The sequence below is a fragment of the Abramis brama genome (assembly GCF_963993115.1).
Source record: "Abramis brama genome assembly, chromosome: 13".
NCBI classification, from domain to species: domain Eukaryota; kingdom Metazoa; phylum Chordata; class Actinopteri; order Cypriniformes; family Leuciscidae; genus Abramis; species Abramis brama.
Genome location: NC_139975.1, coordinates 40,327,105 through 40,396,611, shown reverse-complemented (window position 1 = coordinate 40,396,611; position 69,507 = coordinate 40,327,105). Strand labels below are relative to the sequence as shown.

Genomic DNA, 69,507 nt, shown 5'->3' with positions numbered 1-69,507 from the left:
CTCTGGTTTCCGCTCGTGCTGCTGTAAGACTGAAAATACTGGTTGGGGCCTGGTCTAATGAGACAAAGAGCCCTGCTGGCTAATTAATATTTAACCTCCCCCATACAGCCTGACTTCCTTTCAGAAACAACTAAGAACTCACACAAGAACATGTGAATGTTTATCATTGACTGTTATGTTTTTGGTGTCATTTGAAATGTCTCAAAGTGAGTGGTACAGATATCTCATATCCAGATAGATAAAATAAAAGGAAATAAGGTTTATAAAAGTTTAGAGAAAACTGGTCCAGATAATGCCACCCCCCTTTTGTTGAATAAGAAGCCATTTTGAGGGTGGTCTCCCCCATCCCCCATGTATGAAACACTTATATCGTGATACAGTTTTCAGTCATATCGCCCATCCCTATTACAGTGTAATGTTAGACCAAGTGAAACAGCGCTGCGTTACCTCACAAGTTTAATTTGTCTAATAAACTGACCTGTGAGTTGTAATTCTGCACTTGCGTGCAGTTCGGTAGAATGAAATGTCCATATTCCTTTATATCCGCGGGACTCGCATCGCGAATTGTATTTGTAACAATGATTCATGATGAATGATTTTAACATATCTTCTGCTTGTTTCTGCAGTTCGTGTAGGCCGCTAAGACTATGAATAACTAAAAATGATTATTGATGAACTTGAATAACTTGAATTTTGTTGGCAAAATAAAAAAATTTCTTCCCATACCTGGAGTCTAACCCGGGCAGCCTGGATGAAAATCAGGAATCCTAACCGCTAGACCATATGGCAAGGCAAGGCAAGTTTATTTATATAGCACATTTCATACACAGTGGCAATTCAAAGTGCTTTACATAGAAGAAATTAAAATAAAAAGAAATAAGAATAATTAAAACAGTTTAGAAAAAAATAAAAAATAAAATACAGTACAGTACAAACAGTCGGACGAACATTGGCACAGTGCTCATTCATTAAATGCATAGTTAAACAGATGTGTTTTTAGTCTGGATTTGAATGTGACTACTGTAGGAGCACGTCTGATCTCCTCTGGAAGCTGGTTCCAGCTGCGGCTGGCATAATAGCTAAAAGCAGACTCGCCATGCTTAGAGTGAACCCTTGGTATTTCTAGCTGATATGATCCTAATGATCTGAGTGATCTGTTGGGTTTATATTCTGTGAGCATATCTGCAATGTATTGAGGTCCTAGGCCATTAAATGATTTATATACCAGTAATAATACTTTAAAATCAATCCTAAATTTAACTGGGAGCCAGTGTAAAGACCTGAGGACTGGTGTGATATGTTCATATTTTCTGGTTCTGCTCAGAATCCTGGCGGCAGCGTTCTGTATGAGCTGCAACTGTCTTATGTTTTTTTTGGGAAGGCCAGTGAGGAGTCCATTACAATAATCCACCCTGCTGGTGATGAAAGCATGAACAAGTTTCTCTAAGTCTTGTCTGGAAACAAAGCATCTAATTCTTGCAATATTTTTTAGATGATAGTATGCTGATTTAGTTATTGCTTTGACATGACTACTGAAACTAAGGTCTTGATACTGGCCCCGGCACATTTGATAGGCCTCACTGCAGGGTACAATATAATGCAGGATCATACCCAGCCAGCAATGACACGTGGGGCCCAGATGGGTTAACTACGGGTTCCATGGGTACTGTGTGGGCATGGGCTTTGGCTGGGTGAAATCAGCGGGTCCCATGTAGGTTTTGTAGTACGAGTCCCACATAGGAAGCCCATATGAGCTGATTACATGGGCCCCATAAGGGACAGGCATGGGCCAAGTGGGCATGGGTTTGATCTGGGAACACATATATGGGTCTTGCATGACATATTTATGGGCCAAGTGGGCATGGGTTTGAACTGGGAATGCACATATGGGTCCTGCATAGAATTTTTATGGGCCAAGAGGGCATGGGTTTGATCTGGGAACACATATATGGGTCTTGAATGGCATATTTATGGGCCAAGTGGGCATGGGTTTGAACTGGGAATGCACATATGGGTCCTGCATAGAATTTTTATGGGCCAATTGGGCATGGGTTTGAACTGGGAACACATATATGGGTCTTGCATGACATATTTATGGGCCAAGTGGGCATGGGTTTGATCTGGGAACACATATATGGGTCTTGAATGGCATATTTATGGGCCAAGTGGGCATGGGTTTGAACTGGGAATGCACATATGGGTCCTGCATAGAATTTTTATGGGCCAAGTGGGCATGGGTTTGAACTGGGAACACATACAGTATATGGGTCTTGCATGACATATTTATGGGCCAAGTGGGCATGGGTTTGATCTGGGAACACATATATGGGTCTTGAATGGCATATTTATGGGCCAAGTGGGCATGGGTTTGAACTGGGAATGCACATATGGGTCCTGCATAGAATTTTTATGGGCCAAGTGGGCATGGGTTTGAACTGGGAACACATATATGGGTCTTGCATGACATATTTATGGGCCAAGTGGGCATGGGTTTGATCTGGGAACACATATATGGGTCTTGAATGGCATATTTATGGGCCAAGTGGGCATGGGTTTGAACTGGGAATGCACATATGGGTCCTGCATAGAATTTTTATGGGCCAAGTGGGCATGGGTTTGATCTGGGAACACATATATGGGTTTTGAATGTCATATTTATGGGCCAAGTAGACATGGGTTTGAACTGGGAATGCACATATGGGTCCTGCATAGAATTTTTATGGGCCAAGTGGGCATGGGTTTGAACTGGGAACACATATATGGGTCTTGCATGACATATTTATGGGCCAAGTGGGCATGGGTTTGATCTGGGAACACATATATGGGTCTTGAATGGCATATTTATGGGCCAAGTGGGCATGGGTTTGAACTGGGAATGCACATATGGGTCCTGCATAGAATTTTTATGGGCCAAGTGGGCATGGGTTTGATCTGGGAACACATATATGGGTTTTGAATGGCATATTTATGGGCCAAGTAGACATGGGTTTGAACTGGGAATGCACATATGGGTCCTGCATAGAATTTTTATGGGCCAAGTGGGCATGGGTTTGATCTGGGAACACATATATGGGTTTTGAATGGCATATTTATGGGCCAAGTGGGCATGAGTTTGAACTGGGAATGCACATATGGGTCCTGCATAGAATTTTTATGGGCCAAGTGGGCATGGGTTTGAACTGGGAACACATATATGGGTCTTGAATGGCATATTTATGGGCCAAGTGGGCATGGGTTTGATCTGGGAACACATATATGGGTCTTGAATGGCATATTTATGGGCCAAGTGGACATGGGTTTGAACTGGGAATGCACATATGGGTCCTGCATAGAATTTTTATGGGCCAAGTGGGCATGGGTTTGAACTGGGAACACATATATGGGTCTTGAATGGCATATTTATGGGCCAAGTGGGCATGGGTTTGAACTGGGAATGCACATATGGGTCCTGCATAGAATTTTTATGGGTCAAGTGGGCATGGGTTTGAACTGGGAAAACATATATGGGTCTTGCATGATATATTTATGGGCCAAGTTGGCATGGGTTTGAACTGGGAACACATATATGGGTCTTGAATGGCATATTTATGGGCCAAGTGGCCATGGGTTTGAACTGTGTACATATAAACCGGTCCTGCATGGCATATTTATGGGCCGAATGGGCATGGCTTTGATCTGGGAACACATATATGGGTCCTGCATGGCATATTTATTGGCCAAGTGGCCATGGGTTTGGGTGATTGGTTCAGGTCCAGCAATATTATGTAAAGCTCATCTACAAACAAGCATCAAAAATAAAATAAAATAAAATAAAATAAGCTTAACTTAGGATATCAAGGGGAGCCTTATCATTCAAGCTCCTCTTGGCAAAGCAAAATCTGCTCGTCACAACATGGCAGACAGAGCATCATTCTGCTTGCTTCGATGCTGGACAGGACAAGAGGAAAAAAGAAAAAAAGAAAAAAAAGGACTTGCAGGAGGCCTCATCATCAATCTGTCTGCCACTTCTGTGTTGTTAGATGTCCTTGGACCAAGGAGTAGCATGTGTTTCTATCAAGGTGTAGCTCATACACCAACAATGACTGATGTGTTGGCTGTAAAAGGTACAGTAGATCTGTTTGGTTAGGCTATCTGAAGATCTTCAGGATGCATTGACATATACATGGTTTATGGTTTAAGACGGTAAAGGGAGGGGCTGAGGTAGTTAAAGAAGTAGGCCTGTAAGGACAGAGGCCCTTTCAATTTAAGTAAAAGAATAAAGCTGCAGAAAGCCTTCCGACAGTGCATGGAGCATTCACATAAACACTTTCATTGGTGCAGTGACCCAGATTGGGACAGATTTATGGGGATAAGTGTAAAGGAGACAGCATTGCTACTGCTGGCATTTGAATATTTACAATATTTATATTGTATGAATATTTTGCTAACTTAACATAAGTTGCTTATAACATATAGTTGCCTGTAGAATGTTGGGTAAATCCCTCCCTGATGCCTCATAGGACCCATTTTGCTACCCGATTGGCTTTTGGTCAGTTTGCACATCCATCTACCACACCGGATACCCAGATTCAAGACCCGCTTGGGGAGTGGTTTCTGGTATCAGAGGTGGAAGTCATTAATTACAAATACTCAGATTACTGTAATTAAGTAGTTTTTTGGGGTACTTGTACTTTTATTAGTAGATTTTCAAGCCTGTACTTTTACTTGTAATTAAGTATTCATTAATCCATGTAATCTACTAAGTTACTTTTAAAATCATAGTTGAGTACTGAGTATAATTTTAATTCATATCCAAACCTTTTATCTGCATTTTTGTAGCCAGTAAGGTGATTTGATAGCAAACAAGCCGATGAAAACCGGGTCATGAGGACGGAAAACAAAACAAAACAAAAAAAGGACGTTAATGATTGATCTTTCATTGATTCTGAATGAAGAATTTAACCAGTTAAAAATGTATTCATGGATATTTAATCAATAGTCGTGGCTCCTCATGTAATTTAGTTTTTTGTCTGCCGGAGACATTTGCTTAATAAGGAAATAAAAACTTAATTGAGAAATAAATGAGGGAAAAACACTTGTTTTGCATCTTATCAATTATTAATGATTAATAGATTGTTGGCATGTTAACTTCTGGTAAAGGAAAACACACAATTTCCAGCCCTAGTCTGGAGAAGTGATGGTGACATCAGTGGTTAAAAGTAACTAATACTCTGAATATTTTATTTTTAATTTTTTTTTTAGTTTTTTAAAAAATTTTTTTTTTTTTTTTTACAAACTGTACTTTTACTTGAGTATTTCTCTAACACCGGTACTTTTACTCGTAATTGAGTAATATTTTAGCAGTGCACTTAATTGTACTTGACTACAGATTTTCAGTACTCTCCACCACTGCCTGTTATGCACAACAACACCTAATTAGGCTCATTCATAATGAAGCCAGCGAAGCAGTTAAGTCGTTTGTTAATTCTCTCACATATCCTTTAATTTACGAATTTTACTGTATTAAATTGTTATTTGGTCAGGCAGTTCAGACATCTCTGGGGCCTGTATGCAAAGGCCGTTTGTTTCGCGCTCAAAACGTTAACAGTCCATTCGGAAAGCAAGCTGGCTGTGACTTGGAGGTGAAGTGCATATTTCTTCCGACCAACGCCGAATTTCCATAAAATTAAGGTAAGTCTGTATTTTTGGTTTGTGCTGTTTAATCTGATGTAGAATCTAACCAAAAGGAAAAACAGCGGGTTTGGTTTAGCTATAGGGCTGGACAATAATTCAGTATCAATATCACAATATACTTTTATTCAATATATGATATAAAATATATTCATCATTATTTCACTTCAAATTCATCTGAGTCAATATCAGATTCAGAGTTTGGTTCCCTCCCGAACCCTTCCTCATGCTTTAAACATAAAAACATATTTCACATATTGCATAACACATACTTCAACATATTGCACTGTCCCCACCTTTTGCTCTAAGAATAAATTGGAACAAATCAAAATCAAACTAAATGTGTAAGCAAACAGTCTCAAATGTTTTGGGCTTGTAAACATCATACTCCTCATTAACAGTGTCCCTTTCTGCATTTTCTGGAGGCAAAATCATCAATAATGTCGTCATGATATTTGCTTCCCAACATCACGGTTGATGCTCATGATGCCAAACCACTCAGATGTTCCTGGGAGTCATAAGGCTGATATTAATTCAGCTCCATCAAATTGGCTGTGCTTGTTTTACTTTCATATACTTAAAATGTAGGTAATTATATTATTATTATACAATTATCATTTATTTAGCTCCTTTGGCAGAATATTTTACGAGTTTTAATAATTCTTATATTTTTATAATAAGATATCTGCAGCTATATTTGCTCTTTGGGTTATGCAAGCAAACAAAATTCAACCTTAGTCAATATTTATCCTTCATTTTGTATTAGTGCAGTTGTAACTGCAACACTACAACTAACGATAGAAGCCAGCAAGATGCACAGGGAGACCGGGGCTCATCCCCCTTTTTATGTAGGTAAAACATGGCCGAGAGGGGAGAGGAGGGAGAGATAGGCCGATTCATACAAAAAGTAAATAAAAATGTAAATCTAAAACCAATTAGGCACAGTGTTCGGTCAGTATCAAGGTTATAATCGTTAACGAAAACGAACGAAAAAACGAAAACTAGGTGCGAAAAAACATTGTCGTTAACTGAAATAAAAATAAAAACGAGGCATTACAAAAAAAACGATAACTAACTAAAACTGTAATGTGTGTTTGGCAAAACTAACTAAAATAAAATAAAATTATAGAGTAAATGTCCTTAGTTTTCGTCTTTGTCAAGGTCTTTAATTTTTTAACGCTATTTAAAACACGCAGCGTATTCCCTGCTCTCCCTCAGTCTCTCTGTCACTCATGCGTCTCTCACATGCGCGCGCACACACACAGACACACACACACAGCCCCTCCCCTCCGTGCACACCGCGTCTCCATGAGAACGAGTGTTCGTTCGACGTTGAAAGCAAGTTCGCGAAAGGTTGGTATCTCTATCTCGTGAACACCTTTACACAATCACACATTAAAAAGTGGTATAAAAATATTTTAAATTCTGAATATAATTTTGTCAGTGTGTTAATGTCGACCCGAGAAGCGATTGCGCCTTCTTTAGAAAGTTAACTAGTCGCAAGTTTGAGGTAAAATGCACTTTTTGGTTGTGGTTGTCGATGTCAAAACACTATAAGCTGTGATTCAAATATTAAATAATGTTATGTCATTTTTTTACTTTTACACTGAATGTTTGCTGCTTCAATCCAGATGAGTAGGCTATTGACTGTATAGGGTAAATTTAGTATAGGGTGTTAAAATTGTACAGCTGTGGTATTTGTATAGGGTGTGAATTCTGTATAGAAGATGTGTAGATTTCTGGTACGGCGTGTGGATTTGGTAAGAGGTAAAGGAATTTCAATGGGGTGTGAATTTTTTCCTAAAATTGTATGACATTTTTGTTGAGTTATTATTACACAATACTTTTTCTGACCTTTTTGAATCTTGCCCCTGACAAATAACCCAAATTACAAAAAAAGACTAAAACTAACACTAAAACTAATAAAAACTAAACTAAAACTAAGCATTTTCAAAAAATAAAAACTAAACTAAACTAGCAAACCCACTTTAAAAACGAATTAAAACTAAACTAAATTTGAAAACAAAAAGTCAAAACGAAATAAAAATAAAAACTAATGAAAAATGCAAAACTATAATAACCCTGGTCAGTATAGACATAAATCCATAAACAAATAAACATATCCATTTTTTAAGGACAGGCTAATGTGTTTTATAAAAAAATAAATAATAAATTAAAATCAAGTGAACATGTTTTCCTGTAAACCAAGGGCAGGCACATAGCAGCAGTTAAACAGTGAACACAACAAATATTAAGTGAATTTTGTGAAGTACATTCAGTGGACAACTGCACAGTCTGTTGCAAAAGAACTTTACAATTCTCACCAGTCTGAAATTATTCGCTGTATCCAGGCTAAAAAGCTCCCAAACTTTAGCTGCTGTATAGGACACCGCCATTACTGTACGCTACCGCTCGGCAGAGATGCTATTGTGCATGTGCAACTCACGGCAGAGATTGTAGTGAGATGCCTCACTCCGTTGGAAAAACATGTCTGGCGACAATTGTCCACAATGGAATTCATTGTCGACTATTTCTATTATCGATTTTTGTCAAAAACATTGACGAATCGTTGCAGCCCTAAACTACGCATATTGCTGAGTGACACGAATGTCCCTGTGTGCTCTGCACGCATACACATGCACACAGACACACGCACACACACACACTTAGTGTCATGTAAGCTGGTTATTTGATGTTAAATGGATACTTATCTTTTTATTGAACGCTCCTGTTGAACACTGATTTGCTCAATTTTTGTCTAATTTCATTAAGGTCTTGCCAGCCAGGAGACAGGAGCCAACCAGACAGGAGCCAACCAGACAGGAGCCAGCCAGACAGGAGGAGGTGTACCCTGTTGTTCATAAATATGGCGTAAGTTTCCATACATCGACCTTAAAGTTTCCTTTAAATGCTCCTGATATGTTACAAGATGTTGACAAATTATGTTAATTTCAAATGCTTATGACTTATATCACAGTAGTTTAACCAGGATATTCTCATTTCAAAAGCAGAGGTGCAGCCCACAACTGATATTGTTTACATTTGATATTTGATGAAAGTTCCCAATCAGGGAGAGGAGGGGCTCTGAAGTATTCAGAATTTGGGTGGATATTTTATTTAACCCATTTTGCCCATTTTTATCAATTTCTTACATGAAGGGTTTTTCCTCCATAGAGATTTCGGTGGCGGTCACGTTATTATACTTATAACAGTCACGTTATTTCTTGCCACCACCGCCTAACGATGAGGAAATCCAAAAATAAATACTTCAAGCACTGTCTGTCAGGTGCGCTGGTTTTTCTTATTCTGCGCGACCCATGCTATTTCTGGATCTTACAGTTACGCTAGTACCCCCCCACCGTCGTAGCTATGATCGCACCATGTCGCGTGCTCCGCGAGGGGTTACCGCCACTCTCCTTTTTTGGCCAAGGAAAAACCCTGATATTGCTCAATTAAACATGATTGTAGTATCAGTTCTGGCCACAATCTTACATATGACTCCTTTAAACAGACCATCACAGATTAGGGATGTGTCACGATCTTTGGATATTGGAATATATTATCTCTGAGCCACAATTAATTTCACACACATACAGTACCAGTCAAAAGTTTGGAAACACTACTATTTTTAATGTTTTTGAAAGAAGTCTCTTATGCTCATCAAGCCTGCAGTTAAAAAAAACAAAAACAAAAAAAACAGTAATATTATGAAATATTATTACAATTTAAAATAATGGTTCTCTTTTTTAATATACTTTAAAATGTAATTTATTTTTGTGATGCAAAGCTGAATTTTCATCAGCAAGTACTCCAGTCTTTGGTGTCTTATGATCCTTCAGAAATCATTCTAATATGCTGATTTGATACTCAGTTATTATCAATGATGGAAACAGTTGTGCTGTTTAATATATTTTTTTGGAATACTTTTTTCAGGATTCATTGATGAGTAAAACGTTAACAGCATTTATTCATAAAAACAGCATTTATTCAAAATAAAAACATTTCTAACAATATAAATCGTTACCATCACCTTTTATCAATTTAACGCATCCTTGTTGAATTAAAGTACTAATTTCTTTTAAAAAAAAATAGTTATTGTTCCCAAACTTTTGAACGGTAGTGTATATTGTTACAAAAGATTTCTATTCTAAATAAATACAGTTCTTTTTAACTTTTTATTCATCAAATAATCCTGAAAAAAGTATCTCAGGTTATAAAAAAAATATTAAGCAGCACAACTGTTTCCAACATTGATCATAAATCAGCATATTAGAATGATTTCTGAAGGATCATAAGACACCAAAGACTGGAGTACTTGCTGATGAAAATTCAGCTTTGCATCACAAAAATAAATTACATTTTAAAATATATTAAAAAAGAGAACCATTATTTTAAATTGTAATAATATTTCATAATATTGCTGGTTTTTTTTTTTTTTTTTTTTTTAACTGCAGGCTTGATGAGCGTAAGAGACTTCTTTCAAAAACATTAAAAATAGTAGTGTTTCCAAACTTTTGACTGGTACTGTATGTGTGTGACAGTCAGCAAGTCTTTAACTTAAACACCTCAATATGTCTGTCGGTTTAATATAGTACAAAAGCTTTGTCTGTTACAGATCAAAAAGAAAAATGGATTATGATGACAGTCGTTGGACTAAACGAAGACGTGTTAAAATGAAAGTACAGGAGCACTTGAAGTTTTTGGAAGACTGCCATAATGACGAGGACATTGTGACAACAAATATGGATTTCATTGCATCAGAGGAAGAGTTGGAGTCTCATGGAAGTAACAATTCAAATGACAGACAGATCTGTGGACATCATAGTGAAGAGTTGGGGTCTCAAAGTGATGAATCACATTCTGAAGTTGTTTCCAAACACAGTTTTGAAGCCACAAATGATCAGACTGATTCGGAAAGCACAGGTGACAAATCAGACCCTTGTAGGAAATTGGGAGACTGGGCAGTAAATCACAATATTTCACATAGTGCCCTGTCAGAGTTGTTGCACTTATTAGTGCAGTGTGGCTTAGAGTTACCAAAAGATCCAAGAACTCTTTTGTCAACCTCAACAACCTACGAAATCAAAGACATCGGAACTGGATGCTACTGCCATATTGGAGTGTCTAACTTAATCATTTCAGCGCTGTCACAGGAAGCACATTCCTCAGTAGACACTATAACACTGCGCATTAGCATTGATGGTATACCCCTCTCAGGCAGCTCTAAACAGGAGTTATGGCCTATTCTGGCTAAGATCAAGGAACTTCCCAGAGCTAATGTTGGTGTCATTGGTCTGTTTGCAGGCCCAACAAAGCCTCAATCGGTTCATGAATACCTGAAGGATTTCATTGAGGAGTTGAAGCTATTAATGCGTGATGGTCTAGAATACAATGAAAGACATTACAATGTTGCTCTTCCAGATGCATTTATTTGTGATGCACCTGCTCGTGCCTACTTGAAATGCATCAAAGGTCACACTGGCTACAGCTCCTGTGAGCGATGTACTGAGTATGGGGTTCATTTAGGTACAGTTGTGTTTCCAGAATTGACTGCACCGCTTCGGACAGACTTGACCTTTGATCAGCAGCTTGATAGTGAACATCACCATAATGATATAGTCTCACCGCTACAAGAGCTTGGCATTACAATGGTCTCAAGCTTTGTCCTTGACTATATGCATTTGGTATGCTTAGGACATGTTAGAAGAATTGTACATCTTTGGACCAAGGGACCTTTAAGTAGTCGTCTTTCTGCTTCCACAATCAACATGATTTCTGATCACTTGGAATCAATCAGAGCAAATCTCCCGCAGAATTTTTCACGTAAGCCAAGGTCACTTCTAGAATACAGAAATTGGAAGGCCACTGAATATCGTCAGTTTCTGTTGTACACAGGTCCTGTGGTACTGAAAGGACGCCTACCAACAAGGCTGTACAAAAACTTTATGCTACTCTCAGTTGCAATGAGGATACTTCTCAGTCCAGCCTTGTGCTCTAAGCACTGTGAATATGCAGACAAGCTACTGAAATGTTATGTGACAAATTTTGGACAGATATATGGATCAGAGCAGCTAGTCTATAACACTCACTCACTCATCCATCTTGCTGATGATGCCAGAAACTTTGGTGCCCTAGACAACGTGTCATGTTTCCCTTTCGAAAACCATCTGGGGACTATGAAGCGGATAGTGAGACGGCCCCAAGGCGCAGTTCAACAACTCGTAAGATGTCTCAGTGAAAAGCAGCGTTCACTCTCCCTTAAAAGTGGAAAAGAGAGGGCAAATAAGCCTCTACGACCACATTTCTCAGGTCCGACTCTCCCTGATGTTCCTGTCCGCATTCAGTACATGAAGTACAGACATGAGGGCAATATCATTTCTCGTCGTGAAGGCAGCAATTGTTTTAATGTTAAGGGCAAAGTTGCTGTGGTGCGGAACATTGTTGAGTTGGTATCAGGGGGTATGTACGCAGTCTGTCAGTTTTATGAAAAAGAAGGCAGCTTTTACAACTACCCTATTGAGTCAACGTGTGTGGGGATTAGAACAGTGACACGGCTGTCTCACCAGCTGCACGTTGTGTCAGTCACAGATTTAACTGAGACTAATACTTCTGCCCTTGCAGGATGGAGCTGTTGCATTTGTCCAATTACACAATCAGTAACCATTATGAACTTTGCAGCATGCCCCTGTTCTGTGTTGTCGAGTTTATTGACGAGACCTACGATGGCCAATCTGTGGTGAATATAATTCCAACATGTTGGATGACCGAAGAACAAAATGAGTGTTTCTGGCCATCAGGCCGTAATGTAACCAAGGCTGTGAAGGACCGACAGAAGCCAGAGGAATCGTGGCCGAAATACTCCATCAGGGTACTTGGATGGGCAGGTAAGAGGTTCTTTTCTGAATTTGACAAATACTCTGTCTGTCATCTATCTAGCTCAATGTCAATAAGGCATCAATTTCTATAAGTGCCAATAATGTACTTTTCAAATTTAGGCTGTAAAATTGTGATTTCTATATTCAATTGTCTTTTTCTGAACCAACATCAGTCATCATAAATGGTAAACAATATTTTTTCATGTTTACTCAACTCCAGGCATTTGAGATTATTTATAGGTGCAAATACCAAAATGATTTTTTTATCACGGTCAGTATAGATTGCATACTAATACCCTTTTTCCTTTTGTTATTAAGACACTTTCGAGGCTGCTCGCAAAAAATGTAAAAAAGCGGAGGCAACGTCTGACTTACAGACAGATGGTGATGATTTGCCTGCAAGGCGAAAAAGGAGGTAATGTAATACACAGAATATATAATGTTATATAATGTTATATAATTAACGTTGCAGAATTTCTGGCATTAAAGGAAAAGTACTGTTTTTTAACCTGTACTGTTTTTTTAAACCTTGTTTCTAGCATTTTTCTTTCATAAACTTACCCGGGGAAGTTTGGAGTGACTTTTTGTCCTTCTGGAGATATTTAGATCCATGTCATTCCAGCAAAATGGTAGAGGTTGGGGCCAGTAACATTTCAGCCTAAATAAAACATTATCAGTGACAAAACATCTTCTTTTCACCAGTATGTAGTTATGCATTGCTAGTGCTATCCCTCGATGACTTAAGAACAGCTTGTTTGTCATCCAGGCATTTTAAAAAAGATTTGTCAATACGAGCCGATGACGTCATTGCCGTTTGCCAACACATGATTATTTTATTTCCTTGTACACTACATCCAATGGCCTGCTAACTTGCTACTGCTAGTACAATATAGCAGAATATCCGATTTTGAGGATATGTTGGACATCTTCATTGTGCACAATTTTGTGGAAGTGACGTCATCGACGTCTTCTGTCAACCCAAAGCTATCTAGAACTAACCTTAGGCTTGTTTGCTGAATTTTTTAAAAAGCCCTGGAAGACAACCAAGCTGCTCCAAAGTCAACGAGGGATAGCACTAGCAATGTATAACTACATATTGGTGAAAAGAAGACGTGTTGTTACTGATAATGTTTTATTTAGGCTGTAATGTTACTGGCCCTGACCTCTACCGTTTTGCTGGAATAGCACTCACTGAGATGGATGTAAATTTCTCGCGAACAACATCAGGTTACTCCAAACTTCTTCAGCTGAGTTTATGAACTTATTTCGTGCTAGAAATAAGGTCCAGGTTCAAAAAAACTTTTCCTTTCCCTTTAATTTCCATTTTTCATTTACGTCAAATATGGCAGTTGTTAGAAAAATTCCTTGAGCCACATACAGTATAAAAAACTCCTTTCGGTGGGAATAAATCATAAAAAGCTATATTGATGCCAATATTTTAGAGTCCAAAACTAGATCAGTATGCCTCTAATGCCGCTTTTCCACTGCAACACGGTACGGCACGGTATGGCACGGTACAGCACCACACGCTTTGGACAACCAGGACGGTTTTTGTTTCCATACAGAAGGTAGTGTCGTTACGACCTGGAAGTGGGTGTAGTTGGCGTGGCGACACTGCTGTGACGTCGTTTTTATTAGATGGCATATGTACTGTCACGCCGTGGTCAGTAAAGTAAACACAACAATGGAGGCATTAGAGGCGTTACTGCTGCTGTTGTTTGCTCTGTGCCTTGTAGTCAGCGAAAACGCCAAAAGACAGAGCCAGGAACATTTAGAAGAGGCGAGGCTGTTGTGTTGTGTGTTCTGTTGTGTTTTACACACATGGTGCGCTCGCTAAAATCACGCTCGATCTGCTGCCCCCCACGTATTTCTCCGCGACGGTCGGCAAGCGCTTCTGATCAGCTGTTGTCCTTGTAGAACATGTGCTGGGGATCATACAACTCCCTGTACTTCTCCACTTCTAAGATTAATTTTACACCGCTCATCTGGACTTGTCATCAACTCCTCTGCCTCTCTCTCACTTCCTTGTTTGTGTGTTTCGTCGCGCTTATTTTCTCTAACCAATCAGTGGACAGCAGCCTGTTACGTCACGTTTTGTGTTGGTTCAGCACGGTTAGAGCCACCACTGAAACGGGTGCGAAAAATCGTAACGGGTCCCGGGTCTCCCCCCAGTGAAAACACAAATAAAGCGTGCCGTGCGGAGCCGTTACGAAAATGTGCAGGGGAAAAGGGGCATAACAAACACCTCTAACTGCTTTTTTCAGTGTATTCTATTGTAAAAGTTTAAATGTATGCTTTTAACTGAATATAGAGCACCAAAACCCCTGCTGGCTTCCAGTGAGGAGGAAACGGACATTGAGGGAGATGTCTTGCCACCTACTCCTCCCGAGGCGTTTGTGTCTAAGAAAATGTGGGGTGCAGGTGAAGCCCGGACAAAAAACAGGGTTAGTGATTAAGTGTGTGAAGTGATTAAGTGAAACAAGACCTACAATAGGTATATTGGCCTACAAAAGGAGAAGTGAAAATGTCCCTCCTTCAATGAGAAATGTAGATATACTAGGCTATATGGTCAGGATTTCATTTATTTTTAATTTAATTGATGCACTGACCCATCCATTGACTTTCGAGTGATTGCCCGCATATCGCCTAGCCAGTGGTTCTTAAAACTTTTTTGTCAGAGAATAGCTTATCCATTCACAAATTAAGGTGAATCTGCAGCATTCTGTCACAGAGGGGAAATATCACATGCTGAAAACGTCGCCTACGATAAGATAAATTGTCTCTTTGCATTCGATTGTTTATAGTGTCAGATAGAAAATTCTGAAATGCTGTTTCGTTCATTCAGTAGGCTATATTGTAAGACATTAATATTTTAAGACACCTTATTCAAATCTTCATTTTCTCTTGCTCTTTTCTCAACAATATACATGGAGAGCATCTCGTGACCCATCGGAAACGTCTTGCAACCCCCTTGGGGGTCGCAATCCCTAGGATAAGAACCATTGGCCTAGGCTACGTTTTGTCGCCCAATGATAAAGATCCTTAGCTCTGGTAAAAGGCAAACTCGATTTCAGTAGCCTAATCTTCCAATGAAAGCCGATAGTTATTGAAATGTGAATCTGCAGACTTGTATGATTTAATTACAAGCAACCTACACGATGGCTAAATTGCTGCAATTTGTATTTTGACAATGTAGCCTATATTTCTGCAGAATCATAAAGCTCCTTAACTTCTAAAGCGCTGCAACAGCCTTTGGTGACATGTAAAAAAGTAGGCTAGTCTAAGTATCCTAAGCTGAGATGGAACAATGTTCCCTGCAGCACAGAAGTCAGCATCAATCCGATTAAGCCAATCTAGCCGCAAACCCTGCAAATCACCATTAACCACTGACATTGTGCTACAAGACCCCGGTCTTTGACCTATGATGTGTTGGTCTAGTTATTTAATGGTAGTGTTGTGTTTTTAATTTGCTGCAGTGTTACCGGTATTTCTTCCTCTTAGGATATTGAAATGGTGTTAATGCTGTACTTCTGCTTTCATATTGTGCAGAGGAGAAGCCGCAGCCCTTATGTGTCCCAGAGGGGACTCAGCAGCCCTCATGTGTCTCATAGGGGAAGCCGCAGCCCTTGTGTGTCCCAGAGGGGACTCAGCAGCCCTCATGTGTCTCATAGGGGACTCAGCAGCCCTCATGTGTCCCAGAGGGGAAGCCGCAGCCCTCGTGTGTCCCAGAGGGGAAGCCGCAGCCCTCATGTGTCCCAGAGGGGACTCAGCAGGCCTCATGTGTCCCAGAGGGGAAGCTGCAGCCCTCGTGTGTCCCAGAGGGGAAGCCGCAGCCCTCATGTGTCCCAGAGGGGACTCAGCAGGCCTCATGTGTCCCAGAGGGGAAGCCGCAGCCCTCGTGTGTCCCAGAGGGGAAGCCGCAGCCCTCATGTGTCTCATAGGGGACTCAGCAGCCCTCGTGTGTCTCATAGGGGAAGCCGCAGCCCTTGTGTGTCCCAGAGGGGAAGCCGCAGCCCTCATGTGTCTCATAGGGGACTCAGCAGCCCTCATGTGTCCCAGAGGGGACTCAGCAGCCCTCATGTGTCTCATAGGGGACTCAGCAGCCCTCATGTGTCCCAGAGGGGACTCAGCAGCCCTCATGTGTCTCATAGGGGAAGCCGCAGCCCTTGTGTGTCCCAGAGGGGAAGCCGCAGCCCTCGTGTGTCCCAGAGGGGAAGCCGCAGCCCTCATGTGTCTCATAGGGGACTCAGCAGCCCTCATGTGTCTCATAGGGGACTCAGCAGCCCTCATGTGTCCCAGAGGGGACTCAGCAGCCCTCATGTGTCTCATAGGGGACTCAGCAGCCCTCATGTGTCTCATAGGGGACTCAGCAGCCCTTGTGTGTCCCAGAGGGGAAGCCGCAGCCCTCGTGTGTCCCAGAGGGGAAGCCGCAGCCCTCGTGTTTCCCAGAGGGGAATCCGCAGCCCTCGTGTGTCCCAGAGGGGACTCAGCAGCCCTCGTGTGTCCCAGAGGGGACTCAGCAGCCCTTGTGTGTCCCAGAGGGGAAGCCGCAGCCCTCGTGTGTCCCAGAGGGGACTCAGCAGCCCTCGTGTGTCCCAGAGGGGACTCAGCAGCCCTCATGTGTCTCATAGGGGACTCAGCAGCCCTCATGTGTCCCAGAGGGGAAGCCGCAGCCCTCGTGTGTCCCAGAGGGGACTCAGCAGCCCTCGTGTGTCCCAGAGGGGACTCAGCAGCCCTCATGTGTCTCATAGGGGACTCAGCAGCCCTCATGTGTCTCATAGGGGACTCAGCAGCCCTCATGTGTCCCAGAGGGGACTCAGCAGCCCTCATGTGTCTCATAGGGGACTCAGCAGCCCTCGTGTGTCTCATAGGGGACTCAGCAGCCCTCGTGTGTCCCAGAGGGGAATCCGCAGCCCTCGTGTGTCCCAGAGGGGACTCAGCAGCCCTCGTGTGTCCCAGAGGGGACTCAGCAGCCCTCATGTGTCTCATAGGGGACTCAGCAGCCCTCATGTGTCTCATAGGGGACTCAGCAGCCCTCATGTGTCCCAGAGGGGACTCAGCAGCCCTCATGTGTCCCAGAGGGGACTCAGCAGCCCTCATGTGTCTCATAGGGGACTCAGCAGCCCTCATGTGTCTCATAGGGGACTCAGCAGCCCTCATGTGTCCCAGAGGGGACTCAGCAGCCCTCATGTGTCTCATAGGGGAAGCCACAGCCCTTGTGTGTCCCAGAGAAGAAGTCGCAGCCCTCGTGTGTCCCAGAGGGGACTAAGCAGCCCTCACGTTTCCGGGTGGCGGAGCAGGTCCCAGGGATCCCGCAGCCCCAACGTTTCTGGGAGGGTGAGCGAGTTCACAACGCCTTATGTTACAATGCATTATGAGCTTGTAGATCTGCCATTTCAGTATTTGTATTAGTTTTTTTGTTTTCGTTTAGAGGTATTGAAATGTTCCTTAAAGTCAAAGTTTCTGCTTCTAAATTGTATAGGTAACCAGGGTCAGCCCAGCAAGACAGAGTCTGACCCCGAGAAACCCCTGTGGGTCCCCCACAAGTGGCCTCAGCATGAGCCTACTTGGCAGCAGCCCCACCCCGTCTCCTGGCCACAGAGCAGCCCAGTTACTGCGTGGCCAAAGTTTAGCCCCCCAAAAAATTGATGGAGCAATGTTCATCACACTAGTGACATTGCTAGAAGAAGTGAAGGACACACTGAAGCTGCATGGGCAGATGCTAAACACACTGCTCAAAAAAGATTCCATGCCAGTCATGGCGATACCGGATGGTGCTGTTTTCCCCCTGGCCAACGTTGAGGACGTTATCGCCATGAATGAGAAGCTCTCAGACCCTGAATTCATGTCTGCAGTGGTAAGTTTTTGGGGGCCAGATCCTATTGTTTTTAGGGATGTCCCGATCAGGTTTTTTTGCCCTCGAGTCCGAGTCCGAGTCATTTGATTTTGAGTATCTGCCGAGACCGAGTCCCGATCCGATACTTCTATAATACATAAAAAAAAAGAATAAAGAAGAGCGAAAAAACAGATCCAGGGTGTTCCTTATTTTTTATTTAATTCACCTTATTTTAACATTCAACAACTCTGTTAACAAACAGAGCACTTCTGTGAGGTAGCTTGAACAATCAAGTAATAAATAACATAAATTCTTCACTTTTGGACTTCCAGTAAATATAACAGTAAATATATAAAAAAGTCTAATATATAAACAAATAGCACCTCAACTTAAAATACCCGGCAGGCATGTAAACAAATAAAAAATAAAAGTACCACAGTGTTTGCAAAGCCAGTAATGTGCTTTTAGGAACTGCACTCCTAACTCTTACGCCGGTTTCACACTGCACTGTTAGCAGAGCGTGCAGCGCGTATTTTTTTCGCCGCCCATGTTAACAGATTAGAGCATTCACACCGCTCGCAGAGGCGGCGCGACAGCGCGTAGCCGGAGCAGAGCAGAGCAGAAGCAGCAGTGCCGCGATCGTTTCGGCGCCGAGTCTATTTTTGCTGCGTCGCTTTTGCTGAATTAAAGTGACTATACATTGATCATGGCCAAAATAAACCGCAGTTTTATCCAAAAAGTGCATTGATGATATATATTGTGTTTTAAACAGTCAATCAAATGACCAACAACAATTTAAAAAGAAAACAAATGTGAAAGTGTGAAACCGGCGTAACTCTGTGGCGTCTGTGCCACAGCATAACTATAGATGTGTTAAAAAATAATGAGAATATATATACATATATATCCGAGTCCTGATCGGGAGGTAACGTCCGATTCCGATCGAGTCTGAAAACACGTGATCGGGCCCGATTTCCGATCACGTGATCGGATCGGGACATCCCTAATTGTTTTCCTGTGTTTTCTTTTTCTTTCTTCTGACAAAATCCTTCCCATGCATAATGAATCACTAAACTTTGCAGAGTTCAAGTCCCATGCCAGGTTGCTTCAAATCCACCATGTCTGCTACAACTTAACATTTTTCACCTACATGTAGTCCCAATACGGAAGAGACTTAAGTATACTTGAACATCAGTTCACTGCTGCATTGACTAATCTTAATTTCAAATCTGATGGTAATTGTCTTCAGAAAAACAGTCCTTAGCTAAATAGACAAGTTATTAAGACCATTATACTTGTATAGCTACAGTCGGCAAAATTGGATACGCCCCAACAGCCTTGCTCCCGCCCCCGCCACGTGCACCATATTGGGGAAAACAATGCTGATTTGCCCACTGACTCCCGTGTTATAATAGGCATTTTTCCGAACGCAGGATTGAGGACCCACGGTGATATTTTCACTCAGCAACCCACCCCCTCAATAACCGGATAACCCCAACAACAATATTGTCGTCGCTGACTGGTAATCCTCCGATTTCCACCAATTTGACTGGTGTAAAAGAAGTGTGGTAGGCACTAGGTAGGGATCACAAACAATATAGTCATACAAGACTTCAACATTACATGACTACTGATTGAAATCGCCATAGCGTTTGGCGGGGTGCACAATTTTGACCTAATTGCAGTTTTTCTGACAAATATTGCGATGCGATTTTCGATTTTTATATTCAATACTTTTAAGTGCATAAAACTAAAATATGAATGAAATATTATATCATTACTTACAAAACACAGTCTTGTACAACTTGACACACATGAGAACAATATACAATAACCTAAAAAATATTTATGTGGCCAGCAGGCTTTTGTCTGCTGTTGAACCTGAAAAATCTCTAATATAAACTACGTAGTGATTGAGGTAATGAGATTGTTGGTTCCACCTGTTATTTTTGCTCCGTGTGTTTGTCATATAGGCTATTCATGGTCGATTATCCAGAGTTTAAGAATCTTAATCGAATCGTCACGTGTTGTATCAAGATCTTTATCGACTTTTTGGCACACCCCTACTGGAAAGTGCCAAAATAACTTCCAGTCAAAAATATTGAGGGTGGACTTCTACACAAAATTATGCTTGATGGAAAATGTCTTCATTTCCCCATGGACATAATCATGGTCATTCTGTAGTAGATCACCCCCTTGAGGCAGTTTGGCTGTGAAGCTCTATGCTGAAAAGGGAAGACTGGCATTGTGAATATGGCCTATAGACTTAAGGTTGCCATGGTTGCAGACATAGGGGGTTCCTCACTTGAAGATGCCACCAGGAGGATGATGAAGTTCCTGATGGTGCCAGAACTGCAACGGCAGTACAACGTGACCGGACGGATGGGCAAGCTGTGCTTCAAAGATCTGCGTCTTTTTGAAGTTTTCTATGGTAAATTCAGTTTTTTAATTGCTCAATGAAACTTGTCTTTGACCATTCTTTTATTTATCCAAAGTTAAATGATACAGTAGTTTGTCAAAACACAATTTAGGTGGAGATTATCAACATTTTAACATAACATTTAGGACAATTTCAGCCTTATAACCACTGGTCTGTTCCACATGCAACTCTCTAACCAATCGCCCAATCGATCTCAAATTTGGTAGGTTTCGTTCTACTGGCATGAGTGTAGTGCCCATTTTCGTGTCTTGTCAAAATATGCCAAATTTAGGACTTGAATTATTACATTAATTTGCCTTAATGGCCGAAAAATCAACTTCAATAATTGTTCTCCGCAGAATCAGGATTCTTCTCTGCAAAATCCACACTTTAACAGTTAGTCTTATCTTTGAAGTATACTACAACTTTTCACCAATACACTCTGTGTAAAAAAATTCAAAAATGTGTAAGTGAACTGAACTAGTCCAGTGATACTTTAATTGTTTCTAAGGGGGGCCCGTCAACACTTTAGCAACATTGTGTAGGCCTATACTGTGTGCAGGTCTCCTACCTAAATCACTGGCGAATAAAATGTAGGCCTATAGACCCATTTTGGACCTACGTCATTGTGACGTTCCGATGGCATTTAGTAACGGAAGTAAGTGGCCCTCCATAGACTCTCGATAAGATTAGTTTAAGACTAAGGCAGTCAAAATCAAAAATGTTAACTTTTTAAAACAACATTCAGGGTCTTGAAGAGATAAGATAAGAAAAACTTTATTGTCTGTCACAAGTGACAGAAATTTGTCTTCGACAGGCTCAACAATATATAGATTTGAAAAAAAGAGAAAACAAATACACTCACTACAATAGCCACACAGTGGTACACAGTAACAAACAACAATAACCAGACAACAATGAACACAGGTCGGAGTTAAGGTGCTGGTTTCAGAATATTCAACTTAGTGATGGCCGTGGGAATGAAGGACTTCTTATAAACATTTTTACGGGCTAGTGGGACCTTGTAACGGCGACCTGATGGCAGTAACTGAAAGGATTGGTGAAGAGGGTGGGTGGGGTCTTGTGTGATGGTGGTGGCTTTCCTAAGTACTGAGTGAGTGTAAATATCTGATAGGGGGGTTTAGGGGGAGCCAATTATTTTGCCAGCCTGTGTTATTATTCGTGTGAGGTTTGTTTTGTATTTAGCGGTGAGTGCATTGTACCAAGAAGAGATGTTAAATGTGAGAGTGGATTCTATCAGTGATGTGTAGACTGTGGTTAAAATGTCCTTGCTGACATTAAAAGTCCTGAGCTTTCTCGGGTGGAGGCGCTGCTGGGCCTTCTTGTACACATATTCTGTGTGTTCGGAGAAAGAGAGGGATCCGTCTATTTCTGTTCTGAGGTATCTAAAAGATTTGACCTGTTCTACAGGTTGGATAAATGCATAAATGCTGATCGGCTGGAAAAGCTGTGTTTGTGTCGTGGTAAGTGTTCCTCTGCTACCACAACACAGTTCCTTGGTCTTTCCAATGTTGAGCTCGAGGAAACTTGCCTTAAAAGTCCTGGCCAGATTGCTAACTGCCTGATGGTAGTCAGACAGCGCATTGGCACCTGTCAGATGGGCTACTAAGGCCATGGCATCTGCATATTTAAAGAGTCATTCCTTCACTGCTGCAAGAGATGGACAGAGAAGAGAATGGGAGATAAAACACAACCTTGTGGGAGTCCTGAGTTTAAAAACAGCTTACTGGATTTAAAACCATTTACTAAAACCTGCTATTCTGTAAAAAACCCTTAATCCATAAAATCAGTGCTGGATGGACCTGAAGCTCCACCAGACGGTGCAATAGTGTGTCTGTGTGTACAGTATTAAAAGCAGAGGTAAAGTCCATAAATAAAATCCTGGTGTGAGGGTGCACTGAATCCAGCTGCCTGGTCACCCTGTCCAAAAGAGTACTGAAGGGTGAGAGTGCTCACAATCACAGGTCTACTAAAATCTGCGTTCTTGTGAAGTTTCACAAACCTGAAGTTGTCACCAAATATGAATGTCAAGCAGAATATTTTAAAATATTTCATTTTCAACTGCTACCTATTATGCCTGAACACAGTGGGATTGCATTTAGCCTACACAACAGTGGAATTCTCACATTTGAAACAGTTTCCCTGTATTTGAGTTTTACTCGCACACAGACATCAAGAATCAGCATATGAATCTCAACAATGGTGACATGCTTCAATGGTGCAATGCATTCTGGGAGCCATGGATAAGTTTCGTATGATGCACTCAGAATGCATTGCACCATTGAAGCATGTCACCATTGTTGAGATTCATATGCTGATTCTTGATGTCTGTGTGCGAGTAAAACTCACAGGAGCCCAAAATATGTAAATGGTGTGTTATAAATCGTTTGATGTTCTGATTAAATTCTATTATTCTCTTGCTGTAGAATCACAACAATAAAACAGAATTAATAGCATACTACCCATATAAACCTCCCACATAATATCATTGAGTTAAGTCAATATATGATGATTATATTCTTATCATCAATCAGCATCTGATTATATTTTCTCTTGCTGTTCTCACCATAACAAACAGACACAGCTGCCTGAGAAAAACAAATGTTAAAAAGTCAAGAGCCTGACTAAAGCACACACTGAAATCAAATCAAACTATTACTTTCAAATAAGTAATCAACATCTAAGCCTCTTCTTAATTCTTAATACGAACTTCTGTAGATGTCTGACAGAAATAAAGTCAGTCTGGTTAGTAATAAGTGAAGCTGGTAATGTTGTTTGTGGAGTTGTTTAATCAGATCTTGAGAGGTGTAATGTATTTTATCTTCAGTTGATTTCATCCAAGGCTGTGGCTGGAAGTAGTTCTTGTGTTTCTCTTTCCTTCAGTGATTATGCTTGTTAACAGCAGGTGTTCTTCACTAATACAAAATCATTATTCAATCACTTAATTATCTCATTACCTCCAACACTGATTAAGTGTTACATTAAACAGCCTGTAGTGTGCACACTAAGCAGTGTTCATTTCATCTGGGCAAATCCATGTGGGGCCTACATGGAAATCACATCCGCAATCACATCCAAAGGTATTGAAGTTAGCTGTTAGACAGAAACATTGAATAAAATAATCAAACTTGCAATATAAACTGTTCAAAATATCACCCCACGGAGGCTTCAATGTAGTAATTTGGAATGAGCAGCATACGGAGTCATCTCACCTAAAAAGCACCGCATGCATGCGCACATCCTTATCAATTTGTTCTGAGTCTCCAGATGTATATGATCTCCGCTGGTGTTGAACATCTGACAGCGCTTCGCATTTCACTGGCAGCTGTCGTGTCTGTGATTCGACTGGAAGTTATGTGATATGACATGATATATTCATGGAAAACTGTTTCTAATGTCGCTCAAATCTGGTGTGCATTTGAGGCTAAATTTCAACATGTAATGGAAAAAGGGTTATAGGTTGGCATAAAACTCCATGGTAAATGTCACCCTAGGGGTAACATTTTAGCTTACCACATGTGGAAATGTGTTACTTGAATGAATGATTTGAAGAGTTGCAAGTTGGAGCAAAAAAGAACCTTGCTAAATTGACTTATGCTCCCTTGTTTCTAGGTGCACTGAAGAGTAACGCTATAACTCAGAATGTGAACCGAAAGGATGTGGAAATGGCACTGGGGAAATGGTTCACAGGCGCACGTGACCGTGGCGGGGAGAGGGCTGCAAGAGCCCTAAGAGAAAAAAGAACATCGACAACACAAACGTCATGACTGTTTTGGATGTATTTTTTGGAGAGATGTTTTGTTTTCTTTTTTTCAGACATTTAAAAAAATAAATATTTTTTTATTTATTTACCGGTACGTTGTAAAATTTAAATTGTTAAAGATTATGTTTGTTGCTCAATGTATTATATAATGAGTGTATTTTGTATTGTATTTTTGGAGGTTTTTTTTCAGAGATTTTTTCAAATATATTTTTTAGTTTACCGTATGTTGTGATATTGTTTTTTAAAGATAATTTTTGTTGTTCAATTTAATATATTTCTTGCAGTTCAAAACATCAAGTGTCTTGTATTTATTTTGTACTTACATTCATTCTTCGTTTTTAATTTTTCTTAGATTGTTTCCTTAAATGAATGGTTGGGCTTACCTTGCATGAATTGCCCAGTTAGGACCAACATAAGATCCTTACAGAGCCCACTTTAAGCCCATATGGGCATTCACAGTTGAATCCTGGTGCAAGCCCACTTTAAACCCCTTTAGGCAGGTGGGGCCCAAATGGGTCTGACACGAATTGCCCGGTTAAGACCCACATAAGACCCTTACAGATCCCACTTAAAACCCACCTGGGCATCCATGGCTGGCCCCCGTGTGGATCCTGGGTGCAAACCCACTTTAAACCCCTTCAGACTGGTGGGCCCCAAATGGGTCTGACATGAATTGCCCAGTTAAGACCCACATAAGACCCTTACAGATCCCACTTAAAACCCACCTGGGCATCCACGGCTGGCCCCCATGTGGATCCTGGGTGCAAGCCCACTTTAAACCCCTTCAGACTGGTGGGCCCCAAATGGGTCTGACATGAATTGCCCAGTTAAGACCCACATAAGACCCTTACAGATCCCACTTAAAACCCATCTGGGCATCCATGGCTGGCCCCCGTGTGGATCCCGGGTGCAAGCCCATTTTAAACCCCTTTAAGCAGGTGGGGCCCAAATGGGTCTGTCATGAATTGTCTGGTTAAGACCCACATAAGACCCTTACAGATCCCACTTAAAACCCATCTGGGCATCCACGGCTGGCCCCCATGTGGATCCCGGTTGCAAACCCACTTTAAACCCCTTTGGGCAGGTGGGGCCCAAATGGGTTTGGCATGAATTGCCCAGTTAGGACCCATATAAGACTCTTACAGATCCCATTTAAAGCCCATCTGTGTAGCCATGTTGCAAAGCCCACTTTGGACCCCTTTGGGCAGGTGGGGCCCAAATGGGTCTGACATGAATTGCCCAATTAAGACCCATGCAGTACCCTTACAGGTCCCACTTTTAGTACGTCTGGGCTTCCACGGCTTGCCCCAATGTGGATCCCGGGTGCAAGCCCATAATGGGGCCCACATTTGCCGCCCATGAAGCCCTCATCTGGGCCCCACATGTCATTGCTGGCTGGGAAAGGATGACAAAAATTAACGAATGCTGCGTTTTGCATTAAATATTTTAACGCGTTAAACTGGACAAAAAATAAGCTCATGCGTTAACGCGTAAAAAAACGCAAAGTGAGCTTCAATAGGATGTCAAGCTGATGAGAGAAAGTTACTACACATAGTTAATTGCTGTCTGCCTTTTGCCGTCGATTTGTGGCTGTCAGACTGCATATGAGATTTTACGGTGTTGATTCCCATTGTAGCTACCCAACTTAAATACCTTTTTACAAATGCTGCAAAATCCTTCTTTATTTTGACCACCAACGGGCTGCAACCATGTTCTAAATTGTTTGTCTTCCTTGCACTTTCCCAGTTTTCTGGTCTGTTGTTCCTGATGTTCAAAATTACTCGCGTCACCTCCGCAACTCTTCGGCCGCAGGCAATCACCAAACTGGTTCTGCGTGTTTATCACACTAATGTACATATTTTGAAATTGCGACAGCAAATAAAAATGATTATGAAGGCTGTATTCAAATAAATTGATAATATAAAATTTCTTAAAAACGAAAAAAAATTGAATGCCTGTAGTATTACAATTTAATTGCTTTTTAATGCCATTTAAGGCCTAAATTATCGCAAAATCCATTTAATGACTTTTAATGCCCCGCGGAAAACCCTGTATCAGTGCTGCGCGAGCTCTCTCACAAACACGTACACAGAGAGAGAAGATCATTGTAAAACGAAAATTGACGGGCTAAGTTTAAATTTTGTTCTTGCTGGATTTTTTTGTCAAAAAGCATTTTGTATTATCCATCCCTGCTTTTAAAATTCATTAAATGACGGACGTTTTACTGTTAACACAGCCCTCATTTTGTCGGATTCGGAACTTATACTTTATATTATTTTTAGAATAAGTGATTCGTTATGCTATTATTGGACTCCTGTCTATTCATTGTCAACTGTTTTATATAAATATGTTTATACTAGCTAACATTTATTCTGCTAATGCGTGTCCTGTTTAAAATGTACAATGTTTAAATGCAAAGACAGCACGTCACAAATAGAAGCCCTTTTCCCTGTGCTATTTAGTATCATATTTGGATATTGGAAAATAAATGAATTAGCCTATCTTAATTGTACACAATGTTCTATGTTTTTATCTTTTCTTATATATATATATTTTATTTTACTGTGTTCTAGGGGTTTCTTAATTTTAGACTAGTTGACCAGCACACATTATATGCAATGCAATTATATAATGCATGTGTGTCGTCGTCCAAACCGCCCATACAATCACCCATCCCCCCACCTTTCGAGAGGTTTGCGGAAAGTGGAACATGAATGAAGGTACAACGAGGGACTGACTTTCTCAACTAGCCTGATCATGTGCTGTGCTCGTGGCTGGTGAGTGTTAACGTTAAGGGGATTGCTAACGATCTCGACGAGTTCGTCGTTGCTGCTGCGCGACTGTTGCAAGTGGAACCTGTAAAAAAAATTGACTATCAAAGCAATCATGACGGAGACAGGAACAGAAGCCACGGTAAGCCTAACTGAGAAAAAACGAGTGGTTAAGCCAACACTTAAAGCATTGGAATATAATCTGCAAACGAAAATAAGCTCCAGAAGAGCCATACTAGGACAACTTACTGAGAAAAAGAACGAATTGCATGCTTTAATGGATGATGATGCAAATGTGGAAATCATAGCAAAGGAATTGTTGGCCAAGTATGAAACACTGATAAAGGAATTCAGTAAAATAAATGCTGACGTTAAAGATATATTCTGCAAGATTGAATGCGTAGAGAATTTGAACACAGATCAAAGGGATTGGTTTGAGCCAAGAAATAACGAGCACAGAGAATTTGTGGAAGAAGTGAACGCATGGATACAGAATGCAATACTACGCAGAGAAGAGGCTAACAAGGTTAGTGAGCAGATACATCCAGAAGATAGTGTGTCAGTCACATCCAGTAAGTCTAGAAAATCTAAGTCTGTTTCTGCTACTTCTGCAACATCGTCAGCTCGTGCTGAGCGCTTAAAGGTCGAATTAGAGAGAGCTGCTCTGTTAGCCAAGTCAGCTACATTGAGAAAGAGACAGACTTTAGAGGAGCACGAACTAAAGCTCAAGGTTGAAAAAGAACAGTTGGAGCTGCAAGCAGGGCTCGCTGCAACTGATGCACGATTAGCCGTGTTAAGAAAATATGAAAGTTCAGATGTGTCAAGTAGAACCAAAGGCAGTAGGGTGGAAATATTGATGTCTGCGCCAAGGAAACGAGATGTCAGCCACAGTAAGAGAAGTGTAGCTAGCAGTGGAACTTGGCATAGCCACACTAGTGGAAGAGGTGCAGATGCGATACGAGCTCCTGTCACTTCAGATAATCACACAGATAATCTGGTTACCATCATGCAACGGCAAAACGACATCACTGAAAGCCTAATAAAGCAGCAAAGGCTATCTACATTGCCATCACCGAACATTCCAGATTTCAAGGGAGATCCATTAGAATATCGTCTCTTCATGAGAGCCTTTGAGCACCGCATAGAAAGCAAGACTGAAAACAGCAAAGATCGCCTTTACTATCTAGTACAGCACACAAATGGGCAGCCTAATGACTTAGTGCGCAGCTGTTTTCATATGGATCCAGATCAGGGCTACCCTGAAGCCAAGAGACTGCTAAAGGAACACTTTGGTGATAAATATAAGATATCCATGGCATACCTTGACAAGGCTTTAAACTGGCCTGCCATTAAAGCAGATGACACCAAGGCACTTGAAGCATATGCCCTCTTTATGACAAACTGCAATAATGCAATGTCAGATCTGGAGTACTTAGAAGAGATGGAAAATGCTGCTATCATGCACACGATCACTCGAGAGAGATTCAGGAGTGTTGCCATAGACATTCATAAAAAGCAAGATCGGCGGACAAAGTTCAAAGACGTAGTGTCATTTGTCAGCACACCCTGTGTTTGGTGAAATCTCAGGACAAACAAAGCGCCAGACTGAAAGGTCAAGTGGAAAGAAAAACATCACAACACTAGCCACTGAAGTAAAAGAACAGAAAGCTGAGAAAGATGCTGCTGGTGCCCGAAACAAGAAAGCTCAGGAGAAAGGAACAAACATGGACAAAGCCTTCATGAAACCTTGTATCTTCTGTCAGGGAGATCATACCATGGAACAGTGCAAGAAACTCCAAAGAAAGCTGCACAAAGAAAAGCTTGAATTCCTTAAGAGCAAAGGACTTTGTTTCAGTTGTCTTATAGGAGGACATATGAGTAATGCCTGTGAAGAAAAGAAGAACTGTCAGATATGTTCAGCGACACACCCTACGCTCTTACACATAAAGCAGAAATGTAAAGACTTACCAAAGGAAGAGGCTTCACAGGAGGAGCCAAAAGAGGAGTCTCCAAAAGAAGAGCAAACCGTTGTCAGTGGATTCGTGGATGCAGGGGAAGCATGCTCTCAGACTGGGGTTGGGGGACAGGTAGTGTCCTCGCCATCGTTCCTGTGAGAGTAAAGGCAAAGAAAGGCAACAAGATGCTGACTTGTTATGCATTCATGGATCCAGGGAGTAACGCCTCCTTCTGCACTAACAAGCTGGCGAACGACCTTCACCTGCAGGGACAAAATGTGAACATCCTACTCACTACTATGGGAGACCAAAAGACAGTCTCATGCAAAGCTGTATCAGACCTAGAAGTGAGTAGCCTAGAAGGTGATGACTTTATCGAGCTTACAGGTGTTTTCGCACAAAAGGTTATTCCCGCCAAGTAAAGAGAACATTCCAACCCAAGAAGATGTGGATAGGTGGCCACATCTACGATGTGTACAAATTCCATCGATCAACGCGGATATCGGTCTTCTGATTGGGACTGATGTGGCAAAGGCTTTGGAACCAGAAGAGGTAATCTGCAGTGTCAAGGATGGGCCGTATGCAGTACGCACAGCTTTGGGATGGACAGTAAATGGACCGCTGCGTGAGAACATCAGAAGCTGGACAAAGAATGGATACCCGCAGATCCAGATGAATCGGATCTCAGTGGCTCGACTCGAAGACTTATGGACTCAGCAACTCAAGTATGATTTTCCTGAGAATGCTCAAGGAGAGCAGTTAGAAATGTCTAAGGAAGACCAACTGTTTATGGACAGAGTCTCCAAATCGGCAAAGCTGGTCAACGGCCACTACTCTATTGGTCTGCCGTTGAAGAACAAAGATGTGAAAATGCCCAACAACAGAGTAATGACAGAGCAACGAGCGCTCAACATGAAAAAGAAGCTTCAGAGAAATCATACGTTCAAAGAGGACTATGTCAGCTTCATGAATGATGTGATAAAGAAGGGCTACGCTGTAAAGGTCCCAGATGAAGAACTAAAACGGAGTGATGGAAAGGTGTGGTTTATTCCGCATCACGGTGTCTACCACCCTAAGAAGCATAAAATGCGAGTGGTATTCGACTGTGGCGCTTCATATCAAGGAACCACACTCAATGAACAATTACTGCAAGGGCCTGACATGACAAGCAGTCTGGTTGGTGTCTTGACTAGATTCCATCAAGAACGAGTCGAAATCATGGCGGATGTGGAATCGATGTTCCACCAGGTTAAAGTCCCACCAGAAGATGCTGACCTTCTCAGGTTTTTGTGGTGGCCGGACGGCGACACCTCACAAGAGTACAGAATGGAGGTACACTTGTTTGGAGCCACCTCCTCACCAAGGTGCGCGAGTTATGCGTTGAGAAGGTGTGCCGAGGACAACAAGAACATGTTTGGTGCAGCAGTTGTGGATACAGTCTTAAATTATTATTATGTAGACGATTGTTTGAGATCAGTTGCCACTGAACAAGAAGCAGTCAGACTACTCCAAGACTTGAAGGCCATCTGTCAAACAGGAGGTTTTAGACTGACAAAATGGACGACGAACAGTCTAAATGTGTTGTTAACCCTCTGGGGTCGACAAACGCACCGGCGCGTTTTGCTGGATTTTCGCCACATTGTAGCACAATAAACTTAAATTACTCCGTCATTTATGGTCATACAGAAAAAAGAAATATAAAAAAAGAATCTGTGATATTTCTACTTTTGTATGTGTCCACTTACAATCAAATCAAAACATTGTGCTTTTGTAAAAAAAAGAAAATAAACAGGGTGTGCTTTCTGCCTCCCCGTCGCGGTGAACTTTTTTTTTCTTGAGCACGTCTATAAACTGAAACCAAACTCAGCGAATACTTGTCACACATTTATGAGCCATATACCTTTATAAACATTTAAGTGTGTACTTTAAAATGATCGGATTCAAACTGAAAACAAATATTCTCTGTTTAAGTCATTTGTATAAAACCAACAAGATGTCTCAAACGCTTGCTCATTATTTTTAATTTGACCACGCCCACGCGCGCAAAAGAGATTCACATGCAAATCTCCACATGGAACGCGATCGCGCTCGTTACCTCAAAAACAAAGCATGAAAAAACTTCACAAGTCTCTGCTTTTCGTCGAGTTTGAAAGACGTGCCGTGAGCTTACATTGGATTTACCTCAGAAGAAGAACGCAATTTGAAGACAAGAAAGATGTAAGGTAAGAAATTCTTACATATTAGTTTGTTATTGTTGCATAAATTTCACATTGCAGTTGAACTGTTGCTAGATATATGATGAATATTATAATATTTAGACCCGTGTTTACTGTAACTGTGTTTGTGGATATCTGCTCAAACGTAGATATGTATATGGTAACCATAATGTTTCATATTTTGGAACATGCTGTGCGTTTGAATGTATCATGTTTTGGAAAGCAAAACGCACCAAACGGCTTCATGTTTTTACTATTATCTCATTTCATATCATCATAACGAATGGAAACATTTGAAGTAACATATGATAATCAATATATTTTTCTCTAGCATAGTTGTTACTGAAATCTTTTGGAAGATTTACAGGCTGCTATAGGTTATTGTTATTATTATTTTATCCAGCACTGCGCATAGCCTATGCCTACAAGGCACAACAAACCTGGTGTTCATTATATTATATATTGTTGGAAACATTTGTGTGTGTGTATTCTGTGAATTTTAAAAAGCAATTTTAATCAGAAAAATCTAAAATTTATTCCCAAAATCGTGCAGGCCTTTCTCTTGATATCAGTATGTTCACTTTTTTTTTTCTTTCAGGGCCCAGATGCCACTGAGTCCTGCTGACTTCAACTTTCACATGAGTCTCTGTACATGAACATGGTAAAGTGAAAATCAAACACCTTGGAAATGAAAGGTCTGTACAATGTTTTTAGGAATGGCACAAAGGTCTCTGTCTTTGGATCATTGTTTTCAATAATGTGCTTTTTTGTCATTTGTTGTGTATCTTTGGATTATGTTGTGTTGTAAATAAATCCAAACAATCAAAAATCCATTCTTTTTTAAATCTCCTCATTCTTTGTGCAAGGTTGGTCAGAATGACAGGGCCTGATAGCTCCTAATAGGGCCGTTAGGGGAGAGTCTTTGTCTTTCTCAGGTGTGAAAAGCATAAAGTTTTCTCACACAAAACACGTCGTAAAAAATTTAAATCAATATATTGTCTTATCTGAATGAGCAGTCAGGGTGATTTTCACATAGTTTTGGAGCAAATATTCTAGGCTACGTGATACAATTTTCAAAAGTCTTGTGAAGAAATAATCAGTATGGGTTTCATGGCCTTATTTCAGTGAGAATTTTTTTTTTGTATTTTCACAAACCACGCATAAATGTCATTATCTCAAAACTACAAACTTTTACATACATGCTGCTGATATATTATTGTAGCAGAGTTTGTGCTGAATACAGTGTAATCAGACTTTAGCCATGAAAATGTCACAAGTAACAGAAATAAGCACAAATGTCAGCGCATGTCAGAACACCTCCAGGGCCCAGAAAACAGCTCAGACCCCAGAGGGTTAACTTTTAACTTTCTTGATTTAACTTTTGCTCAGACTGCCTTCTCTGTAAAAAGTGCAACATTTTGAAATTCGATTGATTATTTAATATCTACTGCAAGTTTTAGTAGAGAGCTATTAACCCTCTGGGGACCAAGGTGTTTTTGGGGCCCTTGAGATGTTCTGACATGCCTTGACATTTGTGCTTTTTTCAGTTATTTATAAACATGTTAATGGCAAAGGTGTAAATTCACTCTATATAGCACAAACAGGGCTACCATAATATGCAAGCAACGTGTATGTAGATGTTTGTATTTTTAAGAGAATAATGTTTATGCGTGGTTATTGGAAAAAATAAAAATGAAAGTTGCTGAAATAAGACCACAAATCACATATTAAATATGTGTCCACAAGACTTTTGACTAATGGATGTTGTTGCTACGAGTTCTGGCTTCAAAATTATGTGAAAATAGTCTTGCTTTATCGTTCACAAAAAAAAAATACATTGATTTAAATGGTGTAAAACAGGTTTTGCTTGGAAAGCCAATATGCGAGGGGGGCGTGAAGGAGGAGTGGTTTACACCTGAGAATACAATGTCCCACCCATTATGTGTAATGAGCCATTCATTCAGGTGTGACACTGACTGAGCCACAATGCAAGGACAAAAGATATATTTAGAAGAAGACTTATATTGACCATTTAAGATTTCGCTTACATCTATCTTGTAAATATGTTTTGCTATTTTATTAAAAAGGTTAGAATTACAACAATTACAATTTCAACAATATTTCTAATAATCTTTCTCGATTAAGATTATTTCTAATAATCTTAATCGTAGTAAGATGTTTACATGGCACAGGTAGATCTCTTCACTCCAGTTTATATGTAATTTTCATTATCCTGATTATTCGTTAATAAGTACCGATATACCACACTCAGATAGGCATACAGTATGCATGTTACATGCCATTGTTTTAATCTACTCACACCAATTTCAAAATACATTTTTATGTTAGTACTGTATATTATGATGATCATCAAACTGCCGCTGTGTTCTTCGCGCTGTCTAGATGAAGATACGGAGCAGAGACATTGCAGCTAGTTGTGTTGAGTTTAGCGATTTAGAGAAGAGAAATCTTCAGAATAATGTCACGGATGTAACGACTGAGTGCGAATCAAACACAAATGAAGCTTCCAGGTGTTTTGTTCAAACATAATTCCACAGAGAACTCAACATTCCAGACACCAAATCAGCAATCCAGAGCCATAAAATCATCCTCCAGCCAGTCTCCGCCAACCAACGAAAACCCCCAACTAAGAACTTTTATGGCCAAACTAAAGGAAGAACTTGTCAATGTGAGATAGCTTGGAAAAGAATGATTAAGGACCTCTGAATAACCAAACCAGAGTTCTCTTTTCTTCAAACCAGAGAACTGAGATTTTACCTATAAAAATAGATAAAAATCATCCCAGAAAAATTCTCGATGGACTTATAATCACACATCATGCAACTACATGATTCTATTTTGTGTCTACAATATATGTGTGTGTCTAATATGCTTAGATCCCATATAATTCATGTAATTGTTATAACTATTAGAGGCTTGAATGAAAGTGTGTCGTGCTTCCTATCAGCATGATCGTATGTTCTTAATTCAAAAGATGGCTTGAGTGAAATCTGTGTGAAATGTTCTGTATTCTTATAATAGTAATAATGTCTAAACTGTGGCCTCTTTCCTCTCTGCTAGAGCTTAGGAGTAAGGAGAGCACAGATAAGCTTGATTTATGATAAGAAGTGAAGAGAATGCCACCTCCTAAATAAAGACCGTGTCTAATAGGTCAGAACTGATCCAGGAGGCTGGGCGGACATTTGAGTTTAAAATCTTAACACCAGAACAAAGTTTAAGTTTTAGTGCAGAACAAAAATGCAGCGGGAGATGAAGAGATAAACCAGACGGGCTCTCTCTCAAGAAAAAGTAACCATGTAGACCCACAGAGAAAAAGAACCCAAATCAAGATCAGAAGAACGGGTTCAACAGCTTCATTCAAGCCATCTAACTACTCTCGTCTCAATTCTCTTTCTTTTCTTAGTTCTTTTCTTTTCCGTTGTGAGCCTCGGTTCTAAGTTAAGTTTTGCGGCAAAGTTTCGTTCCGCGATTCGACAAAACCAGCTTCAGACAAAGACTTTCAATCCATCCGCCAGCACACCATGTGATTGGCCGCCCCAGACATCTATTTAAGCCATGATTTAAGCACGAGGACATCAACCAACGAACGAACCCAGGAAACCCCCTTTTACGCTGACAAAAAGTGAATCCCTACGCAACACAAGCAAGTAACCTCCAGACTAAAAGCTGAACTGGTGTATTGTATTGATTTAATAACCCGCCTAAGAAGGGTTAAATTAATGATTGATGGTTCTTCAGGTCATGTCTTATAAGTGCATAGAATCTTGAGATTTCATCATCTCACTCTTAAACTCACTCTTTCCTCACTCTCTTACTTTCTGCAACTCGTATGAATGTGTGTGCGTGTGTTTGTGTTAGATATTAGTTTTAGTCTATGTGTTAGAATAATCAATAAAGTCTTGTTTGTATTTTAAAGAGAAATGTTACTTGTGTTATGTGCTTACGAATTTAATGTCTTTGCTAACTATAGTGTTTCACTATAGTTTGGAAATGTATATCTGCTGCAGAGCGGATAGTTACGGCCGGTTCAAATGAACCCTGAACGAGTCATTTGCTCGGTCGTAATAAGTGATTCTTTCGAATTCCCTATAAATTGATTAATAATTCCTTTGAGCTAAATTAAATTGTCAGAATCACTCTATTAACGCTACACGGAGTTCATTCATAAGGTTGTGCATACAACACACGGCATCCGCGTAGAACCGAGCACATGCAAACTTTAGTCAGAGTGGCAATAATTCAATTAATGTGCCTACATTACTCACATATCCTGTGATAGCACAAAAAAGTGCAGCCATTTGCATTTGTACTTTGCAACTAAAATATAAATGAACACGCTGTTTCATTTTATTAACTTTTATAACTTTATTGTTCAACTTTTACACATTATTTTGTGATGTTTATTGACAACTATAAGCTGTTTGATCTGTTATGGCTATAAGGAGCTCTAGTGGTTACGGCACAGATTGATCACGCTTGTGTCGGAGACTCCTTGTTTATGGAAGATATTTATGCCACGCAAAAAAAATCATAAAATTACATAGCAGCGGTGTTTTTTTTATTTTTATGCAGTTGCTTAAAATCCGTTTTATGTTTTCCATTCCACATCCGTTTTAAGGTAAGCACACAGGCTTTACACGATCACAGTTAAGGCCCGATATACTCACGGCAAAGTTATTTTTCATTTTTCATTTAGGGGTAAAACGATGTTCCAAATACATGAGCAACGACATACTGTTATCGAACATCTGATGCTGCCCACGGTGCTGAGAGTGGCGTTTAGATGAATATGCAAATGTACTGCGCGCTTTCCTCTCTCAATAATAAAATAAGCACATAATAATATTGAGAAAGCAGCAAGCTGTTTTGTAATTAGATGCATGTTAAGTGATTTTGCCACCTCAATAAAATCACTGGATCTTACCTGGCCACCCCTAAAAAAGGTCCGGCTACGCCATTGGTTTGATCTAAGTATTGCTGAACATGAGGTAAAATTTAATTGCAATATTGACAAAATCGCATTATGATGGTGCATGTGAAGTTAATTCTTTACTTTCTTACCAGCTCTTCAACCTTAGATAGGTATTTACTCATTGTAAATATTGAAATTAATCTTTTTTGATCCAGAAACATGCAATACAACATGCAATGCTGTAGTAATTTATGTAGAAAGCAAAGATAAACAAAGGTGGGTAAATACACAACCCCCTGGATCAAACTGGGGTTAAGAATCAGGTGCATTTAATAAACAACAACAACAAAAAAAACATTTCAAACCTTTACTGAATGTGCACTGAAACGTATATTTTATCTTAAGGATAAAAGGTGCATAGCTAAAACAAAACCAATGAAAAAAGTGCAATATTAGTATTGCTCAGAAAACAGTAGTTTTCAGTAGTGGACTGTGGTGTAACATCATCTCATTAAACATAATCTGGCAATGTACACATAGTATATATAGTACAAATGTCTACACACCATGTTTCTCTCCTTTTATGGCTCACCTGCGAATACCTCAACCTCACACAGTGTGAGATATTCATTGCGCCCAGGTACCAAAATGTTGACATATTGCCCGCTTATAGGCTTAAACACAAATGTTTTTGTGACTCCAAGTGGGATGGACCCAACAGTTGCAGCCCTGTCAAAACACACAGTAACAGAGAAATAGAGAGGGGTGAATTAAAACAGCAAGAAGCAAATTAAACGTACTTCCTTCACAGGCAAGTTTGTATTAAAAGGATTGATTTTGTTTATTAAGTAATTTTATCTTATTTACTCAGTTGTCTAAGTATTAATAGAGAGACAATACTTACAGCTCATTATTGTTGCCATTATTTTCCAGGCTGTGGCCGATACGGATCTGAGTACCATTTATCCTCTGTTCACAACAATCTCCACGATTAGTGATGCTAACCCTGGTTACCTTGAAGACGTCCAGCAATTCAACTCTCCACCAGGGGTCCCAGTCCTTATTAGTATGACTGCATGACCTATAATTTGAATTCCTGTTGCCATCGACAGCGTTTTGAGCTCCTAATTCTTCATATGTGGAAGACTGGACAGCTTTGGCTCCAAGAGCAAGATTCCCTGTTTAACATAAAATAATAAACAATAACTGTTTTACTTTAATGTCCCAATAAAATGGGCAAAATAGAGTTAAGATATGTAACCAAATGATCATCACAGAGCTCTCTGGAATATACTTGATTCTGATTGGTCAGTCGTGACAACAGCAACACTGTTTAACAGACAGCTCATCCGGTTTTCTGAAGCCAGTTTTTTTTTTTTTTTTTATGTTTCTTGTATCACAGAGAGACCTGCTCTCTCTCGTTTCATACAAACACAACTGGTGTGTTGTGAATCATCAGAATCAGACAGGTCCATTTGCAACGATCTTTATTAAGAGAATAGTCAACAGGCAAAGGTCAGGCACGGACAAAATCAACGAAGGAGGGCAGGCACAAGCGTAGTGATAAACAGGCAGGGGTTCAGAGGTAGGCAGCAAGCAAGACAGCATCCAGATACCAGGCAGAGGGTCAATGGGCAGGCAGCAGGCAACAAGAGAATCAGGGAAGAATGGGTCAAACACAGGCAGGCAAAACTTGTGGAAAACGCTCAAAATTGTTCACAGCAGTAAAGCAAGATTTCGCACTGGCTGCAATGTGAGTGTGGTTTTTATGTGGGTAGGGAACGAGATGCAGGTGCGAGTGTGATCAGTGATAGCAGGTGGATGCGGGATCAGTCCAGGAATGATGTATCATGGGATTAGTAGTTCGTATTGGAAAGTTAGTATTCGGGCGAGGGCGCCCTCTGGCGGTCAGAGAGGGAGGTCCTGGAGTCTGTGAACGTGACATGGTGCCAGTTGCGTCTTTTTTATAGTTATTGATTGTATTGAAGTATTTCTAGTATTGAGAGTACTGTAGTGTTTGTCTTGTTGCCATAATGATTGTTCTTGTACTCTGTGATGGATTCTAAGATAATAAACAGGTAGGAATATAAAACTGTTTAATATCAAATCAATATGTCCATGTAATTATTATTTATTTGGTGTACATGACTGTACATTTTCACTTAAATGTTTGTCTTGTTTGAACTAGGATTGCTAGGAATCTTTTTTTCTTAACAGAAGCTTTGCGTTTATTACAAGTGAGCTAATAGAATATTTAAAATCAAATCAATATTTTGTGCCCAAAATGATTTATTTGTTGCTAGTGGCCATGCAATAAGCTGGGGTCCTGATCACCCTGTCAGGGTTTATTCTGTGATAACTGTCTTGATGTTCATTATCTATTATTGGATGTCAAATGTTCAGTTAGAATATTATGCGTTACTGACAACATTCAATGTAATGAAGAACACTCACTTGGAACACAAGTGTTCGATGGTGTGTTCTTATCTGTTAATAAAATAATAACAGTTATAAACACATTAATAAGTACATAAACAAATTCTGTCCCAGAGTATTCTTCTCTCTCTGTCCCTTACCTGCAAACACCTTGACTTCACACAATGTGAGAAATTCATTGCGCCCAGGTACCAAAATGTTGACATATCGCCCGCTTATAGGCTTAAACGCAAATGTTTTTGTGACTCCAAGTGGGATGGACCCAACAGTTGCAGCCCTGTCAAAACACACAGTAACAGAGAAATAGAGAGGGGTGAATTAAAACAGCAAGAAGCAAATTAAACGTACTTTATCAAAATGCCAAGGAGCATATTAGTTATACTTCATTCAAAGGCAAGTTTGTATTTAAAATATTTACTTAAAGTTATTTTATTTTATAATTTGTGTAAGTATTAAGAGAGAGAGACAATACTTACAGCTCATTATTGTTGCCATTATTTTCCAGGCTGTTGCCGATACGGATCTGAGTACCATCTATCCTCTCTTCACAACAATCTCCACGATTAGTGATGCTAACCCTGGTTATCTCGTAGACTTCCAGCAAGTCAACTCTCCACCAGGGGTCCCAGTCGTCATTAGTATGACTGCATGACCTACGATTGTAATTTGAATTCCTGTTGCCATCGACAGCATTTTGAGCTCCTAATTCTTCATATGTGGAAGACTGGACAGCTTTGGCTCTAAGAGCAAGATTCCCTGTTTAACATAAAATAATAAACAATATTTTTTTTACTTTAATGTCCTAATATAATGGACAAAATAATGCTACGCTATGTAATCCTAATGATTGTTACAGAGCTCTCTGGAATATTTGATTCTGATTGGTCAGTCGTGACATTCCGAAGTCTGATATTTCCACATAATGACCGTCATCAACAGCAACACTTTTTAAATTAATGCCGTGTTTCCACCGCAGGAACTTTCCCCAGGAACTAGGAACTTTGGGGTGGTACTCTGTGTTTACACCGCAGGAGCCAGGAGCGGGTTAATATTTTCTCCTCCGAATGTCCCTGTAGTACTTTTTCAAAGTTCAGGAACTTTCGGGGGTGAGACTTCTGCCCTGAACATGCCGATTGGTTGTGTTCATGCCGCATTTTGATTGGATGACTCCACGCAGCATTTTTATTTTAACAGCCATTTTTAGAATATATTGCGGTTCGTGGCTTCATGCAGTAAGAGACATTTGCTGTCTGCAAATATGGAATTTAATGAAAAAAGAAGAAAAAAAAAACAGCTGGACCAATGACGAGGTTCAGGCTTTATTAAGTGTATTTGCGGAAGAGAAAATTTTCTGCGCGTTCGTCCCAGCCATCTCACGGTCAATGTCCGCAATAGCTGATAACATACGTTGTCTAATTTTATATCTAACGTTAGCATTACAAGCTTTCTGAACACGCTTTAGTATCAATGCTCGTCTCTTTTCTGCCGTTTTGTTAATTACCTCGTTAGTAAACCAATACATCACAAACAACTGCAGCACAGTTTGAATCTCCTCCATACTTATTATAAATGTGGCGCTCAAAACTGATTACTGTCTTTTACAGTCTACTGTCCGTCACAGACTAGGAAGAGCAGTCAAGCGCAGTTTACCCGGTACTTTAGACCGCGGTGTAAACGCAGAAAGCAACCGGTCTGGGGCAAAAAAAGTTCCTGGGACAAATTGTTCCGGGTAATTGCGATAGAAACGCGGCTAAACAGCTCATCAGGTTTCTGAAGCTGCTCTCTCTCGTTTCAGACAAACACAACTTGTACCAGTTGCGTCTCTTTTATAATTATTGATTGTATTGAAGTATTTATAGTATTAAGAGTACTGTAGTGTTTGTCTTGTTGCCAGAATGATTTTTTTTTACACTGTAATAGATTCTAAGATAATAAACAGGCAAGAATTTAAAACATTTAATATCAAATCAATATGATCATATAATTATTATTGGTAACACTTTACAATAAGGTTCATTAGTTAATGTATTAACTAACATGAACTAACCATGAGCAATACATTTGCTGCTGTATTTGTTCATCTTTGTTAACGTTAGTTAATAAAAATACAGCTGTTCATTGTTATAGTTCATGTTAGTTCACAGTGCATGAACTAATGTTAACAAGATTTTAATAAAGTATTAGTAAATGTTGAAATTAACATTAACTAAGATTAATAAATGCTGTATACGTGCAGTTCATTATTAGTTCATGTTAACTAATGTAGTTAACTAATGTTAACTAACGAACCTTATTGTAAAGTGTTACCTTATTATTTAATTGGTGTACATGACTGTACATTATCACTTAAATGTTTGTCTTGTTTGAACTAGGATTACTAGGAATCTTTTTTCTTAAAGGAAGCTTTGCATTTGAACTAGGATTACTAGGAATCTTTGTGTTTATTATATGTGAGATAATAAAATATTTCAAATCAATATTTCATTCCCAAAATTATTTATTTGTGGCTAGTAGCCATTTAATGAGCTGGGGTCCCGATCACCCTGTCAGGGTTTATTTTGTGATAACAACTGTCTTGACTGTACATGATCCCTTATTGGCTACTGTCATAACATATCCAAAGGAGATCAAGGGGAGGTGGTTGATAGGCTCAGGACTCAGACATCATCCAAAGTGGATAGTTATTAAATGACAGTGGAGTAGTAGGGGTGTATATATTCACAGTAAAGTGGGAAAAGAATACAAACAAAATTCCAAAAAAAAAATATATATATATACACTTGCCTCAGTGACAAAAGAAAAATTACCCTCTCTCCCCATGGCACCGGTAATTCTAAAGAACACTTCTTACAATGATCATTAAGCACAAAGCTGCTGCAGTACATTGCTGGTCTGTATTAGGCTACAGATTTACTATAACATCCACATCCACAATACAAAATGTTTTCTTTAGCTATTGTTTTGAGTTACTAGTATGATACTACAGGGTGGGCCATTTATATGGATACACCGTAATAACATGGGAATGGTTGGTGATATTAAAGTCCTGTTTGTGGCACATTAGTATATGTGATGGTCACCACCCATCTTGAGGAGTTTTCCCCCTCACATATACTAATGTGCCACAAACAGGACTTTAATATCACCAACCATTCCCATGTTATTACGGTGTATCCATATAAATGGCCCACCCTGTAGTTACTCTGTATGCAATGGAACAGATTGTTGTCATGTTGTCAATTTATATATTTATTATATTCAGGGGTGCAAACACATGTATGGTCAAAAAAGAGAGAGGTAATCGAAGCCCTCGTCCCGCGGCAAATATCCAGATACTTACATTGCCATCCCCGGCCCACCCCTATAGGCACACAGAGTCAAATTAAATTCTGAAAAACGATCTAGCTGTCAGGATACAGACCAGGAGACAGAGGTAAGTGAATCCAAACACAGCTTTATTTAAGGTGACAAAAGTGCAAGGTGAGTATTCAATGAATTTGTGCAGATTTCGTGAAGATGAGTCGATGTGGGGTGAAAAGCAGGTAAGCACTTTCACTTCAGATAAGTTGATGTCAAGCAATCACAATTCAGTAATATAAGTCTCTTCTCTTTCAGATGCGGTCGGCAGCAAGCAAGCTCGGATGAGACGCTGGAAACTCGAAGGAACACAGGATCTCAGGCAGCATGGAATCTGACAGGATTTCTGAAGACGGCACAACAATGACATAGAGGTTAGTGTTTCAGGTAAGTATACATTACATCCGGTGGTGTCTGTTCCTGAGCCGGTGGTGTCTGTTCCAGTTCCTGAGCCGGTGGTGTCTGTTCCTGAGCCGGTGGTGCCTGTTCCTGTGCCTTGGCCGCCCGAGGGAAGGTCTCCGCCCTGGCCGCCCGAGGGAAAGTCTCCGCCCTGGCCGCCCGAGGGAAAGTCTCCGCCCTGGCCGCCCGAGGGAAAGTCTCCGGCGGGGAAAGTCTCCACCGTGGCCGCCCGATGGACTGTCTGCTCTGCCCTGGCCGCCCGATGGACTGTCGTCTCCGCCCTGGCCCCCAGATGAACTGTCACTTCCTGTCCCCGTTTCCCTCCATGGACCTGGCCCCCCGTCCCTCCCCCTGATCCTCCACCAGTCCACCTCCCGCCTGGACTCTTGTTTGTCTGTCACGTCTTGGAGCGTCTGGTAGCCGCTCCGTAGAGGGGGGGTTATGTCACAGTGTCTGGTTTATGTTCCTTGGGTCACCACTAGATGTCCTCCTTCCCCACGGTGTCCATCACACTCTTGAACTACATCCCCCATGATCCTTGTCTTTTCATTGCACTCAGCTGTCCCTTATCACTGATCATTGCACTCAGCCTGTTCCCCATTAGCATTGTCATTTCCCTGTGTATATAACCCTGTCTGTTTTAGTATGTGTCACGGAGTCCTTGTTTTTATCACGCCACTTCTGTTTCTTCTGTGTTCCTGTTTATGTTCTTGTTTTGGATGGATTATGATATCGACTATTGCCTGGACTGGATTTTGAGTAACGGATTTCCCTAATTAAACATACTTTAGGCAATTGGATCTTCTCCTGTGTTTCCTGGTGTGGATCGTGACACTGGTGTCCAGACTTATGCACCCTATATTTTAAGGAAGAACATTTCTTCCTTAAAATACAGGGTGCATAAGTCTGGACACCCCTATGTTAAATTCCCATAGAGGCAGGCAGATTTTTATTTTTAAAGGCCAGTTACTTCATGGATCCAGGATACTATGCATCCTCACATAGCCTTCACCATACCTAGAGATTGGCATGGAGTACTTTCCATAAGATCATCTCTCAATGCAAATCAAACCAGCTATTAGGCTAACTGAAATAAAACCATGCCAATCTCTAGGTATGGTGAAGGCTATGTGATGATGTGGGGCTATTTTAATTCCAAAGGCCAAGGGAACTTTATCAGGATGCATAGTATCCTGATAAAGTAGTCTATTTTACAGTAAAAACTTTATAATCTATCCAAAACTAGTCAACGAAATGTTGTATTTCATATTTAGTCTGTAACATGTTGTTTTTATGATATATCAGGGCATATAAATGTTAATTTGCAGTTTAATACGTTGCTTATAGACATTTTATTTCAACATATTTCAGTCAATTTTTACTCATCTCAGTATAGCAATATAGTTTGGTAAAAGCTAAACTAAAAGTTAATTCATTCACACACAGACACGCGATTCATATTTAAAAAGTCTTTTTGCAAGCTGTAGTAAACAACATCTGTGCCGTTAATTCATTCACACACAGAAACGTGATTCAAATGTAAACAGTCTTTTGCGGTTTACAGACACTATTTCCATATCGCGATTAGAACAAAGCACTTAAGAATAAAGAACTTACTATTCAATCTGCAGCTGGATCCGTTCGAAATGAAAATAAACCAATACTTCTGGGGTAAAATTTCCAGGATTATTATTACGATAGTATTATTCCTCAGACAGCGTCTCAACGTAAAGTACATGAACCTGATTAAACTTGGTGTGTTTTATCCATCTGATGTGGGCATTCACAAGTTTGCATGGATTGCCTCAGATTATTTGCATTTGAATAGCACACGCTCTCCGTGGGCGTGATCACATTAGCAGATAACGAGCTGTAATGAGAATGACTGACATCTCTCTCTTTTCATACAGATTACATAAACAGAGAATATTTGTTTTAGTTTTGAAATAGATCATTTAAAAACAGACAATTGAATGATTATAAAGATATATAGCTCATGCCTGAGTGAAAAGGATTCACTGAGTTTTGCTTAAGTTTAGAGACGTGCTCCAAAAAAAAAGTTCAAGGAGACAGAGAGACAGAAAGCACACCCTGTATATTTTCTTTATTTTACAAAAGCACAATGTTTTGTTTCGCTTATAAGTGGACACATAAAAAAGTAGACATTTAACAGTTTATTTTTTCATAATTCTTAAGTCTGCAGGACCATAAATGACGGAGTATTTTAAGGCTATTTTGCTGCTATGTGAAAAAAATCGAGCAAAATGCGCCGGCGCGTTTGCCGACCCCAGGGGGTTAATCCTATAGAAAATTTGTGGAGGGAGCTGAAACTTCAAGTTGCAAAGCATTAGCCAAGAAACCTTAAGGATTTAGAGAGGATCTGTAAAGAGGAATCAACCAAAATCCAACATGAGATGTGTGCAAACCTTGTGACCTACTACAAGAAACGTCTTACCTCTGTGCTTGCCAACAAGGGTTTCTCCACCAAGTACTAAATTATGTTTTGCTTGGAGATTAAATACTTATTTCACTCGTTAAAATGCAAATCAATTCATAACCTATATATAATGTGTTTTTTTCTGGATTTTTTGGTTGATGTTCTATCTATATCCGTTAAAATAACCCTACCATAAAAATTATAGACCCTTCGGTTCCTTGTAATTCCTTACAAAATCAGCAGGGGATCAAATAATTATTTTCTTCACTGTATATGTTACTCCAGTAACTCCAACAGTTCACTGAACTGAGACATATTGTGCTGAGAGAACTGATGAGCACGAGCAGCTGATACTGATCATGCGTGTACTACCGAACGTACAGCCAGTCGCTTTGGCTAGGTGGTATGTATAGGACGTTTTAGATTCTAGAGAACATTTGATTGGACAGAAAAGTTTTGGAACACACCAGCTTATTCATAACCTTAAGGCTAACCTATTCATACTAAGAGCTAAAAAACTTAAATTTTTATTTCAGGGGGCCTTTAAGCTCGTCAGTCATCAGTGATGGGACAGAAAGTCCGCTATAACATTCTGAGCTCCAGCCCTGTATTACACTTGAAATTTAAAAGGTTGCAGTGAGAGAAACCAGCGGGTAATGCAAGCATTGCTGTCTTTCAGCCTGTGTAGCCGTTGTAAGGCCCCATGGTCAGTCTGTCTCTAAAGTAAAGTCTTTGACAATGAGGTAATTTTTCAGAGTATCTAAAGCACACTGTGGTGAGGGGTGTGTGGTTAGGGAGGTCTGTTATAGGAGAAATAGCCGCGGTGCTTAGGTGGTTCAAGTGTAAAAGACAAACAGCCTTCCTGTAGCTCAAACAGTAGAGCACTGGCACTTGCAACGCCAAGGTAATGGGTTTGATTCCCAGGGAAAGCAAATGCATACATGTAAATGTAAACACTTGTGTCTTGTTTCAGTAATTGGCATGGAGAGATTGGATAAAGCCAGAGAAACGAAACCAAGGGTGAGAGAGATGAACTGAGGACTCATGCCAAGCTGTGTGTGAATGCTCTGGAGAGCAGTATCATTTATTGTGTTGGACTGAGTATTTTGAAGTGCTGTAACGCGTGACTTTGGTTTTGATTGTGGAAAAAGAGAATAAAGCAAGAGTCGCAGTTAAGCCAAACCTGTCCTCTTACTTCCTTATTATTTGAACTTGTTACTCCCACTTAATAGCCAGTGCCTCTTACTCCACAGTAGAATATCTGACCTTATGGGGGAACAATTTCTGACAAATATACTGCACCGGCATACGATTTATACTGTCACCTTGCAAAAGGACAGCTCCTAGACCTACTCCCGATGCATCTGTTTGCACCGTGAAAGGAAGGTCAAAATAGGGGCTTTTGAAACTCTGGCCCTTGACACAAAAAGTCCTTGAGATCTTGAAAGGCTGCTTCACACTCAGGTGACCACACAACCATTTTGGGGGCTGCCCTTATAAGTGAGGTCTGTGAGCAGTCTACGAGTTAGACTTCAACTCCGTAAAACCCCAAACCAGGAACTGGTTACCACAGCAGCAAAAACACATTATCATTTCTACATGTGAAAAACGGATAAACGTTAGGGGTGTCGAAATTAATCGTTTCTGCATTGCAGACGAGGATGATTTGGTAACACTTTACAATAAGGTTCGTTAGTTAACATTAGTTAACTACATTAGTTAACATGAACTAATAATGAACTGCACGTATACAGCATTTATTCATCTTTGTTCATGTTAATTTCAAAATTTACTAATACTTTTTAAAAATCTTGTTAACATTAGTTCATGCACTGTGAACTAACATGAACTAACAATGAATAGCTGTATTTCTATTAACTAACGTTAACAAAGATGAACAGATACAGTAACAAATGTATTGCTCATGGTTAGTTAATGCTAGTTAATACATTAACTAATGAACCTTATTGTAAAGTGTTACCGACGATTCGGTATCGGTTCAGTAGTAGACCATAACCGATTATAATGTAGGCCCTACTGACACTTTACTGACGTCATTTCGCGTACGTGCTTTGTCGTGGTAGCATATAATGGCAGAGGGAGGCGAGAGCGAGTGCAAGTAATTAAAAATGTTTCAACTAGAGACCTGCGCAGGATGGATTTTTCAGTCCCACTCCCGCCCACAAAAATATAAGTTCCCTTCTCCCGCTCGGCCGCAACATTCATGTTTAGTCCCGCTCCCGCCTGCAAAAAAGTCTAAATAGATTTTTTTTCTGTAGCCTACCTCCATGAAATATTTTCCAGTTAGCCTACTTGTGCCCACCACGTACACATCAGCATAAATGCTCCCGAGAAATTATTTGTTATTAAAGCATTAACATTCACAAACGTTCCTTTAACATAAAAGCAAGCTTTGTGGTGAGCGCACTGGCGCCGTTGTACTGTGGCTGCCGTCGCATCATCCAAGTGGATGCTGCACACTGGTGGTGGTTGAGGAGAGAACCCCTGATATGATTGTAAAGCGCTTTGGGTGTACAGCAGTACATATGAAAGCGCTATATAAATGCCTCATTCTATTCTATTCTATTCAAGCTGCGACTGCGTTCATGGCATGACTGAATGCGTGTAAAGTGCGCTCCCTTAATAATTCCTAAAAAGCTCACAAATCAATCAATCACATGGCAGTTGCTTCAATGCATTTTGGGGTGTGGTCCTGGTCAAGACAATCTCCTGAACTCCAAACTGAATGTCAGAATGGAAAAGAAAGGTGATTTAAGCAATTTTGAGCATGGCATGGTTGTTGGTGCCAGACGGGCCGGTCTGAGTATTTCACAATCTGCTCAGTTACTGGGATTTTCACGCACAACCATTTCTAGGGTTTACAAAGAATGGTGTGAAAAGGGAAAAACATCCAGTATGTGGCAGTCCTGTGGGCGAACATGCCTTGTTGATGCTAGAGGTCAGAGGAGAATGGGCCGACTGATTCAAGCTGATAGAAGAGCAACTTTGACTGAAATAACCACTCATTACAACCGAGGTATGCAGCAAAGCATTTGTGAAGCCACAACACGCACAACCTTGGTAGCGATTGCATTTTAATTTACTCAAAAAAAATGGCGGTGGGTGAGACAGGTGTGCTTGTAGCTCTTCTGTTGTATGCTTTATTATTAAGCCTTTGTGGAAATCCAACTGATAGCATTGGAGTTAATCTGAACAGGAAAAATATTTCCTCCCAATGCCAAGGAGTTGAAATCCATATCAGTATAAGTTTAAAAACAACGGGCACAGGCTACAAACATTTCGGCTTTGGAAGGGGTGTAATTCATACTTGCGTTTGGGCAAAGTCTCCGCGCACTGGGCAAAAGCGTAAAACCTGTGCCGTGAGCAGACGCCAAAATAACAACGGTTTGATTATCTCGCTCTATTTATTGCTATCTGGCGATATACACCAATGCCCTGGTCCAGAGACTGCATGTAGAGGAAATCTGCCAACAAAGGCACAAACAGAGGAAGCGATCAGTCACCTGCTACTTGCTCCTTTTGAGAGCGTGGACCTGGTGAACGGGCTGTCTTTAGGTCTGCTGGATGTTGTGTCATCCAATGTGGTTAGCGATGCGGCTAGCGGACACTGGCAGCGAGAGATGCCTGGTGCGAACGCGGCGGTGGACTCGGGAGCCGGCGGATGCCGGGTGCCGAGGCGGTCGAGTGTGCGGCTGCAGTGTGCTGCTGGGGCTGCAATGCCAAACGCTAGTAGACACCAGGCGCTGGAGGGGACGAGGACGGGACGGCTGCGGTCGGCGGAGTCTCTGGCAACTGGAGGACATGCAACACTGACGGGACTGCTATCCGGGGGAGGTGAGGAGGTGGATACGCACTTTGTTTGTCTGGAGACACCTGTGGTGTCGGCTACAAGATCGAGGCCGAAGGCCACTACCGTGAGAAGTAAAAACTTGGTCTTCACTGAGGAACAAATATCCGTTTTTGCATCGAAAGGTTTGCATTGTTTTCATTTAAACATTCGCAGCTTACTGCCAAAGATCACAGAGGTACGTGAGCTGGCCAGGAAAATCAAGGCAAGTGTTTTATGTTTTTCAGAAACATGGTTAGATTCTTATATTACTGACTCTGAAGTTGAAATTGAAAACTTTGTTATCGTTCGCAAAGATCGGAATAGACAGGGGGGTGGGGTTTGCATATTTGTGAGGTCTGATATTGATTTCAATCTAAGACAGGACTTGGACAATGTTAACCTTGAAGCTGTGTGGATTGATATTTTGCTTCCAAAAAGCAAACCAATTTTGTGTGGTGTTGTCTATAGACCTCCAAATCAAAATGATTTCATCCAAACCTTGGAATGCGTTAGTGCAGGCTGTCATGATTTTTTAAACCAGGAAGTCATTTTAATGGCAGATAATAATATTGATGTTTTGAATACAGAAGGGCCACTATACAATGGCTTTTGTGACTTTCTGAAAATGCATGGTCTAACCCAATTAATTAGTGTTCCAACCAGAATAACTGAGCATAGCCAAACTGCCATTGACCACATTATTGTATCTGACACAAGCAAAATTCTACAAAGTGGTGTCATTGTGTATGGAATTAGTGACCATTTTTTAACCTACTGTATCAGGAAAGTTAAGAGGGCTCAGATTAAATGTCACAAATCTGTGAAAAGCAGAAGTTTAAAAGGGTATAATGTTAAAAATTTTCAGGGCATACTTAATAATATCAACTGGATGGAAATTACCAACATATGTGATGTTGATACAGCATGGGATTGCTTTCAATCTATTTTCTTGGAAATACTTGACAAGATAGCCCCATTAAAAGAGACCAGGATTAAACAAAGATCACAGCCTTGGATAAATAATGATATCTTGGACACCATTTACTTGAGGGATAAAATTTTAAGTGAGTTTAAAAGAACCAAGCTGCCTGTTCTTTTTAAAGAATATAAAGTAATCAGAAATAAGGTTCAGCGAATGGTGGATGAGGCGAAAAAGGATTTTTTTATGTCTAAAATTGAGGAGCATAAAAAGGATCCCAAGAAATTGTGGGAAACTCTTAGGCCTTTGGGGACGAAAGAGAACCCTAAGAAAAAACAAGGTAAAATAGGCCTAGATATTAATGGGTCCATATTGTATGATAGAAAAGTGGTGGCAGATACTTTTAATAGTTTCTTCACAACAATTGCAAGAAATCTGGTGCAGAAGCTTTCATCTGCATCAGGTGTTTTTAGTGATCCACAGAGGGTGCATAAGTTTTATGAAGAAAAGGGAGTTCAGCCAAACACTTTTTATTTTAAGCAAGTAACAGAGGAGCTGGTACTAAAAAAACTTAAAGGCCTAAATCCTTCCAAGGCTACCGGTTTTGATAACATCTCTGCCAGGTTTCTTAAGGATGCTGCTGAAATAATCACTCCTGTCATAACTTATCTTATTAATTTATCTATTGAAAAAAAACATTTCCCCAGTAAATTTAAGGTGGCAAGAGTGATACCTCTATTTAAAAAAGGGCCCAAATCTGATCCTGGAAATTTTCGCCCTGTATCTATCTTGTGTTCAATATCAAAAATTGTGGAAAGGATTATTTATGAGCAAATAGACAGTTATTTAGCAGAACATAACCTTTTATTTGACTTCCAATCAGGTTTTAGAAAAGCCCATTCCACTAATACCTGTCTGCTTTATCTTACAGACTTTATTAGAAAAGAGGTAGAGAAGGGGAATTATTGTGGCATGGTGTTAATAGACCTTCAAAAGGCCTTCGATACGGTTCAGTATGATGTCCTTTTGAACAAACTAAAAGCCCTAGGATTTTCTCCAGCATCTCTTCAGTGGGTGAGGTCATACCTGGTGGACAGAGAACAGGTGGTAGATGTGGAAGGGACCTTGTCCTCACCACTTAAATTAACTTGTGGAGTTCCCCAGGGGAGTATTTTGGGTCCTCTCTTTTTTTTATTATATGTTAATGATATGTCGTCAGCTATAGACTGTAATTTGTTTTTATTTGCAGATGACTCAGCTATTCTAGTCTCTCATAAAGACAAATCAGAGGTGGAAAGGCGGCTTAGTTCAGAACTCCTTAACCTCAGTGTTTGGCTAACAGACAACAAGCTGTCTCTCCACCTTGGCAAAACAGAGTCAATTCTTTTTGGGTCCAGAGATAAACTGAAAAAGGCTATGGGGTTTAGGGTAGTCGTAGGTAATGTTGAAATTACAGCCAAGGAAGCAGTTACTTACTTGGGCTGTATACTAGATAACAAATTATCAGGTGAGCTTATGGCCCGAAAAATTATTTCAAAGGTAAGCCAAAGGACTAAGTTCCTAGCAAGAATATCCAGCCTCTTAGATAGTAAAACCTTAAAAATCCTGGCTGATGCACTTGTTCAATGTCATCTGGACTATGCCTGTACATCTTGGTACACAGGCATTACTAAAGGCCTTAAAGACAAGCTACAGATCTGTCAAAATAAACTAATCAGAGTGATTCTTAAATTAAATCCTAGAACTCATCTTCTTTCTCACCATTTTTCCAGTCTTGGGTGGCTTAGAGTGGAGGAGAGGGTTTCTCAACTTAAACTGTGTTTAGTTTATAAAATAAGAAATAATCTGGCACCCAAGTATTTATGTGATTACTTTTCAAAAATTAGTGATACGCACAATTACTGTACCAGGGGGAGTTCCACAGATTATAGGCCCTGCCGCTTTAGGAGCTGTGTGGGAAAGTACTCTTTCCTATACTCTGCAGCTGTCTTGTGGAATAGTTTACCTTTAAATCTCAAACTGTTGAGCTCTTCTTATTATAATTTTAAATCTTCAGTAAAAAAATGGTTATTAAACTTATAAAGGAAAAAGAAATAGAAATCCTTGAAGTAGTAGGAATACTGTTTTGTCTGTTTGTGTGTCTGTTTGTCTATTTGGGAATTTAGTCATTGTTTTTTTTGTTTTATTGTGTTTTTATTAGCTTTATTTTATTTGTATTTTTTATGCTTCCTTTCTTTATTGTCCTCAATGTTGTTAGTCCATGTACTATTATACATTTTCCATCATAAGGACCACAATGGAAACAAGCCTTTGGGCTTTTTTGTGTTTTTATCCTTTTGAACACTTCGTGTTGATTGTTGTTGTTCAATAAAGTTTTCATTCATTTCATTCATTCAACCTTGAGGCGGATGGGCTACAACAGCAGAAGACCCCACCGGGTACCACTCATCTCCACTACAAATAGGAAAAAGAGGCTACAATTTGCATGAGCTCACCAAAATTGGACAGTTGAAGACTGGAAAAATGTTGCCTGGTCTGATGAGTCTCGATTTCTGTTGAGACATTCAGATGGTAGAGTCAGAATTTGGCGTAAACAGAATGAGAACATGGATCCATCATGCCTTGTTACCACTGTGCAGGCTGGTGGTGGTGGTGTAATGGTGTGGGGGATGTTTTCTTGGCACACTTTAGGCCCCTTAGTGCCAATTGGGTATCGTTTAAATGCCACGGCCTACCTGAGCATTGTTTCTGACCATGTCCATCCCTTTATGACCACCATGTACCCATCCTCTGATGGCTACTTCCAGCAGGATAATGCACCATGTCACAAAGCTCGAATCATTTCAAATTGGTTTCTTGAACATGACAATGAGTTCACTGTACTAAAATGGCCCCCACAGTCACCAGATCTCAACCCAATAGAGCATCTTTGGGATGTGGTGGAACGGGAGCTTCATGCCCTGGATGTGCATCCCACAAATCTCCATCAACTGCAAGATGCTATCCTATCAATATGGACCAACATTTCTAAAGAATGCTTTCAGCACCTTGTTGAATCAATGCCACGTAGAATTAAGGCAGTTCTGAAGGCGAAAGGGGGTCAAACACAGTATTAGTATGGTGTTCCTAATAATCCTTTAGGTGAGTGTATAATAAATATAATATAATAAATATTATTATTATTATTATTATTATCTGGGCACATTTTGACTTTTATGAACAACCTGGTAAGTACGACCTCTAGATGCACACTGTGTGTAAATCCTGTCACGCACAAATAACTTATGCAGGGGGTAAAGGATGCAGTGCATCGTCAATGCATCGTGATATCGAATTGAACTAAATCGATGACATGATAATCGTAACCGAACCGTGAAACCAGTGTAGGTTCACAGCCCTAATGGTGAGTAGACAGCATACAGGGTAACTGTTTGCCTTGTAAGATTTGAAATAATAAATAACAAAATCCATAATTAAAACTTATCGCGGTGTGGTTAATGGGGAAAAATACATCCTAGAGAAACTGTAGTAGACATAACACGTTGCACTGACCACTGATATCTGCACCTATCTGTAATCAACACAAACTGCATGATATCTTAAACTGTATTATGAATGAATTTTATAGGATAATGAATCAGATCAAACTAAATTATACCTTAAGCATAATAAACTTCACCACAGTCAACAGAAACACAAAACCATAAATAAACATAGAACAGTTGTTTGTAAGGACAACTGCGGTAGTAATGACGTCATCTTAGCACCCGTCATTACACCAACTCTTCAATAAGAATATTACGTTACTCACAACATTTAACATAATGAATAACACTCACTTGGAAAAGAAGTGTACGATGGTGTGTTCTTATCTGTTAATAAAATAATAACAATTATACACACATTAATACATACACAAATTCTATCCCAGAGTATTCTTCTCTCTCTGTCCCTTACCTGCAAACACCTCGACTTCACACAGTGTGAGAAATTCATTGCGTCCAGGTACCAAAATGTTGACATATCGCCCCTTAATAGGCTTAAACGCAAATGTTTTTGTGTCTCCAAGTGGGATGGACTCAACAGTTGCAGCCCTGTCAAAACACACAGTAACAGAGAAATAGAGAGGGGCGTATCAAAACGCCAAGGATCATTTATTCAAAGTAATTTTATCTTATTTACTAATTTGTGTAAGAATTAAGAGAGAGATACAATACTTACAGCTCATTATTGTTGCCATTATTTTGCAAGTTGTTGCCGATACGGATCTGAATTCCATCTATCCTCTCTTCACAACAATCTCCACGATTAGTGATGCTAACCCTGGTTATCTCGTAGACTTCCAGCAAGTCAACTCTCCACCAGGGGTCCCTGTCGTCATTAGTATGACTGCATGACCTACGATTGTAATTTGGATTCCTGTTGCCATCGACAGCATTTTGAGCTCCTAATTCTTCATAGGTGGAAGACTGGACAGCTTTGGCTCCAAGAGCAAGATTCCCTGTTTAACATAAAATAATATACAATAACATTTTTACTTGAATGCTTATGCAAATGAATGCTTAGCAAATTAATGCTTAGCTATGTAATACAACTGATTGTTACAGAGCTCTCTGAAATATTTGATTCTGATTGGTCAGTCGTGACGTTCCGAGGTCTGATATTTGCACAAAATGACCGTCATCAACTTTAACAAACAGCTCATCAGGGGTCCGTTCTTCGTACGTCGCTCAATACATCCGAGATCAAATGACACATCCAATATGATATCATCGTGCTAATCATGATCTGGCTAATTAGGTTCTTCGAACACACCTGCCGGTGATGATTAGTATCGCTGGATTGAGTTATCTGAGATAAATGCGCGTTCATGCGCTGGTTTAAAAAGGGATATGTATCGATAGTAGAAACATTGAATGGCAAACGTGGTGGTCGTGCACCCCCACGTTAAAGCTCACCTTAGGTTAAATGTGAAGGGCATCCCCGGGTTTAGCTCTTCCTTAACACAGCCAGGGACCAGTAACAGCAACACCTTAATTACTGGTAAATTAGATTTAAATTCTCTTACTAAACTGTAAAATTATTTGTTGCTGCATTAAATTAAGTAGGCCTATAATCCAAATGGTTGTTACAGTCATTTCAACTGTTAAATCTTGATGACTTGTGAAAGTGAAAACTAATAAAAAATATTTCGTTATGAGTTATTGATCAAATTTTTTCCCAGTGTAGTTCATTGTAATGACATTGTGTTTTCCTCTTTTGTGCAGTTTTACATAATGCACCAACAATTTTACCTGTTTCCAAGAAAGTGGTGGCTGAAACGTGCAGTAAGTGGACTTTTTCTACCTTTACATCAAAAGGGAAGAAAGTGCAACACTTTGTAATAGCCATTTGTTTCCCAGGGCTCTCAAGTCTCACGCATTGGGCGTGAGACACACGCAATTCAACCAGTTCACACGCTCACACGCCACACCGTGTATTTCTCACGCTGAAAAGGCAATGCCAACCAAGTTGTCCTGCGAGCTTTATATATAACGTTGTATACGAGGCGCAGGCACACAAAGTGAAGTTTCTCGGCCAGATTGCCTTCGTTACAAGGCAACACAGATGCGCGAACACACGGAAGTTGACGGAACATTCTCGGCCACCGTACGTTCGTTACTAGGTAACCAATAACATCGCGCGAACACACGTCGTGATGATGGAGAAGGTAAGTTGGAAGAAAGCTTGTCTAACATTTTTAGGCTAGAACATTTAATATATAGCCCATCGTATACATTATTATTGATGCAGTCAAAAACTCTACAACTACTCTGCAACCAGGCCAGAAGCTTTGGCTCAGTTTGGCTAGCTTACGTTTTCTTAAACTAAGGGAATGTTAGTGGGTATGGGAAGGAATGAAGATGTATTTCTTCATTTTATTTTAAATACATTTAAATTTGTTTATTTTATTTTAAATGATATATTATACTGTATTAATAGTCTTTCTAGTTACATTAAGGCTACATGTATTAAAGCAGAGTGCTCTGGGTAATATTTTATATCCTGTCAAAACATACATTAATCATTGCCATTGCATTTGTATTTTTCAAACACAAAACACATTTCATAAGCTGGAGTGTGTACTCTTGTGTACACACACACACACCTTAATAATACTCTAATATGTCATTTGTTCACAATGTCCCATGCACCACACAATAAATAATTATACCATTTTGACTAGACACATTCAAAATGCAAAAAGATTTGTTTTTCCAAACTGTTTGGAGCAATTTGTTATATTTTTGTATAACTTATTTGTAATTTTGAAATATGACATTAAAGAGTATATTTGATGTGATGAATTGCTCTGTCATTTATCAGATTTACCAATTGTTATAATTTCAATTTGGGCTGGTTAATTATGAACAATGGGTAAAATTGGGGGGTGGGGACATATGGGGGCGGGGCTCCATTAGGGCTCCTCTCCTATTTGTATTTATTTTTGATCTCCATTAGCTGTAACAAGTACAGCTATAACTCCCCTAACCGCATGTGATCTCACTCCAAGCTTTTGGTAAAACTTGAGAGCCCTGGTTTCCATTGCACAGGACAGTGAAGAAACCCTGTCAGATTACTGCCCTTTTGGAGGAAGTACTTGTAAGTGCATAAATAACTTTACTTAATTTATAGTTGTGTACATATTATTTCTGACTGCAAAATGAGTTGCAGGAGGAAAGGCCTACAGAAAAGCCTACTGCACAAAGTGATACAGATGTGGGCAGTGTAGCCTAATTTTCCTTTTTATTTGTTGTATGAGGCATGTGTTGACAGTTCTTCAACAGAAAATTGAGTATTTTGATCTGAAAACAATCCACCAAAATGATGGGGAGAAATAGAACTTGACAACTTAAAGAAAAAAAAACTGACACTATATGGAGTTTCTTCAAAAGGAACTTCAGAGTAAGTGCTAATACATTATTTCACACAGAGTACTATTGCTGACCTTGCATAACAACATCTATTGCAGGCAAAAGATGACTATCACTGGCTTTTCTTTACAAAGAATAATTGAAATAAAACAATAAATATGTGACAATATATTTGCTAATATATCATAATGTATGTAATTTTCAAGTCCAGGATGAGCTTCGAAGAACCAAACAATCCAAGATCATGCCAAATCGCCAACAATCAAATCCAGCTAAGTGAGTTAGCGACATAAGAAGAACAGACCCCAGGTTTTGATGCCGGCCTTTCTTTGATGTTTCTAGTAGGCTACCACACTGTGGACCTGCTCTCTCTCGTTTCATACAAACACAACTGGTGCCAGTTGCTTCTCTGTTAACCCTCTGGGGACCAGGGTGTGTTTGGGCCCCTTGGGATGTTTTGACATGCCTTGACATTTGTGCTTTTTTCAGTTATTTATAAACATGTTCATGGCAAAGGTGTAAATTCACTCTATATAGCACAAACGGGGCTACCATAATATGTAAGTAACATGTATGTACATGTTTGTATTTTTAAGAGAATAATGTTTATGCGTGGTTATTGAAAAAAATAAAAATGAAAGTTGCTGAAATAAGACCACAAAACACATACTAAATATATGTCCACAAGACTTTTGACTAATGGATGTTGTCGCTTCGAGTTCTGGCTTCAAAATTATGTGAAAATAGTCTTGCTTTATCGTTCACATAAAACAATACATTGATTTAAATTGGGTAAGACAGGTTTTGCTTGGAAAGCCAATTCGTGAACGAGGAGTGGTTTACACCTGAGAATACAATGTCCCACCCACTCTGCATAATGAGCCATTCATTCAGGTGTGACACTGACTGAGCCACAATGCAAGGACAAAAGATATATTTAGAAGAAGACTTATATTGATCATTTAAGATTTTGCTTACATCTATCTTGTAAATATGTTTTGCTATTTTATTAAAAAGGTCACAATTACAACAATAATTACAATTTCAACAATATTTCAAGTGTACTCTTTCTTTGTAAAAAAAAAAAAAAGATTATAGGCCTACATTTTATCATATGTATTCATTAGTTTGAATATAGCCAACATTGGAACATCTAACATCTTAGTTGATGACTTTATTTTTGACAAAAATAGTATATATATATATATATATATATATATATATATATATATATATATATATATATATATATATATATTTGATGTGGCAGTATATTCTACAGTAAAAACTGTACCCAAATCTAGTCAACAAAATGTTGTCTTTCATATTTCGCCTGACTATAACGTTGTTTTTATGAAATATTAGGGCATATAAATGTTAATTTGCAGTTTAATATGTTGCTTATACAGACATTTTATTTCAACATATTTCAGTCGATTTTTACTCATCTCAGTATAGCCAAGCATTTTAGTTGATTAAAGCGGTTTATTCTTTCACACACAGGCACGCTATTCATATGTAGGTCAAACAGGCAAACATTCTGTTTCAAACAGGCAAACATTCATTCGCAGTATTCAAACGCAAATTCTGAGAACCTGAAGGGTACATATCTTTACAAATATGTACCCTTCATTCATCTACAGAAACGCGATTCATCTTTTTGCGGTTTACATAGGCCTACACTAACGTTATTCCATAACGTTATTCTACAATAACACTTGAGAAAAGATAACTTAGCCTACCTCACTCCTCAGCGGGATCTATTGCTCACTGTTTGTTATGTAGGCTATATTATGCATCACTCGCGGCGCGCTGTGTTTACAGCTGATGGGCGTTTCACAGGACTGAATGGTTCTCAGAATTTGCGTTTGAATAGCGCACGCTCTCCGGGGTGTGGTCACATTACATTTGAATGAGCTCTAATGAGCTCAACTGGAATCGCTCTCTTTTAATACAGATTTCACAAGCTGGGAATATTTGTTTTTTATAAAAATTACTTCATTTAAAAGATGCGATCTCAAGCTTGATGCCCGTGGGTATGTTTGATGTTTGACTGAATTTTCGCGGAGTTACAGATCATTTTCGAACGCGTTTCAAATTGGAGTTCACGGAGAGAGAGAGTGCAGAACTCGCATCATGTTAATTTTTCTTTATTTGGCAAAAAGCAAAACACTTTATTTTTATTGTGAGTACACAGAAAAAAAAATAGAAACTGAACAGGATCGATTGATGTATAACACAAAAATGAAAGATCAAAATTAACAGAGCATTATGAACTTAATTTACATTGCTAAAAAAAAAAACGAGCAAAACCCGCGGGCGCGTTTTTGGTCCCCAGAGGGTTAAAATTATTGATTTCTATTGAAGTGTTTGTAGTATTAAGAGTACTGTAGTGTTTGTCTTGCCAGAATGATTGTTTTTGTACACTGTGATGGATTCTAACTTAATAAACAGGTAAGTATTTAAAACAGTTTAATCTCAAATTAATATGTACATATAATTATTATTTATTTGGTGTACATGACTGTACATTATCCCTCAAATGTTTGTCTTGTTTGAACTAAGATAGCTAGGAATTTTTTTTTCTTAAAGGAAGCTTTGCGTTTATTACAAGTGAGCTAATAGAATATTTTCAAATCAAATCAATATTTCATGCCCAAAATGATTTATTTGTTGCTAGTAGCCATGTAATAAGCTGGGGTCCTGATCACCCTGTCAGGGTTTATTCTGTGATAACTGTCTTGATGTTCATTATCTATTATTGGTTGCTAAATGTTAAGTAAGAATATTATATGTGTTACTGACAACATTCAATGTAATGAAGAACACTCACTTGGACAAGGGCACGATGGTGTGTTCTTATCTGTTAATAAAATAACAGTTATACACACATTAATAAGTACATAAACAAATTATATCACAGAACCTTCTTCTCTCTCTTTCCCTTACCTGCAAACACCTCGACCTCACACAGTGTGAGAAATTCATTGCGCCCAGGTACCAAAATGTTGACATATCGCCCGCTTATAGGCTTAAACACAAATGTTTTTGTGACTCCAAGTGGGATGGACCCAACAGTTGCAGCCCTGTCAAAACACACAGTAACAGAGAAATAGAGAGGGGTGAATTAAAACAGCAAGAAGCAAATTAAACGTACTTTATCAAAATGCCAAGGAGCATATTAGGTATACTTCCTTCAAAGGCAAGTTTGTATTAAAAGGATTTATTCAAAGTAAATCCAATCTTATTTACTCATTTGTGAATTGAATTAAGAGAGAGACAATACTTACAGCTTATTATTGTTGCCATTATTTTCCAGGCTGTTGCCGATACGGATCTGAGTACCATTTATCCTCTTTTTACAACAATCTCCACGATTAGTGATGCTAACCCTGGTTATCTCGTAGACTTCCAGCAAGTCAACTCTCCACCAGGGGTCCCTGTCCCCATTAGTATGACTGCATGACCTACGATTGTAATTTGAATTCTTGTTGCCATCGACAGCATTTTGAGCTCCTAAATTATCGTATATGGAAGACTGGACAGCTTTGCCTCCAAGAGCAAGATTTCCTGTTTAACATAAAATATAATAATAAACAATTACTTTTGTTTTTTTACTTTAATGTGCTAAAGTATAATTCCAATATAATGGGCAAAATAATTCTAAGATATGTAATACAAATGATTATTACAAAGCTCTCTGGAGTACTTGATTCTGATTGGTCATTTCAAGGTCTGATATTTCCAGATAATGACCGTCATCAACAGCGTCCTGGGGCCAATACCATGAAGCCGGTTTAGATGGCTAGCCAGGTAGGTTTCAGTTTAGTTTGCGCCAACCCTGGATTTTAGGCACCATGAAAGTGGTTTGGCTTTTAGCAGTGTTCATCACCATAGTAACTCGCGCTCCACAGCGATTGCAAACCGAACTTTGACCAATCAGCTGTGAGCAAAGTGACACATGTCTGATGTAATAGTCACTCCACCTGTTTCTACTCCAAATTAAAGGTCACTACATAGCAAATGATTTTTAAAGACAAAACCATCTGGCTTTTAGTAATACTTATTTAGAATAATAAATTTGTATGATTTAGATATTATGTCATTGTTATACCCTTAATCGATCACACATGTACAATTTTAGAATTATTATTATGCACAGTTTAAATGAATAAAACACTTCAGAATCAATAGATGAAGCTATAAAATGACTACATGTGAGCTTAAATGTTCAAATCACTCTATACCTTTATCAAATGTATAAACTAACTTCACAACTTTTACTAGCACTGATATACAGTAGCGAGATCTTTTCTTTTAGTTGTCCTTTCATAGACAGCTATTTTTCCTTGCTGTGTATATTTGTTTAAATTCTTAATATTTTAATACTTTTATTTAATAAGTGAATTGCGCTGCTTCTCTCGCGAGAAATGAATCGCAGTTTAACTCTTTCTCAGCATGTGATTGGCTGTTCGCTACTGATGTCACTCCTAAACTCCTAAACTCAGGATCAAAGCCTGAGTTGACAGAAAGTTGATGATCAGTATCATGGTACAAACAAAGCCTGGTTGAATTGGTTTGGTTTTGTCAACAACTCGGTTACGGATGTAACCCTTGTTTCCTGAGTAGGGAACGGAGATGTTACGTCGAATGACGACGAAATGGGGTTCGCTTAAAAGCCTATCATCTTCGAACAGTAATAAAACGAGCCAATGGCAAGCAAATGCCATGGGTCTGCTGAATTTGCATAGCGTAACTCCGCCCCACCTCATGGGTATAAAGGAATCCATTCAGATATGTTTCTTCGCTGAAGGAGCCAAGACTGAACTCAGGCTGTTCCAGCAGTACAGCGGACATGGCAGGGAGACGTAACGTCTCCGTTCCCTACTCAGGGAATGAGGATTACATCCGTAACCGAGACGTTCCCTTTCGTTGTCACTTCGAGTTACGTTGAATGATGCCGAAATGGGGTTCCCAGTCCAATCACGCCACCTCGGCTGTCTTCCAGTGCCCTGCGTAAGTCTGAGCTAACCCTGTCATGAGACTAGCACGGACGAAGGACTCCTACTTAACACAGGAATACCAAGGTTCACAGGGAAGCATATCTCAATGGAAATATGCAATCAGTGCCTGCCCGAAGGGGGGGGACTTACAAAATACACATATGACCCAGAGGGGGGTGCATACGGAGAACACTGGGGTGTCCAGCCCGCAGGGTGGAATATTTCAACGCCAGGGGTGGCAGAGTGGCTTGCCAAGGGAAAGACACATGCTCAGAGAGGCTTACAGTGGAAATACACATGTGGGGGTCACCCAGAGGGAGAACCATGCACATGGCGGTACCTAGCCAATCGTGAAAGCTGCCGGAGGCATAACTCTGGCGTTGACGTCAACAGCGCTGGAGGAACTCAGGGCTTGTGAGGCTCACCTGAGGAGAATATCGCACGTATCCAGTCTGTGGAGTGGAATGGTGAGCAAGCGAAGACACCTGAGCGGGTCCTAGTACTGGCTGGTTGAAGCGAGTACACGGGAGGATACTGGCTCTACTCGGAGATTGTAGAATCTGGCGAATGTGTTCGACCATGCGCTAAAGCCCAAGAGGAGGCCGCACTCCGGGTGGAGTGGGCCATCACTCCAAGGGGGCACAGTCGACCCTGCTGCTGGTAAGCCAAAGCAATGGCGTCCACTATCCAGTGAGACAACCTTTGCTTGGAGAGAGCCTTTCCCTTCAGTCTCCCACCATAACAGACAATAAGCTGGTCTAAGGTCCTGAAACACTGCGTTCTGTCTACGTAAGCACAGAGGGCGCGTACTGGACAGAGCAATGCTAAGGCTGGGTCTGCCTCCTCCAGGGGTAGCACTTGCAGATTCACCACCTGGTCCCGGAAGGGAGTGGTGGGAACCTTGGGCACATATCCAGGCCAGGGTCTCAGGATCACGTGAGAATCGGCCGGCCCGAATTCCAGGCATGCTTCATCTACAGAAAATGCGTGCAGGTCCCCTACCCTCTTGATGGAGGCCAATGCAAACAGGAGCACTGTCTTAATTGACAGGAACTTAAGCTCCACTGATTGCAGAGGTTTAAAGGGAACACTCTGCAGGGCAGTTAGAGCCACTGAGAGGTCCCAAGGGGGAACGAGAGGAGGGCGAGGAGGATTTAGTCTCCTCGCTCCTCTCAGGAACCTGATGACCAGGTCGTTCTTTCCCACGGACTTACCATCGACTGCGTCTTGATGTGCGGCGATAGCAGCAACATATAATTTCAGGGTGGAGGGAGACAGCCTTTGCTCCAACCCATCTTGCAGGAAGGAAAGCACGACACTGATCGGGCATTTTCTGGGGGCTTCTCGGTGAGAAGAGCACCAGGAGATGAAGAGGTTCCACTTCAACGCATATACATGTCTTGTGGACATGATGGTAGCCACCACCGCTGGTGCTAGTGTACTCAAACCTACCTCATCCTGCCTAGGAGCCACACGTGGAGGGTGCCAAAGGGTGCCCCGTCCCTGAGAAAGGTGGTCCTTCCTCAGAGGAATTGGCCAGGGAGGTGTTGCCGCGAGGAGTACAAGTTCGGAGAATTAGGTCCGGGTGGGCCAGTGCGGCGCGACCAATATGACCTGCTCCTCGTCCTCCCTGATCTTGCACATGGTCTGTGCAAGAAGGTTCACTTGGGGAAACGCATACTTACGGAGGCCCCACGGCCAGCTGTGCGCCAGAGCATCCGTGCCGAGCGTGCCCTCGGCCAGGGAGTAAAACTGGGCACAGTGGGACGAGTCGTGGGAGGCAAACAGGTCTACCTGAGCGTCCCCGAATTGATCCCAAATCAGCTGAACCGACCGGGGATGGAGTCTCCATTCTCCAAGAAGAGGCTGAAGCCGTGAGAGCTCGTTGGCTGCACAGTTCAGGTCTCCCGGGATAAAAATGGCTCGAAGCGACCTCATATGCTTCTGACTCCATAGGAGGAGGTGGCGAGCGAGTTGCGACATACGGCGGGAGCATAGACCACCTTGTCGGTCGATGTACGCTACTGTCGTGGTATTGTCTGATCGGACTAGTACGTGCTGGTTCTTGAGCAGCGCATGGAAGCGGTGCAGAGCGAGATGTACTGCCAGCAACTCGAGGCAATTGACATGCCATAGCTGGTCGGGTCCTGTCCAGGAGCCCGCGGCAGTATGTCCATTGCACATGGCGCCACCAGCCCGTGAAGGAGGCATCTGTTGAGACAACAACATGCCTGGAAACTCGTTCTAAGGGCACTTCGGCCCGTAGAAAGCTGAGGTTCGTCCACGGGGTGAAGGTCTGACGGCAGGTCGGAGTAACTGGTACTCGGAGCGTGCCTTGATGCCATGCCCACCTCGGAACTTGATCGCGAAGCCAGTGCTGAAGTTGTCTCATATGAAGCAATCCGAGCGGCATTGCCAGAGCCGCAGATGCCATATGCCCCAGGAGCCTCTGAAAAAGTTTCAGTGGAACCGCACTCTTGCCCTCGAACTGTCTCAGTCAAGTCAGCAGTGACTGTGCTCGATCGTAAGCTGCGCACATGGTGACTGAGTCAATTTCCATACCGAGAAAAGAGATCCTCTGCACAGGGCAAAGTTTGCTCTTCTCCCAGTTGACCCAAAGGCCCAAACGAGCTAGGTGCCAGAGCACTAGGTCCCTGTGTTTGCAAACCTGGTCTCGAGACAACGAAACTCGAAGTGACAACGAAAGGGAACTAATCCTGCAACCCTGAGTTTGTTCAACTACCATCATGGTACAAGCCTCTGCTCTCTCTCGTTTCATACAAACACAACTGGTGCCAGTTGCGTCTCTGTTATAGTTATGGATTGTGTTGAAGTTTTTTTTATTATTATCCCTTGTGCATCAATTTAAAAAAGTTACTCATAGGTCCAAAGAGGACAAAAATGTCCATGTCAAAAAACTGTCATAAAAAGTTGAAGCTTGGGAGCACAGACTTAACTTTGGTATCATTTTAAAGAATTTAATTTATTTTATAAGTGAATCCAAAAAAAAGTTATATAGGTTTAAGTTTATGAAAATTATTTATGAATATTATTTTATATAAAATATATATTTTATGAAACAAGTTGAACTCTAAAACGGCTAGAAAATCTAAGCCATAAATCTAAATAAGTTGTGTTCCAAATTTGAGGTTGATATCTCAAAAAAATGAGCTTTCAGTAAGATTTTGTTTGGGCTCAGTACCAAACTTTCCCCATTGGATGCCAGCAAAACTCCACTGGTGAACACAGTGATTGGCTTTGTTATTTGCAGTTGAGTTTTTCTCTCTCAATACTACAAACACACACATGCACACATACACATTTTTTTTTATAACACACATACCAACCACACTCTGACATCCAGGGCCGGCCCGTGCACTTCTGACGCTCTAGGCGAAAAACAATTGTGCCGCCCCCTGGTCCGAATACCATTTTTTGAGCTTCGAAGCTTCAGTAGTAATGAACATCGAATATTCGAAGCTTCGGGGAGAGGGTGCTGAACATATTCTTCTCTCTAATAAAGGCAGGAATCTCTATGTGTCTGTATGTCTGTTTGCATTTTGATTATTTTGAGAACCGTTCATCCAATCGACTTCACAAGGGAGTGCAGTGTGGCATTTGGTGCAATATAGATAGACACGCGAGATTCGACACATTTATGTACAATTTATAAACTTTTAGTAAACTACAGAACAGCGCGAGCGGGAAGCGGCGCACCTCACGCGGGCAGGGCTTATGCTCCGAGAACGGACACTGCACTAGTGATATTAAACGCACACACACAAGTCTGTTAACTTAAGCAATACTTTTAAGGTAGTCTAATATTTTTCTGACCAACAAATTACTGACACAGTAAAGGGTAGATTTAAATAAAGAAAAACAAAATTTAAATAAAGAAAAACAAAATTTAAATAAAGAAAAACTAAATTTAAATAGAAAAAAACTAAATTTAAATAAAGAAAAACGAAATTCAAATAAAGAAAAAAACAAAATTCAAATAAAGAAAAAAACAAAATTTAAATAAAGAAAAAACGAAATTTAAATAAAGAAAAACTAAATTAAGTTAAATTAAAAACGAGATTAATAAGATTGATAATAACGGGTAAAAAGGCTAATACATTTTGTTTCTATTATTATATTTTCCACAATGTCAAAGCAACGCAGCTTAACCCAAAATACAGGCTCAAACATGCATTTCTGTCCACACAAACTCCGCTGCTCTGCGCTCTAGCCAGAGAATACTCCCATTGCAGGAACACTTTAGTAGGCCAAGAGGAAGCAAATATATTAGGTTGGGTTCCTTCAACTGTCCATCCTATTAAAATGGCTATAGGCTATATAAGATAATTGTAAAAATATATATATTTTTATTGTATTGTAGAGTATTGTAGTGTTGAACATAGGAATTCAAGTGCGAATGAGAACTGTTTCGAGGGGGTGCAAAAAAAAAAGAAAAAGAAATTCCGGTAATGTTAGCTGTGCTAGCGGTCTCTTGGTTCTGTGGTGGACTTGAAGGCGTGTCATCCTTGCAAATACTCCCTGGATCAAAATGGACAAAAATGTCCAAGTCAAAAAACTCTCATAAAAATGTTATGCTTGGGAGCAAATACTTAAGTTTGGTCTCATTTTAAAGAAGACCCTTGGCAGATTGTTGTTGAAGTGAAAAAAGTGAAAAAGTGCAACCAAAAAAATGCTATAGAAGTTTAAGTTTATGAAAAATATTTATGAACATTATAATCAATATTTTATATAAAATATAAATAAGTATTTTGTGTAACTAATGCAAAAAAAAATTTTCAAATTAAATGGGGGTGAAATAGTAAAATTACAATAAAAATAGACACCTGTGCCAAAATTCATGCAGTTAACATAAAAAACAAAAAACAAAAAAAAACTTACACATAGGTCCAAAAGGGACAAAAATGTCCAAGTCAAAAAACTCTTCTGAAAATGTTATGCTTGGGAGCAAATACTTAAGTTTGGTCTCATTTTAAAGAAGACCCTTGGCAGATTGTTGTTGAAGTCAAAACATTGAAAAAAAGTGCAACCAAAAAAATGTTATAGAAGTTTAAGTTTATGAAAAATATTTATGAACATTATAATCAATATTTTATATAAAATATATATTTTATGAAACATTTGGAACTATAAAACCGATATAAATTCAAAGCCATAAATCTAAACAGATTGTGTTCTGAATTTGAGGATGATATCTCAAAAAATGAGCTTTCAGTAAGATTTAGTTTGGGCGCAGTACTACTTTCCCCATTGGATGCCAGCAAAACTTCACTGGTGAACACAGTGATTGAATTTTTGAGTTTTTCTCTCTCAAATATTACAAGCACACTTTTTATTTTATTACACATATACAAACCACACTTAGACATCCATACCAACAAACCCACAAAATTATCGTTGCATAATTTATCCAATTGGCTCTATAATATGCCGAAGCAGAAAACAGGAATAAAGTGAGTATTTGCTTTATAGGCCTAACCTGAAAAAATGGCACCATCTGATAAAAAATTGTAAAAATGTCAATTTTGAAGCCTTGCCAACAGAATGAAAGCCTCTTAAAAAAGATTGCATCATTTTATAGTTAAACGGCACAGGGATTAAAAAATGCAGTTTTAATGGGTTTCAATGGGGTTCAATTTGTCCAAAAGGTCCTGAGAGGAAGTATTTTGTGTAACTAGTGCAAAATAGATTTTTTAAAGGAAATGGTGATGAAATAGTAAAATTCCAATAAAAATACACACCCGTGCCAAATTTTATGCAGTTAGCATTAACACAGGCAAAGTGATCAAAAAAACAAAACTGAAAAGGACAAAAATGTCCTTAAGGATGCACAAGGGTTAAGAGTACTGTAGTGTTCGTCTTGTTGCCAGAATTATTGTCTTTGTACACTGTGATGGATTCTAAGATAATAAGCAGGTAAATATTTCAAACGGTTTAATCTCAAATCAATATGTTCATATAATTATTTATTTATTTATTTTTTATTATTATTTATATAGCACACATAATACAACAGGCGTTGCCCAAGGTGCTTCACAAACAGTAGAATAAAACACTTAATTAAAAATTACATACAAACAAGCAATGGAATATAAACATAAGACAGGAGACAGCTACATACTGTATCACTTTCACACAAAAGGACAAGCCACTTCAGACTGACCCCCATGCTACATCTAATAAGTAGGTTTTTAACAACGACTTAAACACAGCCAACGACTTTGCTGATCTGACAGAGTGCGGGAGGGAGAAAACGCTCTGTCACCTTTACGTTTAAAATTTGTTCTTACAGTCACTAGGAGATTTAAATTTTCCGATCTCAATGACCTGGACGGAATGTATACAGACAACAACTCAGAAAGGTATGGTGTTGCCAAATTATGTAGTGCTTTAAAAACCAGAACAATGATCTTGTAACGCACTCTATACTCGACTGGCAGCCAATTTAAGGATCTCAATAAAGGTGTAACATGATCCGTTCTCTTCGCTGACTTAATCAATCCGGCTGCAGCATTTTGTATGTTTTGCAAGCGTGCCAGAGCTTTTTTTAAAAATCCCAGCATACAGTGAATTACAATAATCCATTCTAGAGAAAACAGCCGCAGAAATAGCTCTCTCAAAATCTGTTGGAGATAAAAATGGTTTGTTTTTTATTTTTTTGTTTTTATTTATTTATTTGGTGTACATGACTGTACATTATCCCTCAAATGTTTGTGTTTGAATTAGGATTGTTAGGAATCTTTTTTTCTTAATGGAAGCTTTGCGTTTATTACAAGTGAGCTAATAGAATATTTCAAATCAAATCAATATTTTGTTCCCAAAATTATTTATTTGTTGCTAGTAGCCATATAATAAGCTGGGGTCCTGATCACCCTGTCAGGGTTTATTCTGTGATAACTGTCTTGATGTTCATTATCTATTATTGGTTGCCAAATGTTAAGTAAGAATATTATGAGTTACTGACAATATTCAATGTAATGAAGAACACTCACTTGTAACACAAGGACACGATGGTGTGTTGCATTCTGTTAATAAAATAACAGTTATACACACATTGATAAGTACTATTGATAAATTTTATCACAGAGTCTTCATAAATAAATAAATCACAAGCTTTCAAATATCATATTCCAGCCTATAATTTAAAAAAATTAATCTGACTGATATGTAATGATACAGAATGGTTACAGATTTTTAAATCCAGGCATTTTTACTGGTATTATTCCAAATGTACCTTTGAAATCAGCGATGCACAGCCCAGTAAAAAGTGTTAGAAACAAAATCACACGTATGGCCATCCTGATATAAGACATAACTGTCATGAACTGCTCCAAGATGCAAAGGCTGAGGATCCAAACGCAGAAGTTTAATAATAGGTCATCTAAAAACATAATCCAAACAGGCAAAAGGTAAAAAGCACAGGGTAACAGGGCAAACAAGGACAGAGTCCAATGCACAGGCAAACAGAGAAAATCCATACAACAGGCAAAGAATCAGAAATCAGGACACAGGACACCAGGATGATGCTCAGAATTGCAGAGTGACATTTACAAGAGTTCTCAAGGAATACCTAGGTTAACCCTCTGGGGTCTAAGGGGTTTTTGGGGTCCTTGAGATGTTCTGACATGCCCTGACATTTGTGCTTTTTTCAGTTGCTTATAAACATATTAATGGCAAAGGTGTAATTACACTCTATTTAGCACAAACAGGGCTAC

At 39.9% G+C, this 69,507-nt stretch overlaps 1 protein-coding gene across 4 annotated transcripts; it reads right to left on the bottom strand.

The window, feature by feature from the left end:
* Positions 1-35,900: 35,900 nt before the first annotated feature.
* Positions 35,901-69,216, bottom strand: LOC311094646 (uncharacterized protein). Of its 4 annotated transcripts, none has more exons than XM_084132740.1 (14): positions 69,027-69,216; positions 68,785-68,817; positions 60,062-60,341; positions 59,721-59,857; positions 59,605-59,634; positions 54,079-54,358; positions 53,815-53,951; positions 53,697-53,729; positions 42,655-42,756; positions 39,372-39,651; positions 39,036-39,172; positions 38,914-38,946; positions 37,364-37,637; positions 36,665-37,188 (listed from the first exon to the last, which is right to left on the bottom strand). In XM_084132740.1, the coding sequence occupies exons 1-14, from the start codon at positions 69,181-69,183 to the stop codon at positions 37,041-37,043; spliced, it is 2,061 nt and encodes a 686-aa protein (XP_083988866.1). In that variant the 5' UTR covers positions 69,184-69,216; the 3' UTR covers positions 36,665-37,040. The 4 variants fall into 4 exon arrangements, with proteins under 4 accessions (XP_083988869.1, XP_083988866.1, XP_083988868.1 ...); XM_084132742.1 differs by lacking the exon at positions 42,655-42,756 and adding an exon at positions 52,353-52,409 and having other exon boundaries at positions 36,667-37,188; XM_084132741.1 differs by having other exon boundaries at positions 36,669-37,188; positions 42,655-42,747.
* Positions 69,217-69,507: the final 291 nt, after the last annotated feature.

Coding starts and splice junctions, on each gene's coding strand:
- LOC311094646 (XM_084132740.1), bottom strand. CDS start 69,183: ATGTTTTTAGATGACCTATTATTAAACTTCTGCGTTTGGATCCTCAGC. Junction 59,635..59,720: donor TGAGGTCGAGGTGTTTGCAG/GTAAGGGAAAGA, acceptor TTTTATTAACAG/ATAAGAACACACCATCGTGC. Junction 39,173..39,371: donor AATGGCAACAATAATGAGCT/GTAAGTATTGTC, acceptor GTGTTTTGACAG/GGCTGCAACTGTTGGGTCCA.